The sequence below is a fragment of the Oryx dammah genome, unplaced genomic scaffold, assembly GCF_014754425.2.
Source record: "Oryx dammah isolate SB20612 unplaced genomic scaffold, SCBI_Odam_1.1 HiC_scaffold_5, whole genome shotgun sequence".
NCBI classification, from domain to species: domain Eukaryota; kingdom Metazoa; phylum Chordata; class Mammalia; order Artiodactyla; family Bovidae; genus Oryx; species Oryx dammah.
In genome coordinates, this window is record NW_024070189.1 from 67,585,759 (window position 1) to 67,657,847 (window position 72,089).

Sequence of the window (72,089 nt, forward strand, 5' to 3'; positions counted from 1 at the left end):
TTGTTTGTGGTTTCTCTCTTATTTCTTGATCATTTTCAGCAGAAGTTTATCAGTATTATTTGTCTTTTCGAAGAACTGTCATTTAGTTTGTTGATGTGCCTTATTGTATGTTTTGTTTCTTTTACTCTCTTTGGTTTATGTTTGCCATTATATGACATATTTTCTTTTTTTAGTTTTTTTAAAAAAATTATTTTAATTGGAGGCTAATTGCTTTACAACATTGTGGTGGTTTTTGCCATACAATCACATGAATCAGCCATGGGTGTACATGTGTTCCCCATCCTGACCTTCCCTCCCACCTCCCGCCCCATCCCATCCCTCAGGGTCATCCCAGTGCATTAGTCCTGAGCACCCTTTCTCTTGTATCGAATGTGGACTGGAGATCTATTTCACATATGATAATATACATGTTTCAATGCTATATGATATTTTTTAAAAGGATGTTTAAGTCATTGAATAAAAAAAATAGGCTAACATACATATTTAAGCCTCTAAATTTGCTTTTACTTGGTACCTTTGAAGTATCCTGTAGGGCTGATATGTGAATATTTTATTTGGCCCAAATATTATTTAAAATAATATTTTATCATCTACAAACATGTGAGACATTCTTATTTATGTTTTAATGCATTCTGAATTCAAACTCTGAGTACAGAGATTTAATCTTCTGAAGTGTTTTACATCCTATATTATGGGCCTTGTGTGATCATTTTTTTGGTGAAAATTCTATGTTTTCCTCTGTCATTGAATGTAATGTTTTTCATGTGTTCATTCAGAATTCTGATGTTCAAATTTTATTAATTTTTATTTATTTCTTCTATCATAGAGAAGGGAATATGTTATAATCCCCCTCCTGCTACTTAGTTCTCTCTGTAGTTTTTTGGTTTGTTTGATATATTGTCTTTGTGTTTAGTCGCTAAGTTGTATCTGACTCTGCAACCCCATGAACTGGCACTAATTTGGCTCCTCTGTCCTTGGGATTTCCCAGGCAAGAATAGTTGAGGGGGTTGTCATTGCCTTCTCCAGTTGATGTGTTTTAGGGATATTTTATTAGGTTTATAAAACCTTTTAACAGGCTGTCATACATTTTATTATGTTTAAGTGATTTTTTTTGTATTTATTAATGAATTTTCCCTAATTTGTCCAATGAACCAACTTTCTTTAGGTTTACTTTGTGTGAAATACCTTATCTCATTTTTTTTTTAACCTCAAATTTCTCTGCACTATGCAAAGGGCAGTTAGGATTTTAAGATAGTTGAACCTCATTTTTGCACTCCCAGTTCAGTTCAGTTCAGTCACTCAGTTTTGTCTGACTCTTTGCAACTCCATGGAATGAGCACGCCAGACTTCCCTGTCCATCACCAACTCCTGGAGTTTGCTCAAACTCATGTCCATTGAGTCGGTGATGCCATCCAACCATCTGATCCTCTGTCATCCCCTTCTCCTCCTCCCTTCAATCTTTCCCAGCATCAGGGTCTTTCCCAATGAATCAGTTCTTCACATCAGGTGGCCAGAGTATTGGAGTGTCAGCTTCAGTATCAGTCCTTCCAATGACTATTCAGGACTGATTTACTTTAGGATGGACTGGTTGGATCTCCTTGCAATCCAAGGGACTCTCAAGAGTCTTCCCCAACACCACAGTTCAAAAACATCAATTCTTCTGCCCTCAGCTTTCATTATAGTCCAACTCTCACACCCATATATAACTACTGGGAAAACCATAGCTTTGATAAGATGCACCTTTGTCAGTAAAGTGTTGTCTCTGCTTTTTAATGTGCTGTCTAGGTTGGTCATAGTTTTTCTTCCAAGGAGCAAGCGTCTTTTAATTTCATGGTTGCAGTCACCATCTGCAGTGATTTTGGAGCCCAGAAAAGAAAGCCTGTCACTGGTTCCATTGTTTCCCCATCTAGTTGACATGAAGTGATGGGACCAGATGCTATGATCATAGTCTTCTGAATGTTGAGTTTTAAGGCAAATTTTTCACTCTCCTCTTTCACTTTCATCAAGAGGCTGTTTAGTTCTTCTTTGCTTTCTGCCATAAAAGTGGTGTCATCTGCATATTTGAGGTTATTAATACTTCTCCCAGTAATCTTGATTCCAGCTTGTGCTTCATCCAGCCCATCATTTCACATGATGTACTCTGTGTGAGAGTGAAAGTAAGTCTCTCAGTCATGTCTGACTCTTTGCAACCCCACAGATTGTACAGTCCAAGGAATTCTCCAGACAGAATACTGAAGTGGGTATCCTTTCCCTTCTCCAGGGGATCATCTGAACCCTGGGATCAAACCCAGGTCTCCTGCATTGCAGGTGGTTTCTTTACCAGCTGAGCCACAAGGGAAGCCCAAGAATATTGGAGAGGTTAGCCTATCCCTTCTCCAGCAGATCTTCCTGACCCAGGAATTGAGCTGGTGTCTCCTGCACTGCAGGTAGATTCTTTACCAACTGAGCTATCATAGCAGCCCTCGCATAGAGGTTAAATATGCAAGGTGACACTATACAGCCTTGATGTACTCCTTTCCCATTTGGAACCAGTCTGTTGCTCCATATCTGGTTCTAACTGTTGCTTCCTGACCTGCATACATATTTCTCAAAAGGCAGGTAAGGTAGTTTGGTATTCTCATCTCTTGAAGAATTTTCCACAATTTGTTGTGATCCACACAGTCAAAGGCTTTGGCATAGTCAATAAAGCAGGAGTAGATGTTTTTCTGGAACTCTTTTGCTTTTTTGATGATACAGTGGATGTTGGCAATTTGATTTCTGGTTCCTCTGTCTTTTCTAAATCCAGCTTGAACATCTGGAAGTTCATGATTCACATATTGATGAAGCCTGGCTTGGAGAATTTTGAGCATTACTTTGCAAGCATGTGAGATGAGTGCAGTTGTGCAGTAGTTTGAACATTCTTTGGCATCGCGTTTCTTTGGGATTGGAATGCAAACTGACCTTTTCCAGTCCTGTGAACACTGCTGGATTTTCCAAATTTTCTGGCATATTGAGTGAAGCATTTTTAACACCATCATCTTTTAGGATTTGTAATAGCTCAGCTTGAATTCCATCACCTCCACTAGCTTTGTTCATAGTGATGCTTCATAAGGCCCACTTGACTTTACATCCCAGAATGTCTGGCTCTAGTTGAGTGATCACACTATCATGGTTATCTGGGTCATGAAGATCTTTTTTATATAGTTATTCTGTGTATTCTTGCCACCTCTTCTTAATATCTTCTGCTTCTGTTAGGTCCATAGCACTTCTGTCCTTTATTGTCCTTTATTTCATGCCCATCTTTGCATGAAATGTTCCTTTGGTATCTCTAATTTTCTTGAAGAGATCTCTAGTCTTTCCCATTCTATTGCTTTCCTCTATTTCTTTGCATTGATCACTGAGGAAAGCTTTCTTATCTTCCCTTGCTAATTTTTTGAACTTTGCATTCAGATCAGTATATATTTCCTTGTCCTTTGCCTTTCACTTATTTTCTTTTCTCAGCTATTTGTAAGGCCTCAGACAACCATTTTGCCTTGTTGCATTTCTTTTTCTTGGGGATGATTTTGATAACTGTCTCCTGCACAATGTTACAAACCTCCTTTCAGAGTTCTTCAGGCACTCTATCAGATCTAATCCCTTGAATCTATTTGTCACTTCCACTGTATAATTATAAGGGGTTTGATTTAGGTCATACCTGAATGGTATAGTGGTTTCCCCCTTTTTTTCTTCAATTGCTGTCTGAATTTTGCAATAAGGAGTTCATGATCTGAGCCACAGTCAGCTTCCAGTCTTGTTTTGGCTGACTCAATAGAGCTTCTCCAACTTGGAATGGAAAGAATATAATCAATCTGATTTCATTATTGAGCATCTGGTGATGTCCATGTGTAGAGACTTCTCTTGTGTTTTTGGAAGAAGGTGTTTGTTGTGACCAGTGCATTCTCTTGGCAAAACTCTGTTAGCCTTTGCCCTGCTTCATTTTGTACTCTGAGGCCAAACTTTCCTGTTACTCCAGGTATCTCTTGACTTCCTACTTTTGCATCCCAGTACCTTATGATGGAAAGTTTTTTTTTTTTTTGGTGTTAGTTCTAGAAGGTCTTGTAGGTCATTATAGAACTGTTCAACTTCAACGTATTCAGCATTAGTGATTGGGGCATAGACTTGGATTACTATGATATTGAATGGTTTGCTTTGGAAATGAACAGAGATCATTCTGTCATTTTTGAGATTGCACCCAAGTACTGCACTTTGGACTCTTCTCTTGACTATGAGAACTATTCCATTTCTTCTAAGGGATTCTTGCCCACAGTAGTAGATATAATGATCATCTGTATTAAATTCTCCCATTCTGGTCCATTTTAGTTCACTGGTTCCTAAAATGTCAATGTTCACTCCTGCCATATCCTGTATGACCACTTCCAATTTACCTTGTTTCATGGACCTAACATTCCAGGTTCCTATGCAATACTGTTCTTACAGCACTGGACTTTACTTTCACACCAGTCACATCCACAACTAGGCATTGTTTCCACTTTGGTTCAGCCTCTTCATTCCTTCTGGAGCTATTTTCCTGATCTTCTCCAGTAAAATATTGGGCCCCTACTGACCTGGGGAGTTTATCTTTCAATGTCATATCTTTTTGCCTTTTCATATCATTCATGGGGTTCTCAAGGCAAGAATGCTGAAGTGGTTTGCCATTCCCTTCTCCTGTGAACCATGTTTTGTCAGAATTGTCCACCATGACCCGTCCATCTTGGGTGGCCCTACACAGCATAGCTCATAGTTTAATTGGGTTAAGCAAGGCTGTGATCCATGTGATCGGTTTGTTTGATTTTCTGTGACTGTGGTTTTCATTCTGTCTGTCCTCTGATGAATAAGGATTAGAGGCTTGTGGAAGCCTCCTGATGGGAGGTACCTGCTGTGGGGTAAACTGAGTCTTGCTCTGATGGAGGGGTGGGTCATACTCAGTAAATCTTTAATTCAACTTTCTGCTGATAGGTGGGGCTTGTTCCCTCCCTGTAGTTTGACCTGAGAACAAACTATGGTAGGGGTAATGGCAGTAATGGTAACCTCCTTCAAAAGTACTTATGTCAGCATGCTGCAGCTCCCAGGACTGTTGTATTCAGTGCCCCTGAACCATTGGCAGGCCACTATCGACCCACACCTCTGCTGAAGATTCCTGGACACTTACAGGTAAGTCTGGCTCAGTCTCTTGTGGGGTCACTGCTCCTTTCTCCTGTGTCCTGGTGCACACAAGGTTTTGTTTGTGCCCTCCAAGCATCTGTTTCTACAGTCTTGTGGAAGTTCTGTAATCAAATCCTACTGGTCTTCAAAGTCAAATTCTCTGGGGGTTCTCAGTACTTTTGCTGGATCCCCAGGTTGGGAAAACTGTTATGGACCCTAGAACTTTTGCAACAGTGCAAGAATATATTTGGTATAATTGTTCTCCAGTTTGTGGGTAATCTGCTTGGTGGCTGTATGGTGGGACTAATGGCAACCTCCTCTAAGAGGAGTTATATCACATGTCACACCTCCCAGGTCTTCTGTAGCAAGAGGCCCTGTCCCTTCAAAAGGCCAGTTCTGATCCATGCTGCCTCAAGAGACATGCAAACACTCAAAGACAGGTCTGGCTCAGTTTCTGTGGGGTCTCTGGGTCCTGGTGCACACAAGGTTTTATTTGAGTGCTTCAAGCATCTTTGGCAGGTATGAGGTTGATACACATATGCATATATCAACTCTTTTTTTAGATTTTTTTTTCCCATGGAGGCCATTACAGAGTATTGAGTAGGGTTCCTTGTCCTAAATGGCAGTTTATTATTAGATGTCTATTTTTTATATAATGGTGTGTATATGGGTTTCCTTGGCAGGTCAGTGGTAAACAAATTGCCAGCAATTCAGGAGCTGCAGGGGATGCTGGTTTGATCCCTGGGTCAGGGAAAATCCCCTGGAGGAGGGCATGGTGACCCACTCTAGTATTCTTGCCTGGAGAATCCCTAGGCAGAGAAGCCTGGCAGGCTATAGTCAATAGGGTCAGAAAGAGTCAGACACATCTGAAGTGACTTGGCATACATGCACGCAGTGTGAGTATGCCAAACACAGTCTCCTAACTTATCCCTTCTCTCTTCATCCCCTGGTAACCATTTGTCTGTTTTGTACATCTGTGACTCAGTTCTGTTTTGTAACTTAGTTAATTTGTACCCTTTAAAAATATTCCATATATAAGTGATATTATATGATATTTGTTTTTCTGTGTCTTAGTTCAATCACCATGAGAATCTAGGTCCGCCTATGTTGCTGAAAATGGCATTACTTTGTTCTTTTTATAGTTGAGTAATATTTCATTGTACATATATACTGCATCTTTATTTATTCATTTACCTGTTGATGGACAAACCTACCTAAGGAGGCAAAAGATTGTATGCAGAAAACTATAAGATACTGATGAAAGAAACCAAAGGTGACACAAACATAATGATAGATATACCATACTGTTGGATTGGAAGAATCAATACTGTGAAAGTGACCATACTACCCAAAACAAGTATCAGTTCAGTTCAGTTCAGTCACCAGTCGTGTCCGACTCTTTGTGACCCCATGAATTGCAGCATGCCAGGCCTCCCTGTCCATCACCAACTCCTGGAGTTCACTCAAACTCATGTCCATTGAGTCAGTGATGCCATCCAGCCATCTCATCCTCGGTCATCCCCTTCTCCTCCTGCCCCCAATCCCTCCCAGCATCAGAGTCTTTTCCAGTGAGTCAACTCTTCACATGAGGTGGCCAAAGTACTGGAGCTTCAGCTTTAGCATCATTCCTTCCAAAGAAATCCCAGGGTTGATCTCCTTCAGAATGGACTGGTTGGATCTCCTTGCAATCCAAGGGACTCTCAAGAGTCTTCTCCAACACCACACTTCAAAAGCATCAATTCTTCGGTGCTCAGCCTTCTTCACAGTCCAACTCTCACATCCATACATGACCACTGGGAAAACCATAGCCTTGACTAGACGGACCTTAGTCGGCAAAGTAATGTCTCTGCTTTTGAATATGCTATCTAGGTTGGTCATAACTTTCCTTCCAAGGAGTAAGGGTCTTTTAATTTCATGGCTGCAATCACCACCTGCAGTGATTTTGGAGCCCCCCAAAATAAAGTCTGACACTGTTTCCACTGTTTCTCCATCTATTTCCCATGGAGTGATGGGACCGGATGCCATGATCTTCGTTTTTTGAGTGTTGAGCTTTAAGCCAACTTTTTCACGCTCCTCTTTCACTTTCATCAAGAGGCTTTTAGTTCCTCTTCACTTTCTGCCATAAGGGTGGTGTCATCTGCATATCTGGGTTATTGATATTTCTCCCGGCAATCTTGATTCCAGCTTGTGTTTCTTCCAGTCCAGCATTTCTCATGAGGTACTCTGCATAGAAGTTAAATAAGCAGGGTGACAATATACAGCCTTGATGTACTCCTTTTCCTATTTGAAACCAGTCTGTTGTTCCATGTCCCGTTCTAACTGTTGCTTCCTGACCTGCATACCGATTTCTCAAGTGGCAGGTCAGGTGGTCTGGTCTTCCCATCTCTTTCAGAATTTTCCACAGTTTCTTATCAAATTACCAATGGTATTTTTTCATAGAAATAGAACAAAAGATTTTGCAATTTTTATAGAAACACAAAAGACCCTGAAAAGCCAAAGCAATTTTGAGAAAGATAAATGCAGCTGGCACATAAATGGTAGTGAATATATATTTTTGGAATGAGTGAATGAAAGATCAATTTTTTTAGTCGTTGAAGTTAGTCTCTACTTGAAAACCATGTTAGAAATCCACTCCATATCACACCCCTAAGAAGTTATTGCTGGTTTAGAAATTAACTGTTCAAAAATACCGTGAAACTCATTCTTTTAAAAAAAAAATGCAGAATTGATTATTTTTAATGATTCCAAACCATGTAAGGACTTCCTAAAAACAAAAATGCTAAAATAAACCATACGTTAAACTAAATAAAATATTCTGATGAGATAAAATATCACAATCAAAAATTTAGGAAAAAATAATGAACACTACTCACAAAGAGTTACTATTCTTAATATAGTAACACTTTCATACTTTTAAAGAAAAACTTTAAAAAATTAAATGTGCAAAAGATATAATCATGTTTCACATAAGCAGTAGTTACATGGATAAACATGTGAAAAGTTATGACCATATTAGTAATCAAGAAAGGCAGGTGTGGATAAGGGCAAATTAGCCAATATGGCATGGTCAGGCTCTCTAGCTCCATGTTCTGTAAACAATGACTTCGCATGGTTGTGTAACAGCTGAGACTGCTTATAGCATTGCGCATGCATGTCACAAGGTACACACTTGCTCACAGTGTTGTGTGTGGTTATGTTGTGTTGTTATGACTGCTGCTATGGCTGCTGCTTCAGCAAGGAGAGATGCTGTTTTATGGCTGCTGTGCCTGCCAGGAGAGAATAAGTGTGTCTGCCGTTCCTATGGTTCCTTGAGTCTTCTTCTAGCCTCTTAGCTCATGCCTTGTCTACCCTGGGTTCAGCGAACAGTGTGAATAGTGTGAACAGCAAGACAATTGTTGTCACAAACAAGATCAGCAATATAGCAGGTGTTAATTATATGCCTATCAAATTGACTGAGACGGAAAAGCACATACAACTTAATGTAGTTCAAGTGAAATTTGATATCATAGCACATTTGAAGACATTTGTGGAAAAGCAATTCTGTGTTGTGTATGAAGAAATGTGAAGTATTTCTACCCAGCTCCTCTGTCTATGGGATTCTCCAGGATAGAATACTAGAGAGGATTGCCATTCCCTTCTCCAGGGAATATTCCTGACCCAGGGATTGAACCTGGGTCTCCTGTACTACAGGCAGATTCTTTACCATTTGAACTACCAGGTGAGAGAGTCATTTCTTAGGCAGGTTGATAAGAAGTCTAGGGGTCCCCAAGGAGAGAGGGATCCGGAATTCTCAAGGAGGAACAAAGGACAAACTTTCTTTTTTTCTCTACATTCCTTAGGATTATGCATCCTGCCTGAGGACAGTCTCTGGATTAAACCTGGCTAATCATGTTATGGCAGAAAGTGAAGAGGAACTAAAAAGCCTCTTGATGAAATTGAAAGAGGAGAGTGAAAAAGTTGGCTTAAAGCTCAACATTCAGAAAACGAAGATCATGGCATCCGGTCCCATCACTTCATGGGAAATAGATGGGGAAACAGTGGAAACAGTGTCAGACTTTATTTTTGGGGGCTCCAAAATCACTGCAGATGGTGATTGCAGCCATGAAATTAAAAGACCCTTACTCCTTGGAAGGAAAGTTATGACCAACCTAGATAGCATATTCAAAAGCAGAGACATTACTTTGCCGACTAAGGTCCGTCTAGTCAAGGCTATGGTTTTCCCAGTGGTCATGTATGGATGTGAGAGTTGGACTGTGAAGAAGGCTGAGCGCCGAAGAATTGATGCTTTTGAAGTGTGGTGTTGGAGAAGACTCTTGAGAGTCCCTTGGATTGCAAGGAGATCCAACCAGTCCATTCTGAAGGAGATCAGCCCTGGGTGTTCATTGGAAGGAATGATGCTAAAGCTGAAGCTCCAGTACTTTGGCCACCTCATGCAAAGAGTTGACTCATTGGAAAAGACTCTGATACTGGGAGGGATTGGGGGCAGGAGGAGAAGGGGACGACCGAGGATGAGATGGCTGGATGGAATCACTTACTCGATAGACGTGAGTTTGAGTGAACTCCCAGAGTTGGTGATGGACAGGGAGGCCTGGCGTGCTGCAATTCATGTGGTCGCAAAGAGTCGGACTGAGAGACTGAACTGAACTGAACTGAACTGAATCGTGTTATCTTAAAATGTAAATTATGGGAGTAGGTTTACAAGGATTATATAACAATAATGTATCCTGCCTGAAGGCAGTCTCTGGACTAAACCTTCTAGCTAATTCTGTTATCTTAAAATGTAAATTATGGGTGTAGGTCTGGTGTGGTCTTTACAACCTCCAGACATTCTTTGGATTCATTGGAGAGTATATAACTCCATTGCTAACACTAGCAAGGGGGGTACTCTTTCTACCCTTTTCTGATGTCTATATCAGAAGCTCTCTCTATCTCCTTTATACTTTAATAAAATTTTATTACACAAAAGCTCTGAGCGATCAAGCCTCGTCTCTGGCCCCAGATTGAATTTTTCTCCTTTGGAGGCCAAGAATCCTGGCATCTTTGCATGATTCAGCAACCACTTTTCACAGGGAAGCCCACAAGTATTCTATGCCCTCTGATAAATTATCTTAGAGGAAATTACATTCAGAGAATGTTTTATATATATTTTTAATCATTTTTGTCACAGTGTAACTTGTAATTTAGAATGTGAATGAAACACAATTATTCAATATTATGGGGAATTGTAATTAATGTATATTCATTTGATAGAACATTAACCTCATTATTTAATATCCAGTCCCATTTTATACACTTTGAAGTGAAGAAATTTACTTCAGGGGATTGGTTATGGGGATGTCAATGGGCTGGAGTGAAAGCTGGGGGAAAAGTGAAGGAAATGTCAAGTCTGCCAAACACTGGAGCCCCCCATTCCCCACACTACTGAGCCGACTGAGAGGCTGCATTCTGTGGTTACCGAGGGGACCCTTCCCTGCTGCAGCCCAGAGCCCTGCTTCCCACTAATGACACTGAAACTGCCTTTGAGATACGGGAACCTCCAGTTCCTGCATGTTTCTCAATAGCTTACAGCTGCTGCCAGAGTTATTCATCAGAAACAAGAAAAAAGATGCGATTTCTTCCATTTTTATCACTATCTAGAGCCTCCCAGGGCTTGCACCATCAGAGTCTTCTGGGAAACCATGTGACAAAGTGGTTAGAACAAACCACTTGCAGGCTGGAACCCTGGAGGACGTGGGAGGCTCCAGCCCCCGAGTGAAGGCCTTTTAAACAGGAGTCACTCTCTAGACAAGGATGTCGTGGACAAAAGATGACATGGAAAAATAATTAACATAGTTTGAGAGCACACATATAGAAAAAAAGGTTCAGAAGAATTTGCCTGCAAGTTTCATGATGGTGGGGTTGCTTCTTGTTGCCTTGTTTATCCCAACTACCTGGTGTGTGATATACAGTTTGTAGATATTTGTAATCTCAAGGCAAAATAAAACTGTTAAAACATGATGTTTGTCTGATACATTAGATTATGGCCCCTTTAAAATATTTTCTTTGTAATGGTTTCTGTTTTTTTAAAAAATATATATATATATTTTTCTATAGACAAGATGTTGACATTTCAATTTTTAAAAAAATACCCTAAAATGCAATGCAACACAGATTGCAGCTGAGTAACAAAAGAAAGAACACAATCAGCAAAGCATTAATAATCAAGAGTGATCCAGATGAAGATGTAAAGGAGACCCTCTCAAATTTATCTCCACTACATTACTGATTATTGGTAGTCTTTTTGACATATCAATTAGACTATGAGTTTCAGGGTCTGTATCTGTGAAAGATAAGGCAAACACCATAAAATATTCTTGAAGATTATATGGGGATATATGAAACACTTTTAATATGAAAAGGCTAAGGCTTATATTAGATATATAAGCTAATATCTATTTCATAGATAATTTATTGATGATGGTAAAGATTTAAGATTATTGTTAATATTGGTTAAGAGTTCTACTTTAATAATAAAAGTGGCTAAAAATGAGAAAAAAATCAGAAAAGTGCAGTACAGATATTTGTTACTTTTAACTCTCTTGATTTCATTATTCTACAAAGACCCAGAGGGAATCTATCTATAGAAGACCATATTCCACTCCCTTAATGGGCATAGTAAAACCAGGGATGATGTCACTCTTCTGTTTCTTTTTATATAGTTAATTGTGGCCACTTTCCTTTAGTCCATCTAGATGAGGCTTTTGGCATCATCTGATTTGGGGGTCAATCAGATAGGAAGACAGGAAAAAGAATCAAAAGGGTAACTAATATCATTTTTACTTGGGTTTCTGTCACATTCTGTTAATGTTTGAACTTATTTCTAAATTTTTTCACTATCATCTATTTCTCAGGAGAGAAGCAATTTTTTTTTCTTGAATCTTTCATATTATATTTATTTACTGCAACATATTAGGATACAAGTTTGATTTCCAGTTATATACAGACAAAAGAATACACACCCTCCTACATTATTGTAATTTCTTTTCTTGAGACTGAAATTAATAGAAGAAAAGGGACTAATTTTACTTGGTATGGGTGTTATTTCTGGATGTTGGAACATTGAAATAAATGTCTCAATCATATCTGTTTCCTAGAGGAAATCTACAGTTGGTAGCTAATACCCAAATTGTAGACTGTGGAGGGAACAGTGGGTTCTACAGTATTTATGCAATATTACAGACTCTGTGTCCCAACTCCTGAGCCGAGACACAAATCTAGGCAGATGCCCCAAGAACCTGAATTATTTAATTTGTAAAAGGAGAAAGTAAGATGAGTAAGTACTTCATAGGCTCTTGGGGACAAAATCACCGTAATGCAATAAAACAATGGCTTAGAAGCTGCCAGATTAATGTAAGATTTGTTACTACTCTACTACTACTGTTAATAATTACTAAGTTTCATAAGCACCATTTTGTTGATTTTGAACTCAGGCAATTTGGTAGAGAAAAGTAAGAAAAAAATTGGCCTCCCTTTTGAATAGGGAGGCCAACTGTGCTTTGTGGTACAAACAGAATTCCCTTATCTGTCTGGTGTCCTAGGTATTGTGTCACTTGAACACAGTGACTTTCATTTACCAAAGAAATGAAAGTCCCACTTCCCACTTGCCCTCTGCTCTCTTTTCATTTACTCAACAAATAGATTTGGGGTCTTCACTTGTACCTGCCACTGCGCTGGTCCTTGCTTCATTCTAACCACAAATAGACTCAGTCACAGGTGTAATTTCATCTTAATTGTACAGTTTTAAAATTTTACACAGATGGAGCTCAGCATTCATTTGCCAGTGAAGATAGAAATTGACAGAAATATATGTTAATGCGATGTGTGGCAAATTTGTTGTATATCTACGTTAAATCATCAAATTCACTTTCAAAGTTGTCTGCAGCTTCAACACTCCAGAACATGGGATTGTTAATAAACTGAATATTGTAATTAGTCTTGGGATTATTACAAGAACATAAAATATATTTGAAACTTTGAAATTCTACTTGAAATATTACTGCATCATAAGCATTTCTAAACTCTTTCCAGAAAGTGGAGCCAATATTTCTTCTTGTTGATAAGGACTTATAAAACTTAATATTTAACATGTCAGAAAATGAAAACCTCCAAAATGTAATCTGCCTGATAGAAATTTTAGGAGAAACTACTAATTCTCTTAAGAAAGTTCAGGTGTATTTTTTCCCTACTGTTCTTAATAATTTATTTTGTATGTCTTTTAATATTCTAGTTTAAATAATATTTATGTAACATTTCTCCCTCATTGACTGATTATGACCTTCTTAAGAGTAACCAAGTTTAATTTTTTCTATTTGTCTTCAGCATTGAACACAGATATGTACTGTGAGCAGTAAGATAGGGGACAGAACATTACATGGAGTCAGAGACTTCTCAGTGTTTTTCAGTTTTCCTTTACGCATCTCTTTTTCCATGAAAACTTGATTGCTGTAGGCAATAAAGCAGATAATGCTTGCAAAACAATGAATGCCTTGTCTTGTAAATGGCTGTGACCTTCTAAATGCTAGTTCTGTTCCCTGATATTTGAAACAAATGGTAGGAACTATAAGGAGATGATGTTGCAGAAGCATGTACTAGATAAAACAGAGATGGGATTCTCTATGAAATTCTGCTTACCCACAGTTAAAATTGGAAATATAAATTATACTTATATTTATATACTCTTATTTGCTTAAATATATATTTATGTAGAGTTTGCATCAGGACATCTCATGACATTGAACTTTGGCAAACTTACCAGTAGTAAACTGATTGTTTTAACCCAGAATATATTCACTGAAAGACAAGTTGTGAATTCTTTCTCTTTCAAAGAGTGTATTGAATTGCAAGAATCTTACAATCCTCAAATCTACAACCCCCTAACATCTCCTCTTATTAGCACAACTGGATTGCATACATGGTTGTGCATGCAGGTGTGTATGCACACACAGACAAAAACACAAACACACATGCAGCAGAAGCTCACTAACCATTAATATCAGGCAGTCATATTGCATGGGCAATCTATTAATTACAAAACTCTCCTTGCTTATCTAGGTGAAACTTTATGGACAACTCCACCTGGGTGGCCAACTACACTGGACGGTTGGATTTCATCCTCGTGGGATTCTTCAGTCAATCCAAGCACCCAGCTCTCCTTTGTGTGGTCATTTTTGTGATTTTTCTGATGGCCTTGTCTGGTAATAGCATCCTGATCCTTCTGATACATTCTAATGCCCATCTCCAAACTCCCATGTATTTTTTTATTAGTCAGTTGTCCCTCATGGATGTGATGTACATTTCTGTCACTGTGCCGAAGATGCTCATGGACCAGGTCATGGGTGTGAATGAGATTTCAGCCTCTGAATGTGGAATGCAGATGTTTCTCTATTTGACTCTAGTAGGTTCAGAATTTTTTCTTCTGGCTGCCATGGCCTATGACCGCTATGTGGCCATCTGTCATCCACTCCGTTATTCTATTCTCATGAACCATAGAGTGTGTCACCTCTTGGTGTCTGGCTGCTGGTTCCTGGGATCAGTGGATGGCTTTATGCTCACACCAGTCACCATGGCCTTTCCCTTCTGCAGATCCCGGGAGATCCATCACTTCTTCTGTGAGGTCCCTGCTGTAATGAAGCTTTCCTGCTCAGACACTTCCCTGTATGAGACACTCATGTACCTGTGCTGTGTCCTCATGCTCCTCATTCCTGTGACAGTTATTTCAAGCTCTTATTTATTCATCCTCCTCACCATCCACAGGATGAATTCAGCAGAGGGCAGGAAGAAGGCTTTCACTACTTGTTCTTCCCACATGACTGTGGTCATCCTGTTCTTTGGAGCTGCAGTCTATACCTACATGCTCCCCAGTTCCTACCACACCCCTGAGAAAGATATGATTGTATCTGTATTTTACACCATACTCACTCCTGTTCTTAACCCTTTAATCTATAGTCTTAGGAATAAGGATGTCACAGGGGCTCTAAAGACAATGTTAAACATGGGATCTGTCACAATACTGTAAAGTAAGACATTTTTGTACTAATGGTTTATTTTCCTTCACTGTACATCAGAAATGTATAGTCTTATGCCAATATTATTCTTCAGATTTTCATGCCATGATGTATCATCCCATGTTCATCCCTGAGAGATTTGATAGGCAGTCCAGGACCCTTCCAGTAGGAGGTGAGCATTCTCCCTCATGCTTTCCTTAAGCCTTGTGCAACAATGTATCTTGCCCTAGAACTGGCCTTTCTTTAGGTCCAGAGCTAATGGTCACACAGCATGATATCTTACTCATGGAAATGATTTTATTAAACATTTCTTATACTACATTATAATTTTTTAAAAATAGGTGAAATTAGTTTAAAATCTGAGTAATGCATAGATCCTACCTGGAAGGAATTTGAACTGTAAATGTAGTTCATGCAATAATTGTAATTGCTGTTACTCAGTCACTAAGCCATTTTTGACTCTTTGTGACCCTATGGACTGCAGCATACCAGGCTCTTCTGTCTTCCACTATCTCCCAGAATTTGCTCAAATTCAGCATCTGGGTGTTTTCCAATGAATCAGCTTTTCACATTAGGTGGCCAATGTACTGGAACTTCAGCTTTAGCATCAGTCCCTCCAAATATTCAGGGTTGATTTTCTTTTAATATTGATTGGTTTCATCTCCTTGCTGTCCAAGGGACTCTCAAGAATCTTCTCCAACACCACAGTTCAAAGACATAAATTCTTTGGTGCCTAGCCCTCTTTACTGTCCAACCCTCACATCCACACATGACTACTGGAAAAATTGTAAGTTTGACTATATACACCGTTGTTGGTAACGCGATGTCTCTGCTTTTTAAAACGTTGTTTAGGTTTGTCACAGCTTTCCTTCCAAAGAGCAAGCATCTTTTAACTTCATGGCTGCAGTTACCATCTGTAGTGATTTTGAAGCCCAAGAAAATAAAATCTGTCACTGGTTTCACTATTTCCCTTTCTATTTGCCATGAAGTGATGGGAATGGATGCTATGACTTTAGGTTTCTTTTCTTTTTTTCTAATGTTGAGTTTCAAGTTTGCTTTTTCATTCTGTCCTTTCACTCTCATCAAGGTGCTCTTTAATTCCTCTTTTCTTTCTGTTATTAGAGTAGTATCATCTGTATATCTGAGGCTGTTGATATTTCTCCCAGGAATCTTGATTCCATCTTGTGATTCATCCATCTTAGCATTTCTCATGATGTTCTCTGCATGTAAGTTAAATAAGCAGGGTGACAATATAAGCCTTGTTGTACTCCTTTCCCAATTTTGAACCACTCCATTGTACTGTGTCTGGTTCTAACTATTGCTTGTTGACCCACAAACAGATTTCTCAGGAGACGGATAAGGTATTCTGGTACTTAATCTCTCTCTATTCACAAATGATAAGATATTCTATACTAAAAATTCTAAAAATATAAGTGAATACTACTGAATTCTATTAGTTCAGGACAATATAAGACAAATATGCAAACATTGTATTTCTAAATGCCAGGTATTAAGATTCTGAAACTGAAATTTAAAAAATAATTAATCAAAGAATAAAATATCAAGAATTTGGGGAGAAATTGAACGAAACTACTGTTAAGATTCATACCTGAAAAATACAAAACTTTGTTGAAAAAATTTAGAAAGACCTAAATAAACAGAAATGCATCTCATATTCATAAATCAAGGATTTAATATTATTAGGATGGAAACACTGCTTAACTTAATTTACAGATTAAATACAATCTTTGTCAAGATTGCAGCTGGCTCTTCTATAGAAATTTGGAAGCTGATCCTAAAATTCATATAACATTGCAAAGTACTTTGAAAAGCCAAACCAATAAGCAGAAATAATAAACTTGGAAAATTCCACTTCCCATTTATAAAAATTGCTACTAAGCTACAGATATCAAAAGAGCATTCCACTTGCATAAAGTGAAGTGAAATTTGCTCAGTCATGTCTGACTCTGTGACCCCATGGACTATACAGTCCATGGAATTCTCCAGGCCAGAATACTGCAGTGGGTAGCCTTTCCCTTCTTCAGGGAATCTTCCCAACCCACTTGCATAATATAGACATTTAGATCAATAGAGTAGGATTTTTTGTCTAGAAACAAACACACATTTATAGACAATTTATTTTCAATAGAAGTTCCAAGACAGCAGGGAAAGAATAGATGATTTAACAAAAAACACTGCAACAAGTAGATATCCATGTGTAAAAAAAAAAAAAAAAAAGAAAAATGAAGTTGGTCTCCGAACTCACAACTTACACAAAATTAACTGAAAATAAAGACCTAAATTCAATGACAAAAATATAAAGCCCTGGGGAAAAAAAATATGAGTAAATCTTTTTGAACTTTTGGCTTCTTAAATATGGTAATATGGTACTAAATGAACCAGATTTCAAAAGAAAAAAAATTAATCAGACTGAAAAACCAAGTCCCCCATAGAATGGAAGAAAGCCCCCCAGGCTTACCCGAGTTCCAGAAATTTGTCCAAGGACAACCATTTAAAGGTGTACCACTAATCAGAGTGAGGGAAGGAGTGATTGTATAAATAGGAGTGATTTTGTGAGTAAAGCAAGCCTCTTATTCACACAATGAATGAAATGAATCCAAGAGAGTGTGAGTGGGTAAACAAGAAAGAGAGTAAACAAGGAGGACAGATAGAAGGAGAAAGAGAAATGGGATACCTGGGTGGATGAAGGAAGAGACATAAGGAGAGTCAAAGAGGAGGAAAGAAGAATAAATACCAGGAAGAAAAGTTGAGAGATGAATGGAAGTACAGAACAAAAGAAGGACAAATGAATGAATGGTTATTTGGATGGATGAAAGAAATGAAAGAAAAAGAAAAGAAGGAATGGAGACAGGGAGATTAGTATTTGAGAGAACAGATAACTGGTAGGATAGAAAAATGGATGGAAAAATACATTAGGGAGGCGTTGAATAAAAAATGCAAATTAATAGTGAATAGTCACTAGTGTTTACATCTTTACCTTGATACTTCTGCGGCACCCGTAGGAAATTTTGTTAGTAGGAGTCATAAATTATAAGCTCATTATAGAACTTCAACTCATTTCTGTAGGAAATTATTGCTCAAATATACCCTTCTAACCCAGAAAAATACAGAAAATAAAATTTGACAAGCCAGTACCATTGCTGCAGGTGCAAAAAGAGACCAAAGGCTCAACATTTTTCCTCCCACTGACATCTTGGCTCCACTCAGGAGACCAGTCTGAGTTTGGGGAAAGCTCCCTTTCTGAGTGAAAAGAAAAGCTTGGCAAAAGACCCGTGGAGGCTGAAATGAAAGATGGATGCAAAGATATTTACTTGTAGGAGGCTCATTCAGACCATGTCCATTAAACCTGGAGACAAAAAAGGCACACATTAAGGAGAGGCCCATCTAGTCAAGGCTATGGTTTTTCCTGTGGTCATGTATAGATGTGAGAGTTGGACTGTGAAGAAGGCTGAGTGCCAAAGAATTGATGCTTTTGTACTGTGGTGTTGGAGAAGACTCTTGAGAGTCCCTTGGACTGCAAGGAGATCCAACCAGTCCATTCTGAAGGAGATCAACCCTAGGATTTCTTTGGAAGGAATGATGCTAAAGCTGAAGCTCCAGTACTTTGGCCACCTCATGCGAAGAATTGACTCATTGGAAAAGACTCTGATGCTGGGAGGGATTGGGGGCAGGAGGAGAAGGGGAAGACCCAGGATGAGATGGCTGGATGGCATCACTGACTCGATGGACGTGAGTCTGAGTGAACTCCGGGAGATGGTGATGGACAGGGAGGCCTGGCGTGATGCGATTCACGGGGTCACAAAGAGTCGGACACGACTGAGCGACTGAACTGAACTGAACTAAGGAGAGGTGAAAGAACCCCAGATTTCTAAACCCCAGATTTCTTTGTCCATGTGGGGCTCCTTTAGAGATGCCATTCTCTCTGTATCAGGTGAACATTTATTAATCTTCTATTCAGACTTAAATGTCATCTCTATTATAAAGGAACTCCTTGCCTTTTGATTAGAAATGACCCTTCTATACCCACCTCTCCAACATGTCCCTAACAAGAGACCCCCCCATTACATTTTTGTCCACACATTTTTGCCACCACCCATTTTGCCCCCATTTTTGCTTGCTATATGCCCTTTTACCCTCACTGGCCCAGGGAAGGGGTGGTTGACCTTTGGGGGATGCAGTCCACTTGGAATCTCTCCATTTGTCATCACTGTGTGCTTCATTTCCAGCTTTGTTGAACCACTTACAGTTTCTCCACCCTGTCATACATTCTCATCTTGGGATCTTTGCACATGCAGTCACTTCTGTCTGGATGTTTCTCTTCTTCTTTCCTTATCTGGGTAATTTCCTGATCATCCTTCAGGTCCTCACTTGGATGCCTGCTCCCCCAAGAACTCTCCCACACTAGGTCAAGGACTACTTCTGGTACCCACAATATCCAATGCTTAACATATCACAGCCCTGGTTATCTTCTATATGAACATTTATTATTTATCCCCATTTTCCTCAAGACTGTGACCTCCATGAGGTCAGGGAATGGGACAATCTAGTTTATCTTTGTCCTGCCAGACTCCTAGCACCTAGCACATTGCCTGATCTGTGTAAACACTAAAATCTTAATGCGTGAAGAAGAACTAAAGAGCCTTTTGATGAAAATGAAAGAGGAGAGTGAAAAAGTTGGCTTAAAGCTCAACATCCAGAAAACTAAGATTATGGCATCCAGTTCCAACACTTCATGGTAAATAGATGGGGAAACAGTGAAAACAGTGGCTGACTATTTTTTTGGACTCCAAAGTCACTGCAGATGGTGATTGCAGCCATGAAATTAAAAGACATTTACTCCTTGGAACGAAAGTTATGACCAGCCTAGATAGCGTATTAAAAAGCAGAGACATTACTTTGTAACAAAGGTCCATCTAGTCAAGGCTATGGTTTTTCCAGTAGTCATGTATGGATGTGAGAGTTGGACTATAAAGAAAGCTGAGCACTGAAGAATTGATGCTTTTGAACTGTGGTGCTGGAGAAGACTCTTGAGAGTCCCTTGGACTTCAAGGATATCCAACCAGTCCATCCTAACAGAGATCAGTCCTGGGTGTTCACTGGAAGGACTGATGTTGAAATGAAACTCCAATATTTTGGCTACCTGATGCGAAGAGCTGACTCATTTGAAAAGACCCTGATGTTGGGAAAGATTGGGGGCAGGAGGAGAAGGGGATGCCAGAGGATGAGATGGTTAGATGGAATCACCAACTCAATGGACATGAGTTTGTATAAACTCTTGGAGTTGGTGATGGACAGGGAGGCCTGGCGTGTTGCAGTTCATGGGGTCATAAACAGTTGGACATGACTGAGTGACTGAACTGAACTGAATGAGTGATAAGCCAAATGCGGTACATCTACCCAAGAGAATGTCATTCAGGCTTTCACAGAAGGAAACTCAGACACACGCCACAACATGGGTGAAACTTGAGGACATTATACTAAATGAAATAGACCAGTCACAAAATAACAAATGCAGGATAATTTTGCTTATATTACTTGCACAGAATAGTCAAATATTTAAAGACAGAAAGTAGAATGGTAGTTGCTAACACCTGGGGTAGATGGAAATGGAGAGCTATTTGTTAATGTGCATAGAATTTCAGTTTTGCAAATTCTAAAGACTAGTTGCACCAACTATGTATATACCTAACACTACTGTACTGTACACTTAAACATGGTTCTGATAAGTTTTGTATTTTGTTTGTTGTTTTAGTTGCTAAGTCATATCTAACTCTATGGGACCCCATGGACTGTAACCTGCCAGTCTCCTCTGTCCATGGGATTTCCCCTGGCAAGGATACTGGAGTCTGTTGTCATTTACTTCTCCAGGGGATCATCTTGACCCAGGGATAGAACCCGTGTCTCCTCCATTGACAGGCAGATTTTCTTTCTTCCTTTCTTTCTTTTTTTTTTTTTAACCACTGAACCACTAGGGAATCCTGACCTGTATTTTACTACAGTTTACAAAAATCAGTGCCCACCAAGGCTCTCCCTAGTGTAGACCCCTCTGATTTTCTCAAATCTCATCTCTTCTCTCTCCCTTGCTCTCTCTCTGATTTAGTCTCAATGGCCTCATTGATAGTTATGTGATAAAGCAAGCATAGCAAAATATTATCGTGCATTTGATTATAATTATAATAAGTATTTATTTATTTTGTTTTAAGTAAGTTAGAACACATTTATTATTATATTTGGCTAGTAATGTAGATCTGCATTACAAATTTTTGCTCTTTTTGGACTATCAGTATGCTTTGGCAATTAAAAGCCCATACATTAGATAAGTTGTCCCTCTGCCTCAGTTGTACCCACAAAACCTATGTAATATTGCTCTATGTTGCCCCTGCTCTCAGGAGTGTCATAGTCTTCCAAGAGATATCCTTCAGACGTCAGTTCCTCCTCTTGGCCTTGGATGAATCCTGGGACCTCGTGTTATATTTCTCTTTGGAGTGAAAGTGCAGTCTTGTAGACTTTCCTTTCTTTTATTGTTGTGCTATGTCATGTAGGACCTGGGCTTCCAGGAACAAAGATTTATCCTCATGTGCTGAAAGTCTTCCCTGACAGAGGCCAGCCTGTTATGCATCTCCATAACAGTTGCAGCCACCAGAAAAGGAAGCTTTCAGCTCAGAGGTGTCAAATTATCCATCTTCCCCTTTCTTTAAAGGAAAATTTTTTTAAAGTTTTAATAGTATGAAAACACATTTACATGAGACTTGGAAAATACAGAACAAAGTTACATATAGTTCCACAAGTGTAATGTGACATTTACCAAGAAGGATCTTTGACTAAGCCATCAAAGCCTCAAAAGTTAGAAGACTGAAAAAAATCAGAGTGTAATTGCATAGAAAGTGAAAGTGAAGTCCCTCAGTCGTGTCCGACTCTTTGCGACCTATGGACTGTAGCCCACCAAGCTCCTCCGTCCATGGGATTCTCCAGGCAAGAATACTGGAGTGGGTTGCCATTTCAAGAAAGCATTTAAATGAGAAATTAATAAAGATACTTTAAAAACCCTATGTGTTTGGAAATTAAATGTCCACTTTTAAGTGATAGGTGTATCTAAGTAGCCATAATAAGGAAAATTAGAAAATATTTTTTAACTGAATTGCTTTTAGAGTTTTCTAGGAGATGAAGTTCAAAATGCCAGATAAAAGCTCTTTAGCTCCTGGTTATGGCATGGGTACTTGGGGTGACCTCAGCTCAGTGACTGTTTACCCACTAAGATTGGAAGCATTCTGAGATTTTAATTGGTACAGCCATGCCCATGTATGGCCATGCATTATCAGTTTGGTGACATCCATTCCTGGACCTTTCAAACCCCTCTTCTCAAGCTTTATCTTTCAGACTCCCATCAGGAGAATTTCAGGCTCTCACCCACCTTCACTGAGCATAGCTCAAGGCAGTAGAAAAGAACACAGCCATCCCCAGGGCTATAGCTGGGTGGACTCAGGGCAACTGCTGCTTTAGGACACACTGGTAACAAGACAAACGTATTTGTGGTTACTAAAGGCATGAAGGATGTCAAGAAATACAAACATAAGGAAGAAGATGGCAGAGGAGTAGGTGGACATGGAATATCTCTCTCCATGGATACATCAGGAATACACCTTCAGACACAGAAGTGATGCAGACAACCACCTGAGAGCAGGCAGGAGTACCTGACCACCGGAAAAGAGTATATAGAACCATGCCAAACTTGCTAGGATGAAGGAACAAGGAGGAAAAACAGGAGAGTTAGTAAGACTGGACTTGCCTTCAGCGGGTGGGGGAACTGAAGCAGGGGTCCGATCTCAGGGTATTTATTTATGACTTAGGAGAAACATTTGAGGCTGAGAGTGGAGCAGCTGATCTGTGACAGCCTAAATGGAATGATAATCACATAGACATTCCTTTCTGCAGCCATTCGTACCCCAGACAGGGTTGCAGTTCCCCTAGAAGGCACAATCCCTACACTTCAGCTGAAGTGTAGGGATTGTGACCAATCCCAGGGCAAAGCCTGCTGTTGACTCAGGGAGACAGCCTGAGGGGACATGAGGGAGGAGACTGTGGTGAGAAATGCCTGTGGAGAAAAGTCAGGCAGCCATGGCAGCAAGTGGATACTGCTGAGTCATGCATAGGTGATGAAGCCATCATGATAGCCTCTCTCTCCTCACACACTAAGACCAACACCAGCACATGAACAGTGGAGATGCTGGCCTTTCAAGTGCTTGAGGTGGGGAACAAGAGAAGGATCCTAGCCAGAGGAGCCCATCATGTGCCTGATGCACCAAGCAACAGAGAAGGACCCCAGGCAGGGGAGACCTCTAAGTGCATGAATGGGTGGAGCAACAGAGAAGGACTAGCCAAAGAGGCCTTCTGATTGCTAGCTGCCAGAGGCTAGAAAAAGACTCCGATAGAGCCACAGCTGCAGCGGAGGCAGTCTGTGTCCTGCACACTTGGTACTGTCAAGCAGCTGCACTTTTACACTCAGTCCTCACTGGGGCAGAACTGCCACAGGCTAGAAAAAGTCCTGCACCTGTGCATGTGGGTTGCTTCAGTGGTGACCAAGTCTTTGTGACCCTGTGAACTGTGGCCTGCCAGGCTTCTCTGTCTGGGGTTCTTCAGGCAAGTGGAGTGGGTTGCCGCTCTTCTAGAACAGCATATTTCCTGCTGCCCTAGCCACCAGCTCCTCTGAGTACCTGGTGCTGCCAGGGGCCCTGTGACCCAAGCAGCTGTACCATATCCACGGCCTGCACTCAATGGGGCAAACCCAAGTCCTCTTGGGCACCTCAGGAGCCAACTCCTGTGGACAACCCACATGCAGAGGTGGAGATAAAGCCACAGTTGAAATCCAGGGACAGTGTGGCTAAGGAAGAAGACCCAGAACCTTGTCATCAGCCATACAAGCTGTAGATTAAATCTACACGATCAACTAGGCAGACTCTGTGTCTATGGAATATATTAAAAAAACATTGAGAGTTCTCAAAAAGAAAACAAAAACAAAAAAAATGCACCCACTAATTCTGACACCTCTGGATATTGGAGGCAAAAACACTCGGGAGTAGGACCAGATTAGAGTCTGGGCTGCCTCAACAGCAGGTCCCAGAGACCAGCAGTGTTGGAATGCATCTAGGGAGGAAAGGTGGACTGTGACTCCCAGCGAGGGAAAGTACACTGATAGGAGAGACTCAAGAGAAGCATTTATTATTCTTATATTTTGACTTTTACTGTAGGTCTTCTGGATTTATTATTAATTTTTCCCCCTTCCCCCCCTTTGTTGTTGTAGTCATCAATTTCACTAATACTATTAAATCTATTTACACTTTTGAGAATTTTTTTAAAATCACACATTTTATTTCTGTTATATGCTTCTGCCTCAGTGTTGGCCTTTTGTGGTTCTGTGGGGTTTTCTTTTTTTTAATTCATTTTTCTTTTTTTCCCTTTCTTTTAATTTTAATTAAAAATTAAAAATTTATTATTATTTTTCTAAATTTATTCCTCTGTTTGCCTTTCCCACTGTTCTTTTCCTTTTGTGGTTAATCTTTAATATATATAAATCTTCTCAATCTACCTCTAATTAACTTTGCATTTCTATTCTTTCTTTTTCTCACCATATTTGTTTTGTTTTTGTTGATTTATTCCCCAGGTAGCACTTTGCTTTAGTTTTGTTTTCCAGGTTATACTTTAGTTTTGTTCTTAACTGGTGGATTTCATTTTTGGTTTCCTTTGTTTGCGGGGTCAATCTATTATGCTTAATTTTTTTGGACTGTTTTGGTTCTGCTTATAGGTGTATATGTATATGTATATTTCATTATTTTAGTTATTATTTACCTGATTTTGTAATTGTCATTTGCCTGGGGTGTTTGTTTTCTTCCTCTTTTTTTGTGTATTTATTTTAATCTCATTTAATGCCATAACAAACCACATGTGGAATTTCTGTTCCCAGCCAGAGATCAAGCCCTGAGCCTTTTGAGTGGGAGTGCTGACTCCAAGACCCTAGACTACCAGAGAACTCTTAACCCTAGGGATTATCAAATAATGAGAATTCCACAAAGGCAACTGCTTGTATACAAGACCAATCATCACCCAACTACCAGTAGCACACTTTGCACCCTCACCCAAACAACAAACAAGACAAAAATACAAATCCAATCATCAGCATACAGGATTACCATCTCACTCAGCCTGCCCATCAGAGGAGAGGAAAAAAACACCTTACCTCCACCCACCATAATACAAGCAAAAATCACACCCTACACAAAGCTTACACAACTGGACCAAACTAATGAGGCCAGAAACCAAGAAAGAAAAAATTCAACCTTGAAGAGACCTCAAACACAGTAAGTTTAAAAAAAAAAAAGGAAAGACAGAGAAATATTGCACAAAGGAAGGAACAACCTAAAAACACACAAGTCCAAATAAATGAAGAGAAAATAGGCAAACTACCTGAAAAAGAATTCAGAATAATGATAGTACAGATGATCCAAAACCTTGAAAATAGAATGTAGAAAATGAAAGAATCAATGAACAAGGCCTAGAAGAATTAAAGAATAAACATACAGGGACAAGCAACACAATTACTGAAATTAAAAATACTCTAGAAGGAATCAATAGCACAATATCTGAAGCAGAAAAATGGATCAGTGAGCTGGAAAGTAAAATGGTGGAAATAACTGCTGAAGAGCAGAATAAAGGAAAAAGAATGAAAAGAATTGAGAATAGTCTCAGAGACCTCTGGGACAATATTAAATGCACCAACGTTCAAATTATAGGGGTCCCAGAAGAAAAAGAGAAAAAGGAAGTGTATGAGAAAATTTTTGAAGAGATTGCAGTTGAAAATTCCCCCAACGTGGGAAAGGAAATAGTCAATCAAGTCCATGAAGTGCAAAGAGTCCCATATATGACAAAAGAAAGAAGAAACATGCCAAGACACATACTAATCAAACTAACAAATATTTAGCACAAAGAAAGAATATTGAAAGCAGCAAGAGAAAAGCAACAAGTAACATACAAGGGAAACCCCTATGTTTAACAGCTGACCTTTCAGCAGAAACTCTGAAGGCCAGAAGGGAATGGCAGGATGTATTTAAAATACTGAAAGACAAAAACCTACAACCAACATTATTCTACCTAGCTGGCATCTCATTCAAAATTGATGGAGAAATCAAGCTTTATAGACAAACAAAAGTTAAGAAAATTTACTACCACCAAACCAGCTTTACAACAAATGTTAAGGGACTTATATATTCAGGGAATACAAGAGAAGGAAAAGATCTACAAAAACAAATCCCAAACAATTAAGAAAATGGCAATAGGAGCATATATATCAATAATTACTTTAAATATAAATGAATTAAATGCTTCAACCAAGACATAGACTGGTTGAATGGGTACAACAAGACCCATATATATGCTGTCTACAAGAAACCCACTTCAGACCTAAAGACACATATAGACTGAAAATGAGAGGATGAAAAAATATTTCATGGAAGTGAAAGTCAAAAGAAAGCTGGAGTAGCAATCCTCGTATCAGACAAAATAGACCTTAAAATAAAGAATACTACAAGAGATCAGGAAGGACGCTATGTAATAATCAAGGGGTCAATCCATGAGGAAGACATAATAATTGTAAAATCTATGCACCCAACATAGGGGTAACTCGAGAGATAAGGCAAACACTAACAGACATAAATTGAGAAATTCACAGTAACACAATAGTAGTAGGAGACTTTAACCCCCTACTTGTACCAAAGGAAATATCATCAAAACAGAAAATTAATAAGGAAGTACAAGTCTTAAATGACACATTAGACCAGATGGATCTCATTGATATCTTCAGGACATTCCATCCAAATGAAGAATACATCTTTTCTCAAGTGCTCATGGAACATTCTCCAGGATAGACTACAAATCAACTTTCAGTAAATTTAAGAAGATTGATATCATATCAAGCATCTTTCCTGATGACAACACTATGAGCCTAGATATCAGCTACAACAAAAAAGACTAAAAAACACAAACACATGGAGATTAAACAATACATTTATAAATAACCAACAGGTTACTGAAGAAATAAAAAGTGAAACTAAGAAAATTTCCAGAAACAAATGACAATGAAAACACAACAACTCAAAACCTATGGGATGCAGCAAAAGCAGTTCTAAAAGGGAAGTTCAGTAATACAATCTTACCTCAAGAAATAAAAGAAAAACACTGAATAGACAACCTAACTTTACACCTAAAACAGCTGGAAAAATAAGAACGAAAACCCAAAGTTAGCAGAAGGAAAGAAATAAAGATCAGAGCAGAAATAAATGAAAGAGAATTGAAAAAAAAAATAGCAAAGATTAATAAAACTAAAAGCTGTTTCTTTGAGAAGATAAACAAAATGGACAAGTCTTTTTAGCCAGACTCATCAAGAAAAAATGAGAAAAGAAATCAAATCAACAAAATTATAAATGAAAAATAATATAAATTATAATATAAAATAATATAAATGGAAAAGGAGAACTTAAAACAGACCATGCAGAAATACAAAGGAGTATAAGAGGCTACTATGAGCAACTGTATGGCAATAAAATGGATAATCTGGAAGAAATGGACAGATTCTTAGAAAATTTCAGTCTTCCAAGACTGAACCAGGAAGAAATAGAAATTATGAACAACTCAATTACAACCATGAAATCAAAACTGATAAAAAATCTACTTAAAAACAAAAGCCCAGGACCAGATGGCTTCACAGGTGAATTCTATCAAACATTTAGAGAAGAGCTAATGTCTATCCTTCTAAAGCTCTTTAAGAAAGTTGCAGAGGAAGGAACACTACCAAACTCATTCTATGAGGCCATCATTACCCTGACACCAAAATCAGAAAAAGACAACACAAACAAGAAAACTACAGGCCAATATCACTGATGAACATAGATGCAAAAATCATCAACAAAATTCTAGCAAACAAAAATTCAACAGCACATTAAAAAGCTCATACACCATGATCAAGTTAGGTTTATTCCAGGGATGCAAGTATTCAATATATAGAAAATCAATGTGATACACCATATTAACATATTGAAAGATAAAAGTCATATGAAAATCATAATAGATGAAGAAAAAGCCTTTGACTCATAAAAAGAGCTTTTATGGTAAAAACTCTTCAAAAAATGGGCATAGAAGGAACCTACCTCAACATATCATATATAGACTTTACTCCTTGGAAGAAAAGATACGACCAATCTAGACAGCATATTTAAAAGCAGAGATATTACTTTGCCAACAAAGGTCCATCTTGTCAAGGGTATGGTTTTTCCAGTAGTCATGTATGGATGTGAGTTGGACTATAAAGAAAGCTGAGCGCCAAAGAATTGATGCTTTTGAACTGTGATGTTGGAGAAGACTCTTGAGAGTCCTTTGGACTGCAAGGAGATCCAATCAGTCCATCCTAAAGGAAGTAAGTCCTGAATACTCTTTGGAAGGACTGATGTTGAAGCTGAAACTCCAATACTTTGGCTACCTGATGCGAAGAAATAACTCACTGGTAAAGACCCTGATGCCGGGAAAGATTGAAGGTGGGAGGAGAAGGGGACAACAGAGGATGAGATGGTTGGATGACATCACTGACTGGATGGACATGAGTTTGAGTAAGCTCTGGGAGTTTGTGATGAATAGGGAAGCCTGGTGTGCTGCAATCCATGGGGTTGCAAAGAGTTGGACTTGACTGAGTAACTGAACTGAACTGATATATGATAAGTCTGCAGCAATCATTATTCTCAATGGTTAAAAACTGAAAGCATTCTCTCTAAGATCATGAATAAGACAAATGTGTCCACTCTCACCACTATTATTAACACAGTTTGGGAAGTCTTAGCTATGGGAATCAGAGAAACAAAAGAAATAAAAAGAATCCATATTGGAAAAGAAGAATTAAAGCTCTCACTGTTTGCAGATGATACAATACTATACATAGAAAACCCTAAGGATACTATCAGAAAATTACTACAGCTAATCAGTGAATTTAGCAAATTCGTAGGATACAAAATCAATACACAGAAATCATTTGCATTCCTATATATTAACACTGAAACAGTATGGTACTGGGAGAAAAATAGAAATATAGATCAATGGAAAAAGAGCCCAAAAATAAACCCACACACCTATGGGTATCTTATTTTTGACAAAGGAGGCATGAATATACAATGGGGCAAAGATAGCCCCTTCAATATGTGGTGCTGGGAAAACTGTACAACCATATGTAAAAGAATGAATTTAGAACACTTCCTAATACCATACACAAAGATAAACTCAAAATGGATTAAAGATCTAAATGTAAGACCAGATACTATAAAACTATTAGGGGAAAACGTAGGCAGAACACTCATCAAAGCAAGACTGTCTATGACCCACCTCAAGTAATGGAAATAAAAACAAAAATAAACAAGTGGGACTTAATTAAACAAAAGTTTTTGGATAGCAAAGGAAACTATAAGCAAGGTGAAAAGACAACCTTCATGATGGGATAAAATAGAAAATGAAGCAACTGACATAGAATTTCCAAAATATACAACCAGCTCATACCACTCCATACCAGAAAAACAGACTACCCAATCAAAAAGTGGAGAAAAGACTTAGACATTTCTCCAAAGAATACATACAGTTGGCTAACAAACATGAAAAGATGCTCAACATTGCTCATTATTAAAGAAATGCTAGTCAAAACTGTAATGAGATCACCTCACATCTGTCAGACTGGCCATCATTAAAAAGTCTACAAATAATAAATGATAGAGAGGGTATGCAGAAAAAGGAACCCTCTTTCACTGTTGGTGGAAATGTAAACTGATTCAGCCACTATGGAAGATAGTATGGAGATTCCTTAAATAACTAGGAACAAAACCACCATCTGACCCAGCAATCCCACTGCTATGCATATAACCTGAGGAAGCCAAGATTGAAAAGGACACATGTACCGCGATGTTCATCAATAGCTAGAACATGGAAACAGCCTGGACATCTATGGATAGATGCAGGGATAAAGAAACCGTGGTACATATGCACAATGGAATATTCCTCAGCCATAAAAAGGAATGCATTTCTTTTGAGTCAGCTCTAACGAGATGGATGAATCTCGAGCCTATTATACACAGTGAAGTAATACAGAAAGAGAAAGATAAATATTGCATATTAATGCATATATATGGAGTCTAGAAAGATGGTACTAATGAATTTATTTATTTGCAGGGCAACAATGAAGAAACAGACGTAGGGAATAGACTTATGGACACAGCTTGGGGGAGGAGAGGGTGGGATGTATGGACAGAGTAACATGGAAACATATGTTACCATATGTAAATTAGATAACCATAATTTTCTGTATGACTCAGGGAACTCAAACAGGGGCTCTGTATCAACCTAGAGGAGTGGGATGTGGGGGGAGATGGGAGGGAGGTTCAAGTGGCAGGGAACATATATACACTTATGGCTGATTCATGTTGATGTTTGACAGAAAATCCTGTTAATTTCTGTAAAGCAATCATTCTTCAATTAAAAAAATACATTCAGTTTTAAGATAAACATAGAAGTAATGTACATGAGGGCCATAGTTAACACTGAAAGTTAAGGATTATCTTAGCAATCAGTTTACAATACATATAAATCTTATCATTGTGCTGCATATTTAAATATATGGTGCTGTATGTCAATGATCTCATAAAATGAAGAAGCATTTATTAAAAAGAATAAAATGCAAAAACATCACTGAAAGAGAATAGCTGTTTTTCCTTTAGAGGTCTTTATTAAATCATAAATGTACAACAACTTCTTAATACTATAAGACACTTCAGTTTTTAAAATGTCTTATTATACCATGATCCTAGAAAACAGTTTTTCCAAACTTTGCCAGAAAAATCTTGAAAACAGGTTCACATGTCACTGGACACTAAAAAAAATTAATGTTATCAAAGAAGGGATGCTTCTATCCTCTTGAAAGAAACAAAAAGTTGGGCAACTGTCTCAAAAGCAATTTTTTTCATTCTTTCCTCCATAGTAAGGTGACGTTCTTAAGTAAACCAATCCATTCACAAATGACTCTCTGCATCTGTTCTGGTGTCTTCTGCTACATCACTGCCACAGTCATGGCATGACTGAGAAGAGTTTCCTTAAAGTCATTAATTATTTGGATAACCTAAAGCTGCCCTATTACCTCTGGGCTCTTATCCTCTCCTCTTTACACAGTCAGAAAGTGAAAGTGAAGTCACTCAGTCGTGCCCAACTCTTTGGGACCCGATGGACAGTAGCCTGCACCAAGCTCCTCCGTCCATGGGATTCTCCAGGCAAGAGTACTGGAGTGGGTTGCCATTTATACAGTCAAGTCCACATAAAATAGGAAGCTAAAGATCCTCTTGTCAATCCATATCCAAGTCTTCCACCACCATAAACTCCTTTTCCTCCTCCATAACCAGGGCTAACTCCCAAATTGCTACTTCCTGGTCATCCTCCACACCTATTATAACCATGACCAAGTCCACTGACCACTTCTCAATCCATCAGATCGTCCTCCAAAGCTACTTCCTCGTCCTGACCCTGGTCCAACCTTTCCATCATCACCAGGAGAATCTCCAAAACCAGCTTTGTCTCCCCTTCCACTTCTAGAACTCTGGACTTGTTGCCTTTTAGGTCGAGAAAAGGCCTTTCTTACTTCTGCATGATGGCCGTTGATAGTATGGTTTTTCTGCAACACAATCTTATCCACGGGATCATGGTCATCAAAAGTCACAAATGCAAAGCCTCTTTTTCTTCCAGACTCTCTATCAGTAATTATCTCAATGGCATCGATTTTTCCATATTTCTCAAAGTAATCTCTAAGATGGTGTTCCTCAGTATCTTCAATTCCACCAACAAACAGCTTCTTCACAGTTAGGAAAACCCCTCGCTGCCCAGATTCCTCTCTTGGGACAGCACGTTTGGGGGCAATTACTTTCCCATCAATAGAATGAGGTCTGGCAGCCATGGCAGCATCCACTTCAGCCATGGATGAAAAGGTGACAAAACCAAACCCTCTTGATCTTTTGCTTGCAGGGTCCCTTATGATCTCACAGCTTATAAGCTTTCCCCACTGCTTGTAGTAATTCCTCAGACTTTCTTCTGTGGTTTCAGAGCTCAAGCCACCAATAAAGAGTTTACGGAATTGTTCTTGTTCCTTCTTCCTCCAAGAAATAACAGTTTGGAAACTTTGCTCGATCTTGGACTCCATCACTGCAGCCATTTTCCTGGTGAGGGAAGGTAAGGGAGATGAGGGAGATCTCTGGGAAAGCTCAGCAACCTGACTGTTCACAATGCTGAGGTAACAAGAAACTAGAACCTAACTCACCCCAGATCTGCAGGGAGAACACTCACTGCTCCAGGAACAACACCTTCTAAGAGCACCTTCACAACCACCTGGGGCCACCCTTTGAAATTCTTGAGCACCTTTCAATTTTCCTGCAAAACATCATTTACATGAATGATTTTTCCTGATTTAGGAATCCAAATTAATGTTACACTTTCTATTATTTTTTTCAATTTTAGATTGTACATATATTACTATCTTTTATTTCATACTGTTTTTCTCACTAAATTGGATATCCAATGAAGACAAGATTGACCTAGACTTTAATGTTTAACACTGACATATAGCAACATCAATATGTTTAGTTCTTAGGAAATGCTCAGAATTTTGAGAGAAAACTATCCACACCAAAAAAGAAAAATTTTCTACATTTTCAAATAAGTTCACTATAGTTAAGCATTGATAATCTCTTGTGGTGGACTGCAATCAAAGCTTTTCAAATCATTTTTCTCTGTGTAATCTATTTTAAGACTCATGTTGATGTATGGCAAAACCAATACAATATTGTAAAGTAATTAACCTCCAATTAAAATAAATAAATTTATATTAAAAAAATAAACACACACAAAGGAAAAAAGAGGACTCTAGCCACAATAATCTCTTTAAGATGTAAAGCTCAGTGTACACTTTCTTTGAAATTTCTGTCACACTGGTATTTTTAAGGGGAGAAAAAAATCAAATTCCATTCCTGCTGTTCTGCCATAATTATTAACACTGCCTCTTAAAACACTCAAGATGTTTGAGTCTGGAGGGAAAGTTAGTTGATCCTCTCATTTACAGAACACCTAATATTATGCCAAGTTGTGGACTAAAACCCAGGATTCGTAATTCCACTTAACAAAGTTACTGCCCCAATTTACTTTAATCCTGATGAGATAGAAGTGTTAATAGACTAAAGAATGTCTACTCTAGTGCAAGGTATGAATAAGGATTCTGACAATCAGTAAGGCCAATGCAGAGATAGGAGACATAGAGCAAGAGCAGAAAGGCAAAAGGGAGGGAGAATTAACTACAATTTCAGATGATGATGAGATTATGGGAAGTCTGACTCCTGATATCTGAGCAAAGAAGAAAAAGGATGGGGGTAGAGTTCCCTGGGGGTCCAGTGTTTAGGACTCATCACTTTGACTGCTGTGGCCTGGATTCAATACCTGGTTGGGGAACTAAGATACCAAAACATAAAGGGAAGAAAGGAAAACTGGGAAAAAAACATTGTAACTAAGGAGTTTTGAGATAGAGAGAACAATTTATGCAACACAGGGATAAACACTACTTTGCTTTCCAGGGACGTTGATTTTAAAACCTAAAATGTTGGGGCTTGCCTGGTGGTCCAGGGGTTATGAATACTCCTGCCAATGGAGGGGACACAGGTTCGATCCATATCCTGGGAAGATTCCTCATGCCATGGAGCAACTGAGCCCACACCCTAGAGCCCTTGAGCTACAACTACTGAACCCCATATACCTTAGAGCCCATGCTCTGCAACAAGAAAAGCACATGCACTGCAACTAGAGAAAGGCTGAAAGTAATGAAGACCCAGCACAGTTATAATAAAAATTAAAATCTAAAATCTGGACTGTTATTCCCAAGAAGTTTCATATACAGAGGTATGTAAAACGATGAATCATAAATAAAAATTAAAAAACTAAAATCTGGACTACTATCCCAAGAAAGTTTCATATATGAAGGTATATAAAACTATTTCTTAATACTGCTGTTGCTGCTGCTAAGTCGCTTCAGTCATGTCCAACTCTGTGCGACCCCATAGACGGCAGCCTACCAGGCTCCTCCGTCCTTGGGATTCCCCAGGCAAGAACACTGGAGTGGGTTGCCATTTCCTTCTCCAATGCATGAAAGTGAAAAGTGAAAAGTGAAATTGAAGTCACTCAGTCATGTCCGACTCTTAGCAACCCCAGGCAAGAGTACTGGAGTGGGGTGCCATTGCCTTCTCCACCTTCTTAATACTAACACCAAGGAAATAACTTCAATAAGGTAGCTTCTTTTTTTAAGAGTAAAATCTGCTAACTTAAGAAGAGATTTTACCAAAGAAAAAAGGATACAAAAGGACATTCTTGCCATCAATAAAAATGCCACACTTACCGGAACAGTCTGATTTGTGAATACTGGTTCTCCCAGTTCCAAGAGCTGTCCTGTGACCCACACCTGAGAAGGCAACCAGTAGCTTGCTGGAGATAGTAGCGACTTCTGCCTCTGATTACCCTTTTATAAACTAACAGAGTGGATAATCCAATCGGTAGATAACCCAGACACACCCTATTTTAGATTAATGAGATTGAAGAGATTCTAAAAGAAAAAATATGGGGCTATTGATATTTGCATAATGTCCTAGATGAAAAAAATGTAATATGTTTGTACATGGGGAGTGTTACTTAGAGTTTATGTCAACATTTTATGTTTCCTTTTTCTCCCGCTATGGAATATATTCTGCAAAAATAAGAATGGAAGCTTCTTGATATAAAACTTTTCAGATAAGTTATGCTTTCATAGGAAAAAATAGAGACTGTTTAATGTTTTTCAATAAAAAATGTCAAAAAACTTATTGACAAGACTATAATATCTATATCATACAGCCACTACAACAAAATTAGTGTTTTGGGCATTTACATTTCACCTAATTACTGAAATTTGAAATGATCACAACTGTATTGCTTTTTCCTTACCCTTTGACCTAAATAGTCTCTTTACTCTTTTCACTTCACTTTTATTATTCCAGGATTCCCTAATAAATTTGTTAATCCTAATCATATACAAATCTGGGTATAATTACATTTGTGATTAAACTATGAATCTTTCACTTAATAGTCTAATACACTTAAAGTCTAATACTTTCACCGCCTTTGCCAAAGTCTAAAACCTTAGAACACTTTAAATTCCATTACACTTTCCTGAGTGTTTTATTATTTCTGCAATGCATTTTAATTCTATCTATGTTTTAATTTCCATGAGATGTTATCTGTTACTGCTGTTTAGTCAGTAAGTCATGTCTGACTCTTTAGCAGAGATGTAACTAGTTCTTTATAAAACAAAATTAAATTTATATTTATTTCCTAATCATTGCTTCTTTTCCTCCTCATTCCATCCTGCATTCCTAATTTTCAATCTGGGATTATTTTCCTTGGGGCTTAATATCTCACTCTAGTATTTTGTCTAATTCAAAGCTGTTAACAATGAAATATTTCACTTTCAGTTTTTAAAGACATCTTTACTTGGGGCAACATTGATGCTTGATATAGAATTCTGGTTTGATATGATAATTATCACACTTTAAAAATAGTGTTCTGTTAGTACTTATCTTATTTTGTTTCAATATCAGTGTCAAAAATTAAGCTTTTTCTTGCATGTTTGGCTTCTGTATTCTCTACAGATTCATTAGGTTAATTTTGGCTTTTAGACCATAGGATAGCTTTTCATTGTTTCTTCTGCATATACTTGTGTAAGCTAATGTTGCTGCATTATGTAGGTGGATGCCTTTCACCAATATGAAATGTGCTTTTGTGACTGAAAGTGGGGTCCAGCTATTTACCATTAAAAGCCACTAAAGAGGCAAGGTTGGTAGAAAGGAAAATTTGCTTTATTATGAATACCAGAAATGGGGGTGGAGGAGAGAGGACGCCTATCCAAAGGCCAACTTCTGACCTCATACTCAGGGAGTACTAGCTTTTATTGACAGAGGGAGGCTACATGCAGAAACAGCACGGTCAGCTCTGACAGTCATCTTGAAATTGGTCATGCAGTAGTGTGACCAGTGTCATCTTGATTGTTTTAAGTTGTTCAGTTCAGTTCAGTTGCTCAGTTTGTCCGACTCTTTGCGACCCCATGAACTGCAGCAGCCAGGCCTCTCTGTCCATCACCAACTCCTGGAGTTCACCCAAACCCATGTCCATTACGTTGGTGATGCCATCCAACAATCTCATCCTCCATCGTCCCCTTCTCCTCCTGCCCTCAATCTTTCCCAGCAACAGGGTCTTTTCCAATGAGTCAGCTCTTTGCATCAGGTGGCCAAAGTACTGGAGTTTCAGCTTCAGCATCAGTCCTTCCAATGAACACCCAGGACTGATCTCCTTTAGAATGGACTGGTTGGATCTCCTTGAACTCCAAGGGACTCTCAAGAGTCTTCTCCAACACCACAGTTCAAAAGCATCAATTCTTGAGTGCTTTCTTTATAGTCCAACTCTCATATCCATATATGACCACTGGAAAAACCATAGCCTTGACTAGATGGACGGTTGTTGACAAGGTAATGTCTCTGCTTTTGAATATGCTGTCTAGGTTGGTCATAACTTTCCTTCCAAGGAGTAAGCATCTTTTAATTTCATGGCTGCAATCACCATCTGCAGTGATTTTGGAGCCCCCCAAAATAAAGTCAACCAGTTTACACTGTTTCCCCATCTATTTGGTTTTAAGTAGAATTAGTCTTTATCCCTGGAGAAGGCAATGGCACCCCACTCCAGTACTCTTGTCTGGAAAATCCTGTGGACGGAGGAGCCTGGTAGGCTGCAGTCCATGGGGTCGTTAAGAGTCAGACATGACTGAGCGACTTCACTTTCACTTTTCACTTTCATGCACTGGAAAAGAAAATGGCAACCCACTTCAGTATTCTTGTCTGGAGAGTCCCAGGGATGAGGGGGCCTGGTGGGCTGCCGTCTATGGGGTCGCACACAGTCGGACACGACTGAAGCGATTTAGCAGTCTGTATCTTCAGAGTTGGTTTGTTCCCATTTCCTTGAGGAAAATTCCCAGAATTATGTCAGATTATGTCTTGGCTATAGTTAACTTCTTTCACATGTTGAAAGTTTCAGTATCTAGCTCAGAGGGTGCATTCAAAATGTATTTATAGCACTTGAGGAAGAATTAAAAGACTCCCTTGTAGCTCAGTCAGTAAAGAACCTGCCTGCAGTGCAAGAGACCTGGGTTCAATCCCTGGGTCGGAAAGATCCCCTGCAGAAGGAAATGGCAACCCACTCCAGCATTCTTGCCCAGAAAATCCCACGGACAGAGGAGCCTGGTGGGCTGCAGTTCATGGGGTCGCAAAGAGTCGGGCATGACTGAACGATTAACACTTACTTATTTACTTGCTTAATGACTAAACTAAATTACTTATTCTTGTTGGACTCTTTTCCTTTATTCCTGCATTTTCTCATTTCTCTGCTTAAACTTATTTTTGACTAAAATTTTTCCACAGACAAAAGGCAACCTGAGGACATGGGGGGAATGGTGAAGCACCATAAGGTCTTGCTCTGTTTCAATATCAATTCTTCCATACTTTCTCTCTGTTCCCCTTTTAATCATATCTCTCTTCCATTTTAAGTCTGTATTATTTATTATTTTTCACTCTCAGTTTCTGTTGAAATATTTGCTCTGCCTTACTCTTTAGTAATCCAGGTAAAAAGTGTAGAATCAATATCTTCTTAATTACCAAAATTTTTAGTTTCATTTCTAGTTCAGTTCAGTTTAGTCGCTCAGTCGTGTCCGACTCTTTGTGACCCCATGAATCACAGCATGCCAGGCCTCCCTGTCCATCACTAACTCCCGGAATTCACTCAGACTCACGTCCATTGAGTCAGTGATGCCATCCAGCCATCTCATCCTCTGTCGTCCCCTTCTCCTCCAGCTCTCAATCCCTCCCAGCATCAGAGTCTTTTCCAATGAATCAATTCTTCGCATGAGGTGGCCAAAGTATTGGAGTTTCAGCTTCAGCATTAGTCCTTCCAATGAAAACCCAGGATTGATCTCCTTTAGAATGGACTGGTTGGATTTGCAGTCCAAGGGACTCTCAAGAGTCTTCTCCAACACCACACAGCATCAATTCTTTGGCACTCAGCCTTCTTCACAGTCCAACTCTCACATCCATACATGACCAATGGAAAAACCATAGCCTTGATTAGACGGACCTTAGTCGGCAAAGTAATGTCTCTGTTTTTGAATATGCTATCTAGGTTGGTCATAACTTTTCTTCCAAGGAGTAAGCGTCTTTTAATTTCATGGCTGCAATCACCATCTGCAGTGATTTTGGAGCCCCCCAAAATAAAGTCTGATGCTGTTTCCACTGTTTCCCCATCTATTTCCCATGAAGTGATGGGACCAGATGCCATGATCTTCGTTTTCTGAATGTTGAGCTTTAAGCCAACTTTTTCACTCTCCACTTTCACTTTCATCAAGAGGCTTTTTAGTTCCTCTTCACTTTCTGCCATAAAGATGGTGTCATCTGCATATGTGAGGTTATTGACATTTCTCCTGGCAATCTTGATTCCAGCTTGTGTTTCTTCCAGTCCGACAGACAGAATAAAAAACTTTGATTTTTAAAAAGGAACAGTTTTACAATAAGGCCATATGGTGAAAGAAAAATTTCACTACTTTTCTACTGACTTGAATAAGCTCTATGATAATCCTAGTTTGACCTCATAGGTTCTAACACTCTCCTGCCCTACAGAGGAGGAACTAGTAATGTAAGTCTGAGGTCTACTCAGAGAAGAGGGTTTTTTCCTCCTCCCCCACTTTCCTTTGATTACAAAATTGTGGCCCACTTAATCCTTGGGGCAGAGCTCCCTTGCCTGCTTCTTTGCATTGCTTATAAGCATCCTATATTAATAAATCTATTTATTGCCTATCACTTTGCCTCTTGCTGTTCCTCTTCCTGAGTTCCTTCTGCACTAAGATAAGAAGGATCTGAGCCTCAGTAAGAACAGACACCAGGTGAGTCATTCTAATTAAAAGACCATGGGTTCGAGTTCCAATATGAGGTACACAGTTTCAGGTGTGTTCTTGAGGGTGTTTCTGGAAAAGACTAGCACTTGATTCCATAGACCAAGTAAAAAAATCCACTTTCATGAATGTGAGTGGGTGTTTTGCTATTTGGTCAGGGCCCAAATGGAAAAAAGTGAAGGAAGGATTAATCCATTCTCCCTCACTGGCACATCCATATTTTCCTGCCTCTGGACTTCAGAACTCCTGGTTCCCAAGCATTTGGAATTGGAATCAAGTATACTGCTGACTTTTCTGGCTTTCTAGTTTGGAGATGGTAGTTTCTGGGACTTTTTCATCTATCAAGCTACTGAGTCAATTCTTACAATAAATTTTCATATATATAGTTCTGGTAAGGTGTTTTATGTTTTAAAACATAAAACAAAATAGATTTATGTTTTAAATGGATCATTGTGCCTGGAATCTATACCTGAATTAATGGAGAAAGGATTAGGAATCTTAAACTGTCATTGCTAATCTATTAGAGGAGGTCATTCAAAAGATGACATCTTGCAAAAGTATGGTTAGTGGATGGATTTTCAATATACCAAAAAGTAAAGATTTAAAAATTTACCAATTTGTAAATTGGCCTGGGTTTGGATAGTAATTATCAGATTTCCCTCTTTGTCTCACACCAGCTTTGTAATGTCCCTAAATCCTTTTCTCAATGTATAATACCTGTACCAGCATTATCAACATCAACTAGGAACCTCTTAGAAATGAAAATTCTCCATTCCCACCTAAGACCTATGTGGACTGAAGTCCAGAAATCTGAGTTTTAGAAACCCTGCAGCTGATTGTGATGGCACGCTTATCCAGGACAGAAAAATGATAGAATATCCGAATAAGCTGAGACATTCACCATGGATAATAGTGTTTGTCCCTCAGTTTACTTAAAGTACATATTTTAATTTCAAAAAGAAAGCTCAAGAAATATGCCTCGACTTCACAGAGGAAACAATGAGACTATGAAATAGGTCAAGCAGAAAACTGGCTTCAGCTCTAGCTACCCTGTAAGGCTTGTATCTGCATTGTATCTGAAATTACATGTTCCAGAGGTCAGTGACAAGAATAATTTCCCAGGATGACAGTGAGTTCAGGAACAGCCAACAGGAGATCACCTTGGAGATCAAGAGACTTCAAGGACTACAGGTTGCAGCAGTGAAGGAGAGCTTGTATGTCCTTTGTATTTTACAAATACCTTAACAACAGTTGCACCAAGTAGTCCTGATAAATCCTTTGGCCAGTATAAGGGTGGATGGAGGTCTGCATACTAGTCCTAAAAAAGCCCAAGAATGTCCATATCTATCATAGATGAGCCCAGAAACAGACCAGGTTCTCTTGCAACCTCTCTTTAGGAATCAGGAAAATTCTGGAGATGACAAGAAACAGAAGCAGACTGTGAAGAAAGCAGAGGAGAGACTGCCACTAGCCTTGAGGACAGATGGGATTGCCAGGGAAGAAGAGAAGAATATCCAAGAAAGACCCTAGAAAACACAGTAAGAAAGGCAACATTCATGCTGAAGAAAAGGAAAGTGGTACAGACCTTGAGAAATTCATCTTATGATGTATCTGACCTTTCATCAGCATCTCCTTGCAATGTCCATCATCATATTCATGTTTCATAGTGAAAGGCTGTTGCTGAACCATGAAAGATTTCAGGATTCTTGGCCTCCAGAGGAGAAGAATTCAATCTGGGGCCAGAGATGAGGCTTGATAGCTCAGAGCTTTTGTGTAATAAAGTCTTATTAAAGTATAAAAGAGATAGAGAAAGCTTCTGACACAGACATCAGAAGGGGGATGGAGAGTGCCCCCCTCACTAGTGTTAGCAAGGGAGTTATATACTTTTTAATTAGTTATTGCAATGAATCAAAAGAATGTCTGGAGGTTGTAAAGATCTTACTAGACCCACTCCCATAATTTACATTTTAAGATAACAGGATTAGCCAGAATGTTTTCAGGAAGGAGAAACTGTCCTCAAGCAGGATACATTGTTGTTATATAATCCTTAGCACCAGTTTAAACTGAGTTGTTTGTTGTGTAATCATCAGTTCCATGCTTAAAGACAAAAACGTTTTATGTGACTAAGACTAAGGAATGTAGAGGAAAAAAAGAAATTTGTCCTTTTCTCCTCCTTGAGAATCCCACACCCCTCTCTCTTTGGGGACCCCCCAGACTTCTTATCAATCTGCCTAGGCATTGACTCACTCGACAGAAAACTCAATTTACATTTTCCTTGATTGGTTTTCATTTTTATATTAAATCAATAGGATAATTGAGGCTGAGGTTTTACTTACTGATTTGAATTTACATTTCTTTCCTCTAGTACTTACACTCAAAGAAGAGATATCTACTCAAGTCAGATTTTTCCTTTCTGTTAATGCTGTATTAAATCTGATTTCATATATTATTATCTTCTTAATAATAATTGGTTTTGCTTGTAAATTTCAGTAAAATACATCAACCTTTCCTTTATTTGTCATAGCTTTATTCATATATAGGTAATTTTTATATTACTGGGGGCTGACTGTGGCTCAGATCATGAACTCCTTATTGCCAACTTCAGACTTAAATTGAAGAAAGTGGGGAAAACCACTAGACCATTCAGGTATGACTTAAATCAAATCCCTTATGATTATACAGTGGAAGTGAGAAATAGATTTAAGGGGCTAGATCTGATAGACAGAGTGCCTGATGAACTATGGACAGAGGTTCATGGTTTTGTTCATGACAGGGATCAAGACCATCCCCACGGAAAAGAAATTCAAAAAAGCAAAATGGCTGTCTGGGGAGGCCTTACAAATAGCTGTGAAAAGAAGAGAAGTGAAAAGCAAAGGAGAAAAGGAAAGATATAAGCATCTGAATGCAGAGTTCCAAAGAATAGCAAGGAGAGATAAGAAAGCCTTCCTCAGCATCAAGGCAAAAAAATAGAGGAAACCAACAGAATGGGAAAGACTAGAGATCTCTTCAAGAAAATTAGAGACACCAAGGGAACATTTCATGCAAAGATGGGCTCGATAAAGGAGAGAAAGGGTATGGACCTAGCAGAAGCAGAAGATATTAAGAAGAGGTGGCAAGAATACACAGAAGAACTGTACCAAAAAGATCTTCACGACCCAGATAATCATGATGGTGTGATCACTCATCTAGAGCCAGACATCCTGGAATGTGAAGTCAAGTGGGCCTTAGAAGTCATCACTATGAACACAGCTAGTGGAGGTGATGGAATTCCAGTGGAGCTGTTTCAAATCCTGAAAGATGATGCTGTGAAAGTGCTGCACTCAATATGCCAGCAAATTTGGAAAACTCAGCAGTGGCTACAGGACTGGAAAAGGTCAGTTTTCATTCCAATCCCAAAGAAAGACAATGCCAAAGAATGCTCAAACTACCACATAATTGCACTCTTCTCACACGCTAGTAAAGTAATGCTCAAAATTCTCCAAACCAGACTTAAGCAGTACGTGAACTGTGAACTTTCAGATGTTCAAGCTGGTTTTAGAAAAGGCAGAGGAACCAGAGATCAAGTTGCCAACATCTGCTGGATCATGGAAAAAGCAAGAGAGTTCCAGGAAAACATCTATTTCGGCTTTATTGACTATGCCAAAGCCTTTGACTGTGTGGATCACAATAAACTGTGGAAAATTCTGAAAGACATGGGAATACCAGACCACCTGACCTCCCTCTTGAGAAACCTATATGCAGGTCAGGAAGCAACAATTAGAACTGGACATGGAACAAGAGACTGGTTCCAAATAGGAAAAGGAGTACGTCAAGACTGTATATTGTCACCCTGCTTATTTAACTTCTATGCAGAGTACATCATGAGAAATGCTGGGCTGGAAGAAGCACAAGCTGGAATCAAGATTGCAGGGAGAAATATCAATAACCTCAGATATGCAGATGACACCACCCTTATGGCAGAAAGTGAAGAGGAACTTAAAAGCCTCTTGATGAAAGTGAAAGAGGAGAGTGAAAAAGTTGGCTTAAAGCTCAACACTCAGAAAACGAAGATCATGGCATCCGGTCCCATCACTTCATGGGAAATAGATGGGGAAACAGTAGAAACAGCGTCAGACTTTATTTTTGTGGGCTCCCAAGTCACTGCAGATGGTGACTGCAGCCATGAAATTAAAAGACGCTTACTCCTTGGAAGGAAAGTTATGACCAACCTAGATAGCATATTGAAAAGCAGAGATATTACTTTACTGACAAAGGTCCATCTAATCAAGGCTATGGTTTTTCCATTGGTCATGTATGGATGTGAGAGTTGGACTGTGAAGAAAGCTGAGCGCTGAAGAATTGATGCTTTTGAAGTGTGGTGTTGAAGAAGACTCTTGAGAGTCCCGTGGACTGCAAGGAGATCCAACCAGTCCATTCTGAAGGAGATCAGTCCTGAGTGTTCTTTAGAAGGAATGATGCTGAAGCTGAAACTCCAGTACTTTGGCCACCCCATGCGAAAAGTTGACTCATTGGAAAAGACTCTGATGCTGGGAGGGATTGGGGGCAGGAGGAAAAGGGGACAACAGAGGATGAGATGGCTGGATGGCATCACTGACTCGATGGATGTGAGTTTGAGTGAACTCCGGGAGTTGGTGATGGACAGGGCAGCCTGACGTGCTGCAATTCATGGGGTCACAGAGTCAGACATGACTGAGAGACTGAACTGAACTGAATGTGTGGCTTCAAATTATTACATATTCACCTGCTGGATCACAATTTGGAAATATCTTCTACTGCCCACCCAATCCTTCTATAGTGTTTATGCAAGGGAATTCTGACATGATGATATGTTTGCTAAGTTGCTTCAGTCGTGTCTGACTCTGTGCGACCCCATAGATGGCTGCCCACCAGACTCCACCATCCCTGGGTTTCTCCAAGCAAGAACGTTGGAGTGGGTTGCCATTTCCTTCTCCAATGCATGAAAGTGAAGTCGTTCAGTGGTGTCTGACTCTTTGCGACCTCATGGACTGCAGCCTACCAATCTCCTCCGTCCTTGGGACCTTCCAAGCGTACTGGAGTGGGGTGCCATTGCCTTCTCTGCTGACATGATGACCTTGTCTGAATCCAGTTATTTCACCTATAATGCTGTGTATGCAGTGGCCCAAGCCGTTCATGAAATGCTTCTGGTGAAAACAGAAATGGGACCTCCAGGAGATGGAGACGAACCCATGATTCTACCCTGGAAGATAACTGTCCTTCAGATGCAGGTCAAGAATAGAAAAGCAGAAGATATATGGTTATATTTTATTGAGATACACCATATGTTTCACTCAAGTCCACAGAATTAGGCACAATGGATGCACAGTCCTTCCACATTGGTCATATATGTATCTATAATTCAGTTCAGTTCAGTCGCTCAGTCCTGTGCAACTCCTTGCAACCCCATAAATCACAGCACACCAGGCCTTCCTGTCCATCACCAACTCCCAAAGTTCACTCAAACTCATGTCCATCAAGTCGGTGATGCCATCCAGCCACCCGATCCTCTGTTGTCCCCTTCTCCTTCTGCCCCCAATCCCTCCCAGCATCAGAGTCTTTTCCAATGAGTCAACTCTTCGCATGAGGTGGCCAAAGTATTGGAGTTTCAGCTTCAGCATCAGTTCTTCCAATGAACACCCAGGACTGGTCTCTTTTAGGATGGACTGGTTGGATCTCCTTGCAGTCCAAGGGACTCTCAAGAGTCTTCTCCAACACCACACTTCAAAAGCATCAATTCTTCGGCACTCAGCTTTCTTCACAGTCCAACTCTCACATCCATACATGACTACTGGGAAAACCATAGCTTTGACTAGACGGACCCTTGTTGGCAAAGTAATATCTCTGCTTTTCAATATGCTATCTAGGTTGGTCATAACTTTCCTTCCAAGGAGTAAGCGTCTTTTAATTTCATGGCTGCAGTCACCATCTGCAGTGACTTGGGAGCCCACAAAAATAAAGTCTGACGCTGTTTCTACTGTTTCCCTATCTATTTCCCATGAAGTGATGGGACCGGATGCCATGATCTTCGTTTTCTGAGTGTTGAGCTTTAAGCCAACTTTTTCACTCTCCTCTTTCACTTTCATCAAGAGGCTTTTAAGTTCCTCTTCACTTTCTGCCATAAGGGTGGTGTCATCTGCATATCTGAGGTTATTGATATTTCTCCCTGCAATCTTGATTCCAGCTTGTGCTTCTTCCAGCCCAGCATTTCTCATGATGTACTCTGCATAGAAGTTAAATAAGCAGGGTGACAATATACAGTCTTGACGTACTCCTTTTCCTATTTGGAACCAGTCTCTTGTTCCATGTCCAGTTCTAATTGTTGCTTCCTGACCTGCATATAGGTTTCTCAAGAAGGAGGTCAGGTGGTCTGGTATGCCCATGTCTTTCAGAATTTTCCACAGTTTATTGTGATCCACACAGTCAAAGGCTTTGGCATAGTCAATAAAGCCGAAATAGATGTTTTCCTGGAACTCTCTTGCTTTTTCCATGATCCAGCAGATGTTGGCAATTTGATCTCTGGTTCCTCTGCCTTTTCTAAAACCAGCTTGAACATCTGGAAGTTCTCGGTTCACTTACTGCTTAAGTCTGGCTTGGTGAATTTCGTGCATTACTTTACTAGCGTGTGAGATGAGTGCAATTGAATGCGGTAGTCTGAGCATTCTTTGACATTGCCTTTCTTTGGGATTGGAATGAAAACTGACCTTTTCCAGTCCTGTAGCCACTGCTGAGTTTTCCAAATTTGCTGGCATATTGAGTGTAGCACTTTCACAGTTACACATTACTGAAGTAAAAATCTTCCGGGTATTGGGAAGGATTAACTGTCTTGAGCAAGTGTTTAAAACTTTGTATGTCCCTCTTCTGAAGTGAGAAGGAGAAACCTCCATGGAAAGAGTGCAGTATGCAGTTCATCTCAGTCAACATACTATCTTCCTTTGCTGCCATAATCCGCACTCTGTCCGAGGTTAAATAGAGTCTTGCTCCCCTGTCTATGGAAATGAAGCATCCCATATCACCATGTAGTATATACACATTTACAGATGAAATTCTGGGCATCGTCAGTGAATGTACATCAGTTAATTGATACAATTCCTTAATGGTAGGGAGCTTTTCAGTAAAAGCCACACGTATGCTTTTCTTTATCATCTCTGCTTTCAGGTTCCAGAGTAACCTGCTTCCCGAGTAACCTGCTTCCCTTTCTTATCTTCAGAGAAAAAATAGTGCCAAGCATATCCAGTCAAGATGCAAGAACAGCCTAATCATTCCATGGATTAGATAGCTGTCCTCCCTGGCCATCTGATAAATGGATGGAAATTAGTCTTTATCACTCAGTGAAGAATTAAAAGGACCATATGTCATCTGAGCAAGAAAAGATGAACATGATTTTTCTAACCCATGCTTAGTGGGTTTGGGGCTGTCTTCCTTGAGGAAAGGGTGAACCAGTCCTCTCTGCTATAGGGAGAGTGACCAAATTATTTCCTGAAGGGAAAGAGACCCAGTGGACATTCTATAGTTCTTATTTCATTCTGGGCACACAGAAGACTGTGTTTCCTAGATCCCTCACTCTTGGAAAAGACAAGTAGTTTCTTCTGAAAAATGATATAAATATGGTACAAAAAACCAAAAGAGAATGTGTGAAATTCCCATGAGCTTTTTATCTCCTTCAATGGCAGCTGACATTTCAGATGGTGCACCCAGAATAATGTAGTATTTCCATCAACTTTGCCCCAGGTGGCTTGTGAAGAAGAGATTACTTCTACCAGCAACTAATGTTTCATGTAAATGCTGAGAATAAGTAAATCTTGTCTTATTAAATCTTCATGATGGATTAAATGTACTACCTCAGCGTTACCTACATTATCCTAGAGATTACAATGCCCTACCCTTTCATGCTTTCTTTAAATATATTCCATGGACAGCATTCTTCTATTCTATGCTGCTGTGCTTAGAAGTAATGTCTCCTGTTTGCTGCTGGTCAGATTGGTCCTTGGAAAGAGATCCTAAGATGGACAGACCTGTGTGGAAAGTTTAATGGAGTATCCTCCTTATATGCCTGGGGGACAGGAGCAAGGCAGAAATGGGAAAAAGATCTGCTGAACCACAAGACAATTACAACTGAATCTCAATCAGTCCTCAGGGCTCTGGGATGACCCTTCAGGGTTGTCCAATATTGAGGTTAGGGAACCAGGCTTCTTATTACTATGTCTCTAAGACCCTGGCTTCTGGCTGTTACTTGAGAGGGTCCTGTCCTAGAGTGAGGGGTTTCCCTATGCTGTGAGTGTTTCCTATGATGTAAATAGTAGTAAACCATCACACTCAATGTTCCCTGGAACAGTGGGATGGGTGCCTTGACCCTGTGCATGAACTTGGACTTTAAAGTACTGACTGATCATTTCCATCACCTCCCATCCCCGGGAATAACTCACCATCTGAAGTCTCTAGAATGTGTTTATAACTCAGTGGAATGCATACACCCAATCTCTACATTATTTTTTTATGGGATGTGGGTGAAAGACACCAGGAAAGAGACATTTTCTCTCACCAGAACTCAGACCCACTCACCTGTGGCATTTTGTACAGCTCCAGAAGTGTTCCAATCTTGGCTGAAAATACTGATGCAGTTCTTGTAACTACAGTCAAAGATTTCCTCTCTCTCTGGCAGTTGTACTTAGGGGCAGTCTGTTTCCCTTCAGAGAGCCAAAACAGGGCACCTTCCAGAGTCCTGTTGTCACTTTCAAGGGCACTGTAGAGACCATAACCCAAGGACATGTTGGGAAGGAGATGAGAGTTCTTGCTGATCTCCTCAATGGCAAAGCGAAAAGCCAGGATATACTGATAATTCCTGAGAAACCACCTAAACAGAGGGGACAGTATTAGACAGAATGGTCATGTAATACAGGAATATATCCCAAGCCAAGGGAAAGGAAGGGCTTAAACCCAGCTTTCCCATTCAGAGATTCTTCTGATTTCTTGGTATGAATAAGGTCTCAGGGGTCTGGAGGACACTGGCAAGGCTCCTCATTTTGAGGAAGCAAATCGTGGCCAATCCACCTAGAGAGGTTTCTAGGGCACTGTAAGAAACAACAGATTTTTTGAGTTCTTCAGAGGTTAGGTGAATCAACATAGCAAGATATTTGCCTCTAGGTATGTTCCTCAGCTCTTCTCTTGGATGACTCAGGTTAATTTTTATACTGGTCTTAAATATTTATTTTATAAACTTTTTTTTTTTACACTAAATACTGTTATCAGTTACCCTAGCTTTATGTATCCTTTTGAAACTAATAAAATGTATTGTATGTTAATAATTAATTGACCTCATGGTTAATTCCATGAAATTAGAGTCTGTCTGTATTTTTGACCATTCCCTCTGTACTTGGCAAGTGGTATTAAAAAAAAAAATCTTAGCTAAATACATTGGTATTTGAAACATATCACTGAAAAAATTTTAATACTGGTCATTTACTATTGTTAATCATTTATTTGTTATCTCTGAAGTTCTTCCTCATGTAAATATCTTTGTCATATCTATACCACACACTACTGTGATATTTGATTTGCTAATTGATGTTCTATCTCTTTAGGCCTATAAAACCTAGACATAAGAATTTATACTATTGAAATAAATGCAGGGTCAGTGCTCACTCTAGAGTGAGCTATTATTTATTTATTTATTTTTTGGTTGGAGGAAACAAAGTTGGTTGAATGATGTATATGTTGGCATTGAAGGAGTTTTGATTTCTTCTGTTTGTTTGTGTTTTTTTTTTATGTTATTTCCCCTTTCAGTTTTATTGAGATATAATTGACATACAGCACTATGTCAGTTGAAGGTGTGCAGCATAATGATCTGACTTACATCAGTCATGAAATGATTATCATGGTAAGTTTAGTGAACATCCATCATCTCATATATATGCAAAATTAAAGAAATAGAACAAATTTTTTCTTGTTTTGAGAACATTTAAAATTTATACTCTTTCCAGTTTTTTAAGGAATCTCCACACTGTTCCCCATAGTGGCTATACTAGTTTGCATTCCCACCAACAGTGTAAGAGGGTTCCCTTTTCTCCCACCCTCTCCAGCATTTATTGCTTGTAGACTTTTGGATTGCAGCCATTCTGACTGGCATGAAATGGTACCTCATTGTAGTTTTTATTTGCATTTCTCTGATGATGAGTGATGTTGAGCATCTTTTCATGTGTTTGTTAGCCATCTGTATGTCTTCTTCGAAGAAATGTTATTTAGTTATTTGGCCCAGTTTTTGATTGGGTCGTTTATTTTTCTGGAATTGAGCTGCAGGAGATGACCCAGAGGGATGGTATGGGGAGGGAGGTGGGGGGGGGTTCAGGATTGAGAAAACGTGTACACCCGTGGCGGATTCATGTTGTTGTATGACAAAAACAAAAAAATATTATAAAATAAAAAAAAAAAAAAAAAAAACTATACTCTTAAGAAGTTTCATATATAACATACAACAGTATTAATTATATTTACATGCTGTATAATATATCCCCAGTACTTATTTATACTATAACTCTAAGTTTACAACTTTCAGCTGTTTTCATCCGATTTCCCCTTCCTACCTCTGGTAACTACTATTCTGATTTATCTATAACCTTGTTTTTGTTTGTTTGTTTGTTTTTGAAGTGTAACTAGCCTACAACATTATGGTAAGTACCTGTTACAGGACATGATTTGGTATTTCTGTAAATTTCAAAATGATCTTTATAATAAGTCTAGTTAAAATATGCCACTATATAAAGATATTACATTATTATTGACTATTTTCCCCACACTAAGCACTTCACTTATTTTGCAACTGGAAGTTTATATCTCTTAATCTCCCTAACCTATTTTTTTCTTCCTCCAGCTCCTTACTGGCAATAATCTGTTTGTTCTCTGTATCTGTGACTCTGCTTCTGTTTATTGTATTTGTTTACTTGTATTTCCACCTATAAGCGAAATAATGAAGTATTTGTCTTTCTATATCTGACATTTCACTTAGCATAATATACTTTAAGTTCATCCATGTCGTCACAAATGACAAGATTTTATTCTTTTTTTATGGTTGAATAATATCTCTAAATCTGAGATATATCTCACATCTTCTTTATCTGTTTTTCTGCATTTCTGTTGGTTACCACTGTTTGGGTTGTTTCCATATCTTGGCCATTCTAAATGCTTCATACGACTTCAATGAACACAGAGAATGCTTATATCTTCTTGAATTAGTGTTTTGGTTTTCTTAGAATCCCAGAGGTGGAATTGGTGGATCATATGGTAGTTCTACTTTTAAGTTTTTGAGAAATTTCCATACTGTTTTTCATAATGACTATACCAATTTATACTCCCATCAACAGTGGATGAGTTTACCTTTTACCACAACTTCCTCAACACTTGTTATTTATTATTTTTTGATAAAAGCCATTCTGACAGGTGTGAAGTGCTATCTCACTGACATTTTGATTTGCATTTCCTGAAGATCAGTGATGCTGAGAATCTTTTTGTATGCCTATTGGCCATCTGCATATCTTCTTTGAAAAAATAATGTCTCTTCAGTGCCTCTGCCCATTTTTGTTTGTTTAATGCTGAATTGTATGAGTTTTGGTATATTTTGCACATCATTCCTGATCAGATCTATCATTTGCAAATGTCTTCAGTCATTCATTAGGGCTTCCCTGCCAGCTCAGATGGTAAAAAATTTTCCTGCAATTCAGGAGACCCAGGTCCCATCCCTGGGTCAGGAAGATCACTTGGAGATAGAAATGACTAACCACTCCAGTATTCTTGTCTGGAGAATTCCATGGACAGAGGAGCCTGGTGGGTTACAGCCCATGGAGTCGCAAAGAGTCAGATAGTACTGAGCAACTAACACTCACTTTTCAGTCATTCATTAAGTGAAAATGAAAGTTGCTCAGTTGTGTCCGTCTCTTTGTGACCCTGTGGACTATACAGTCCATGGAATTCTCCAGGCCAGAATACTGGAGTGGGTAGCCTTTCCTTTCTCCAGGGGATCTTCCCAACCCAGGGATCAAACTCAGGTCTCCTGTATTGCAGGCGGATTCTTTACCAACTGAGCCACAAGGGAAGCCGGGTGGCCTCTTATTTTGCTGATAGTTTTCTTCAGTATGCAAAAGCTTTCTCGTTTGCTGTAGTCCTACCTGCTTATTTTTGCTTTTGTTTCCCTTGCCTGAGACACCAAAAAAAAAAAAAAAAAAAAAGTGTTAATAAGACAGATGCCAATGTTTTCTTCTAGAAATTGTATTTCAGGTCTTACATTTACATCTTTAATCTACTTTGAATTTATTTTGTACGTGGCATGAGAAAGTAGATCAGTTTGATTCTTTTGCACGTAGCTGTCCAGTTTTCCCAATATAATTTAATAAAGAGGCTATCCTTTCTGCATTGTGTATTTTTGCATTCTTCTTTGTAAAAGAAATGCTCTATATGATATTTTTATTTAGAATCTTCACAAAAATTATGCCTATGATGTGTACATAGTTATTCTGTAAAGACACATTAATTTTGTATTAAAAAAAATACTTCTAAATGTCTTTCATCAGCTGAAAGAAAACAATCAAATACCACAGACCTTGACAAAATAAGTAACTCCTTTCTAAAATCTTGACTCAATATTATTTTTAATTTTTTGAAATATATATTTCTTGATCTGGAGTTTATTGTTCTTCCTTCCAAATGGTGATTTTTCTTATGTTTTATTATTTTTATTTATTTAATTAAAAATCAATTTTTAATTAAAAAAGTTTATTGGAGAGTAATAGAAGTTCTGATTATTTTTTATTAAACATTAAAAATATAAGCCCAGATACATAAGTTTAATTATATATGTGCTGTCCATTGGAATTGTGTTCCATTGGAATATTTAGGTCAATTGGATGGTATAAATTTTTTTCCCAGAGGAATCATTCTCAGGACCATAAATCTCCATTGAATCTCTCTAACTTTAATTAGTGGGTTGAGATCACAGTCCCAGTGGTACTGCCAGTATAAACAAGCCATACCCTAAATTTAGGCACTTTATCCCTAAGGGGAGAATCTGTTCTCTTCCATTTCCTATCAGACTTGTTTTAGATTCAAAGTAGAACTTCTTGTTACTCTGTAGTTTTAATCTCCTGACTCCCAAGTAGGCAACAATTCAGAGAAAGCAGGTCAAGGATCAAAACTCTTGCATCTGCTATCTCTTCTTTCTTAGTTGGTACTTTTTCATTACTTTCCCTATCAAATTCTTTTTTTTTCTGTCTTCATTATGCAAGATTTATAATTAGATTCACATAAAAATTCTAACCGAAGGGACCATCCCATCCAAGAAGAGGCTGGGATCATCCACAATATCAGGTATTGTGAAATATTCCATATGAATTAAAATTATTTAAAGGGAAAAAAATCATAGGATATTGTGCACATCATTTTACAATTGATGTTAGAAAGAAAATGTTAGATTGAGATCCAGAAGTAAACTTGCTGATTGATTGCAGCTAGGAATTACAATAAAATTTAAAGATGTTTGTAAACTTGACCTATCTCTAATGCAAGTCAATCTATGTTCATGGCCATATAGACTATGAAGCATTGAGTATAATTTTTCTTTTCCAAATTTCATCCAAATGGTGTTTCAAGGTAGAACTAGATCAAATAGATTGGGCCACAATGATTCTTCTATTTTTGAAAAGTATAATTTGGTAAATTAGCAGAAATTGGTATGGTGGTGGTGGTGGTTTAGTCACCAAGTCATGTCTGATTCTTGCAACCCCATGGACTGTAGCCTGCCAGGCTCCTCTGTCCATGGGATTCTCCAGGCAAGAAGACTGGAGTGGGTTGCCATTTCTTACTCCAGAAATTGGTGTGATTTAAAGCCAATTGATTGATTTTCCTGGATATGAATATTCTTTAAAAGCCAGAGGAGGAAACAATACCAGAACCACTTTTTTTGTGTTCAATCTCAATATACAAGAAAAAAGGACTTGATAGTATATAGGTGGTTATTTGCTGCAGCAGTTTTTAAAGTATAAAGATATTGTTACCATATCTGTTTCCATATCTAAATTTTAACATCACAGAGTCTCCAGGCCTGAACTCAGTGCCTAGCACATTATAAATTTTTGGAAATTGTAGATCACATGAAAATTAAGTGTTATGATGACATGAGATGCTAAGGGATGGCAGACAAAACTACTTGGGGAAACAAAAAATTGGTTATTCTTCTGAGTTTGCTTGTTATGTTCACCTCTTCAGATGACAGGCTTAATGTGTAAAGTTAGCAAAATGAAGTCTTCAGTGTACCTGGGGACCTTAAGATTCATGAGTAAAGACCTATGGCATCCAAAAATTCTTCCATCCACCCTTAGTACTTGATAACCACTTGTCTAGGCTTTGCATTGAGCTTTAGGTAGAGCACCAAGTTTAAGGAACAATCAGTTCTTGAATGGTGGGAAGAGAAGGTGGCTTGAAATGCTTGGAAATAGACTATTGCTATTTTAAGTGCAATTATTAAAATTTGTCCTGAGGAAATGACATGGGTTTTATATCATACAAAATATAAAAAAAGTATAAGTCAGAATGATCATTTTTAGGAATTCTTTTCAAATCAAAGTTGATTATATACTTATCTTAAATACAAACAGAAGGAAATGCAGCCATGAAGTAAAACAACACTTCCCTAACCTGAACAGACAGAAGACAGGACTGACATAAAAACATATTCATGTGTTCAAATGACAATCTATAGGACTTCAAGCAGGCTATATTTTAGTATTTATGATTTCATAAAACTAGGACTGGCAAAAATACATTTGAGTCTTCAATTTTTTTTCTTAGAATTAGGAAACATTGTGTGTATGTCTATTTGTGTGGGTGTGTACATCTATTGTGTGTGCCTGTGTGTAAGAGAGAGAGAGAGAGCACGCACGTGAGAGAGAAAGGGAGACGGAGAAATTAGGCCCATTTGATCTGAATTATATAGTTCAGTTCCAACATTTTCTTATTGATTTTCTCTCTGGATGATCCTTCCATTATTGAAAATGGGGTATTGATCTCATAGTATTATTGTGTTGGTGTATATTATTCTCTTTAAATCTGTTAATATTTGCTTAATATATTTAGCTGCTCCAGTGTTGGATAATATATATTTACAATATGATGGTCAATTTATCCTCTTGATTAGCTGTCTCTCTTTATCATACAATGCCTTTTTTGTCTCTTGTGAGTTATTGCAATGTGTTTATTTTACCTGATATAAGTAAAGCCACCTCTGCTGTCTTTTTTGCTTATCATTTGCATGGAATATCTTTTTCCATCCCTTCATTTTCAGCTTATACTTATCTTTAAAGCTAAATGTGTCTCTTTAGGTTCATACAGTTAATGTGAAAGGATTTTTAATTCTCTTTCATTTCTAAAGGACAGTTTGTCAGGTATTCTTGGTTGGTATTTGTTCTCTGTCAGTACTTTGAATATATCATCTGATTCTGTCCTGGCCTGCAAAGTCCCTGCTGAGAAATCTTCAAAAAGGCTTATGGGGGATTCCCTTCTATGTGATGATTCTTTTTCTTGTGGCTCTCAAAATTTTATCTTTTGTTATAATTTCAAATTTTGATTATATTATGTTTCAGAGACGTCCACTTCAGATTGAGTCTGGGAATTTTTGATATTTTTGTACCTGGATGTCTGTATGCCTCTTCAAAACTGAAAGTTTTCAGTCATTATTTCTTTCAATAGACTCTACTATCGTTCTGAGACTCCTAAAGTGTTTATATTGTATACCTACGTAATGTCTCATAAGTCTTGTAAGATCTTTGTCACATTTTTTTCTTTCTTTCTTTTTCCTTTTTGCTCTTCTGAATGAGTAATTTCAAATGGATTGTTCAAGTTCACGGAAGAATTCTTCCTCTTGATTAAGTCTGCTGTTACTGAATGTTTTAGACAAGCATTGGATTCTTCAGCTGTAAGATTTCTTTTTGTTTTTGTTTATAGTTTCTTTTCCTTTGTTGAAGAGATCTCATTTTGTTCATGTATTACTTTTTCTTTTTAATTCTTGTATAGTTGTATGTTTTTCATATAATTCACTAAACATTTAAAATAATTATTCTGAATTTTCTGTCAGTCATTTCATAGATCTCCCTTTCTCTGCGTTTGGTCATTAGAGTTTTATTGGTTTTCACTGGCAGTGCCATCATTCCTGTTGTCTTCATGATGCTCGTAACTGTATGTAGGTGTCTGTATATTTGAGCATCTCTTCCACTCTTTACAAGCTCATTTTGGCAAGACCAAAAGAACTTTACCAATCATCCCAACCTGGTGTTCCAGCTAAGCTAGCTTGTAATATACATGGGGAAGTGGGGCATTCTGCTAAAGTCTCTGATGAAGTGGGAGGAATGCCTGGACTTTGAGGTCAGCTAGGACCTCTGCCTGAGTTTTAGTTGAGAAGACCTAATGGCTGGCCTCTGTGATCTGATGGTTCCACTGACTGAGCTTCTTTATCAAGTAGGGCCTCTGGCTGGGCTTTCTGGGATGGTAACACCACTGACTGTTCTCTATAGTCTAGTGGGTTTTCTGGCTGGGGCCTGCGATAGGGAATAACAGCTGACTGGACTTTTTATTCAAGCAGTGCCACTTACTAGGCAACATGATCAGGCAGGAATGCATGCTGTGATTCCTGACCAGGCAATGTCACAGGCTAGATTCTGCAAATAAATGAGACTGCAGGCTGAGCTCTTTGAATAGGCAATACTGCTGGCTGAATTATGTGATCATGCAGAGTTACCACTGCAATCACCTCTTGTCAGATTGTGCCACAGGCTATACTCCAAGTCCGGGTGATGATACTGATTGGGCTCTATTTTCAGAAGGGTTGTACTCTGGGTTTGAACAGAGGTACAGACTGGACTCTGTGATCAGATAGGTCCAGTGGCTGTGCTTCGTCGTGTGGGGTCACTGGAGTCCCAGGTAGTCCCTGACTATACCACACATTTGGATGGGGCTGCAGGTTGAGATATGCATTTAAATAGGGTTGCAGCTCTGAAGAAAGCTGCTCTGCAGTTAGGTGGGGTTGTAGGCTTGTCTCCATCAATAGACTGAACTACCATTTAGGAACCGTAGCCAAGTAGAACTGCTGACTGTGCATACTAGTCATATGGGGCTGCAGTTTGTCTCCACAAATGGATGAAGCTGCTGGTTTGGCTTTCTGGTAAGGGAGAATTTTCAGCCAGAAAGAAGGTTGCTGTTGTTCAGTCACTCAGTGGTGTCCAACTCTTTGCAGCCCCATGGACTGCAGGACACCAGGCTTCCCTGTCCTTTACTATCTCTCTAAATTTTCTCAAACTTATGTCCATTGAGTCAATGATGCTATCCAACCATCTCATCCTCTGTCATCTTCTTCTCCTCCTGTCCTCAGTCTTTCTCAGCATCAGGATGTTTTCCAGTGAGTCAGCATTTCACATCAGGTGACCAAAGTATTGGAGCTTCAGCTTCAGCATCAGTCCCTCCAATGAATATTCAGGGTTTACTTCCTTTAGGATGGACTGGTTTGATCTCTTTGCAGTCCCAGGGACTCTCAAGAGTCTTTTCCAGCATCACAGTTTGAAAGTATCAATTCTTCAGCACTCAGCCTTCTTTATGGTCCAACTCTCACACCCATACATGACTATTGGAAAAACTGTAGCTTTGACTAGATGGATCTTTATTGGCAAAGTAATGTCTCTGCTTTTTAATTACATAGTCTAGGTTTAGCATAGCTTTTCTTCCAAGGAGCAAGTGTCTTTTAATTTCATGGCTAAAGTCACCATCCACAGTGATTTTGTAGTCCAAGAAAATAAAGCTTTTCACTGTTTCCATTGTTTCCCCATCTATTTGCCATGAAGTGATGGGACTCGATGCCATGATCTTTGTTTTTTGAGTATTGAGTTTAAACCAGCTTTTTCACTCTCTTTTACTTTCATCAGGAAGCTCTTTAGTTCCTCTTTGCTTTCTGCCATTAGAGTTGTATCATCTGCATATCTGAGGTTATTGATATTTTCCCCACCAGTCTTGACTCCAGCTTGTGCTCCATCTAGCCCGGCATTTCGCATGATGTACTCTGCATACAAGTTGAATAAGCAGGGTGACAATATACAGACTTGACACACTCCTTTCCCAATTTCAGCCAGTCTGTTTTTCCATGTCTGGTTCTAACAGTTGCTTCATGACCTGCATACACGTTTCTCAGGAGACAGGTAAAATGGCCTGGAATTTCCATCTCTTTAAGAATTCTCCACAGTTTGCTGTGATCCACACAGTCAAAGTCTTTAGCATAGTTAGGAAGCAGAAGTAGCCTTTTTTTTCTGGAATTCCTTAACTTTTTCTATGATCCAACAGATGTTGGCAATTTGATCTCTGGTTCCTCTGCCTTTTCAAAATCTAGCTTGTACATTTGGAAATTCTTTGTTCATGTGCTGTTGAAGCCTGGCTTGAAAGATTTTGAACGTTACCTTGCTAGCGTATGAAATGAGCATAATTGTGGTTTGAAAAATTTAGTTTGGAAATGTAGTTTGAACACTCTTTGGCAATGCCCTTCTTTGGCATTGGAATGAAAAACTGATCTTTTCTAGCCCTGTGGCCACTGTTTTTTCAAATTTATTTCCCTGGTGGCTCAGACAGTAAAGCGTCTGTCAACAATGCAGGAGACCTGGGTTCAGTTCCTGGGTTGGGAAGGTCCCCTGGAGAAGGAAATGGCAATCCACTCCAGTACTATTGCCTGGAAAATCCCATGGACAGAGGAGCCTGGTAGGCTACAGTCCGTGGGGTCGAAAAGAGTGGGACATGACTTCACTTTTACTTTAATTTACATTACATTATCTTGCATCACTATCAGATTGATTCCATGGGGTTGCAGCCATTGAGAATCCTTTCCTGGTTTCTGTTCCTTTGTTGTGTGAACACCTACATTCTTCTTTAAACTGCACTTCTTATCTCTTTCTCATCCTTTGCCATGACTGGGATAATAATTCCCTTAGTTTAGATAACGCTACTTTGATAGCTCTACCAGTCCCTTGCCAGAGTTTCCTCTACACATTTTCCCTGATTGCTCCCTGCCTCCTTGTCCATTAGACGTGTGCACAACTGTTCACAAAATAGTAAGAACTTCATTTAAAGGGAAATTATTTTTGATATTTTGGGGGTGTTGCCCACATCAGTGACATTGAATAACCTCTTCTTCCCTTCAAGGCCTACTGGTCCCATTCTGGGATTTCTAAAACAATTCTGATGAATGTCGGTACCTTTTTTCTTTATTACATTTAATTTGGTGAGATTTTGTTTATTTTGTTCCTGATGATAATGAAGGTGCAATGTTAGCCATTGTTCGAAATGTTTAGTATATATTTTCAAAATAGCAGTAGAAATATTAAGATTAGAAGATTATCTAAAGTGTTTACCAGAACCTAGAACTTCCTTTTTTATATTTGAAATTTTTTACTTTGTTCCCCTCTGTAAAGAAGGAGGTGATTGGGGGAAGAGTGCAAAAGATTTTCAATTTGGGAACTCTGGCAGAGGTGCAGGTGCTAGATGATAGTGATTGGAAGGGAAGTGGTGGGGAAGATCATAAAGGGACTTTGGCGTGCGTGCGCATACACACACACACACACACACACACACACAGACAGAGTCTTGATTTTCATATACATTTTCCTGGCGGCTCAAATGGTAAAGAAGCTGCTTGCAATGCAGGAGACGTGGGTTGGAACCCTGGGTCAGGAAGTTCCCCTGGAGAAGGAAAGGGCTACCCACTCCAGTATTCCTGACTGGAGAATTCCATGGACAGAGAAGCCTGAGGGGCTACAGTCCATGGTTTTGCAAAGACTCAGACATGACTGAGTGATTAACAAATTCTTTTTTTTTTTTTTTGATGTTTTTTAAAAATATAAATTTATTTATTTTAATTGGAGGTTAATTACTTTACAATATTGTATTGGTTTTGCCATACATCTACATGAATCCACCACAGGTATACTCGTATTCCCCATCCTGGACCCCCCTCCCTCCTCCCTCCCCATACCATCCCTCTGGGTCGTCTCAGTGCACCAGCCCCAAGCATCCAGTATCATGCATCGAACCTGGACTGGTGATTTGTTTCATATATGATATTATGCATGTTTCAATGCCATTCTCCCAAATCATCCCACCCTCTCCCTCTCCCACAGAGTCCAAAAGACTGTTCTATACATCTGTGTCTCTTTTGCTGTCTCACATACAGGGTTGTTGTTACCATCTTTCTAAATTCCATACATATGCATTAGTATACTGTATTGGTGTTTTTCTTTCTGGCTTACTTCACTCTGTATAATAGGCTCCAGGTTCATTCACCTCATTAGAACTGATTCAAATGTATCGTATTCAGTTCAGTTCAGTTGCTTAGTCGTGTCCGACTCTTTGCAGCCCCATGAATTGCAGCATGCCAGGCTTCCCTTTCCATCACTACTCCTAGAGCTTACTTAACTCATATCCATCGAGTCAGTGATGCCATCCAACTATCTCATCCTCTGTTGTCCCCTTCTTCTCTGGCCTTCAATCTTTCCCAGCATCAGGGTCTTTTCCAATGAGTTAGTTCTTCCCATCAGGTAGCCAAAGTATTGGAGTTTCAGCTTCAGCATCAATCCTTCCAATGAATATTCAAGACAGATTTCCTTTAGGATGGACTGGTTGGATCTCCTTGCAGTTTAAGGGACTCTCACAAGTCTTCTCCAACACCACAGTCTATTAGCAAAACTAATAACTGAAACTGTAAGTAAAGTGCTTATAGACCAAATTTTTTCCCTTTCTTTATCTATATTATTCTAGTTCAAATAAAAACACTATTTTTCATATTTTTCCTTAACTACAGAGGGATTTTGTTCTATTTTGTTTCCACATTATATTAAAGAAAGTCTTAAACACCACAGATTGTAAATGTGAATAAATATATAGTTTTTTTTTTAGGTAGGACAATATTCTGTGAATATTTTGTATATATAATTATGTATAGTTTTATATATCACATACATCATTGCATCACATATAATTTTATATATATGTATGTATATATATATTTATAAATTATGTAAATACAGTAGATTATGTTTAATAAACAATTAGGTGAATATAAGCAGCATTAAATTATTTCAAAAATACTTTTTCAACTATTGGATTTTAATAGAAAAAGGTATGAAAATTTTAAGTGGAAATACCTGTAAAGTAGAGAGACAAGATAAACTACTTCTCTAACTCATCTCTAAATACTTGTAAGCTACTCTACAATAATCAAAAAATGTTAAAAATTATTCAAAAGGAGGTAATTGAAGAGAAGGAGGTGGGAAGTGAAGAAGGAACCATGGAATAATGTGTATGTGAGAGACTGCTAACTACTGGGTCTTTAGTTAAAAATGTCCGCAGCTCAAACTCTGTGTTAAGTCAACACCAGTGTCCAAACCAATTAGTGGGTATCATGGTGATGCTACTGTTATTCTCATCTAGTCTCTTTCCTCTCTTCTCAAGACCACTCACCTCTTTAAGAGTTTACTTCTCGGCCACATTGGTTCAAACTTCTTTCCATGCCTGGGATGTCATCACTACTTGCATCTAACCTATATTCTCTCCACATATAACTGTTATTTTTCCCAACGTCTCCTCCATATTTATCTATCATTGGATAATTTTTTTAGAAAACAATAGCAGACTCTTCTAGGAGTCTGCAACCATTATTGATAGAATCAGTCAGTCAGTTCAGTCGCTCAGTCATGTCTAACTCTTTGCAACTCCATGAATTGGTAGAATAAAGTCTCACAAATGCACATTACTAAATTTACAGAGATGTCTCTGCTAGATGAAGAGTGTAAAGCAGATGATACCCTTTTGGATTAAGAATGAAAAGAATCGAGCATTGTGATGGTGTCTGTGTTAGAGTTCCTCCTATTAGGGTGGCATCTACTTCAAGGAAACATGGGGAGAGGTATTTTCTGTCAAAAATATACATTGAGAAAAATATACATTGAGGAAACTGCTATCATTCTTCCACAACATGGTTGAATGTTGTAAGAGAAAAATAATCATATTGGAAACAATTACAGTTTACTAATAATATTCACCTCCTCACTTTCTATCTCCAGAGTATAAACCCTTTTATGAACTGAAGTCTGCAAGATAATGGAAGAAAGCAACAGCAGCTCTGAAAAAGGGTTTCTTCTTTTGGGATTTTCTGATCAGCCCCAACTAGAGAGAATACTTTTTGTTATAATTTTGCTCTTCTACATCTTAAACCTTCTGGGAAACACTGCCATCATTTTAGTCTCTTACTTGGACCCCAAACTCCACACTCCAATGTACTTTTTCCTCAGCAACCTCTCTTGTGTAGACATCTGCTTCACCACCAGTGTTGCCCCACAGTTGCTGGTTACTATGAATAAGAAAGACAAGAACATGAGCTATGGCGGATGTGTGGCCCAGCTCTATGTAGCCACTGGGCTGGGTTCCTCTGAGTGTATTCTCCTAGCGGTCATGGCTTATGATCGCTATGCTGCTGTCTGCAGGCCTCTGCACTACACGACCATTGTGCATCCTCAGCTTTGTGCATCCCTGGCCAGCACGGCGTGGCTCAGTGGCCTCATCACCTCTCTTATTCAGTGCTCCCTTACTGTGCAGCTGCCTCTTTGTGGTCATCGCAAATTGGACCATATTTTTTGTGAGGTGCCAGTGCTCATAAAACTGGCCTGTGTGGACACAACTTTCAATGAAGTAGAACTATTCGTGGCCAGTGTAATCTTTCTCATTGTCCCTGTGTCACTCATCCTAGTCTCCTATGGCTTTATAACACGAGCTGTGTTGAGGATTAAATCAACAGCCGGGCGTAGCAAGGCCTTTGGGACTTGCTCCTCCCACCTGCTTGTCGTCATCATTTTCTATGGGACCATCATTTTCATGTACCTTCAGCCAGCTAAAAGTAGCTCCAAAAACCAGGGAAAGTTTGTCTCCCTTTTCTACACCATAGTCACCCCACTTTTAAACCCCATTATCTATACTCTGAGAAACAAAGATGTGAAAGGGGCCATGAGGACACTGGTAATGGGAAATACTTTCAGTTCATAAAGGGTATGAGCTGTAGGTATAGTTTTAGTGGGTTGGTTTTAGTTTATGGATTATTTGTTCTAAGTGCAATTTTCTTATTCAATGCTGTAAGATATAGTAAAAGACACAGAACTCTACCAGAAGCAAATATTCTTGAGCCACATTAGTGTTTCACTTTTTCCAAACATTCTTCTCATGAAGTCCAAGATTCTATGCTCTATCTAGAGAAAACTCTTTGCTCTTCCTCCACTATGCCATCAACTTTCATACACAAATAATGTCACCCTGGAATACTGGTCTATTTGGTAAATCTCTGCTTATCTCTAAAATCTAAAATAAATTTTACCTGTACTTCTTGAAACTTGATCCATCTAATCCTCTGGGTAAAACTGGTTCATAATATATGTTTCCTTAAAACATAAAGCATTCTCTCTCTCTCTAATAATATAGAGACCATTTTGGAAATAATATATGACCACTTTCCCACAATGTCATTTTAAACCAGAGACTGGACAAGCCTTATTATATTGGCTCATTTATATTATGAAAAAATATAAAACAGAATTATGATACATTGATATTTATGATGCAAATTTTCACTTTATTATTTTACTAAATTGATAAAATAAATAATGTTTCATTAAACAGATCAGTCCACATATAATTTAGAGTTGTTCCCCTTTTCTTTAAAAGGATTAGAAGTCGAGTAAAAGTGACAGAGTGTGTGTCATTCTCGCTTTCTCTTTCTCTCAAAAAGAGCAGAATTGATCAATTTGTCAATCTCCAGTATTTTAAGAGAACTGTGCAACTAGAGAGAGATTAATTTAATCTACATATTAAGTTCACTTCCATCTTTCATAATAATTTCAAAGTAAAAAAAAAACACATGAAAACAATGAAGACAAAAAATCAAATTTGTATGTGACTTAGATTTATGATAACAGAGAGGAAAACTGAGGCTCATTTAAATTCAGTTGGTACTAGAATATTGCTGTTAGTCTATAAATATTATGGATAAAGTTTGGAGCTGTTTTTACTGCCAAAGCCTAGATTGAAGGCAAAATGGCTGCACCCAAAAGGAAAAAAAAAAAAAAATGTAGAGAATTTTCTGAGTGAATCAGTGATGCCTCTGCAAACAACCTCTGTCCAATTTACATCTATTTAACATCTTTATAGGAAATAAAATGACTACTATTTAACAGAAAGAAGAATCATAAAAGTCTGATTGAATTTGTCTTCTGGAAGTTTCTTATGTGAACTCCCCACTGAATAATGGAAGGAAGAGTTAGGAATTCAATTGAACATGTTTTTAGAAATGCACACTTTCATTTATAATGTCCAAGGAGAGAAGATGTTCTGTAGGAAAGCTCATACTTATAAAAACATCACTTCTTTATACCTAGAAAGCACAACACAGGAAAGAACATACATATGTCAGAATCTAAATAAATTCAAACAAAATAAAGCCCCTATGACACAAAATTTTACAATTAATAAAGCATTAAAAAAATAAAACAAGAAACAATTAAACTTTTTTCTGGATATTTAGGACTCTGAATTACCATGGTGGAGAGCCCAGACTCTATGCTGTGAAACATCTCTACTAATTCTAATACCCTGTGGAGGAGAGAAATGTCATCCTTGAGATCCTTAGTAAGGGCTACGACAAAGTGCTGGCCAGAGGTCTCCCAGGAAACATCTGTAGATGCTCATTCTCAAGGGCATGTGTGGGAACTTAGGTTGGAGGCCTTGAGGATGACTCCAAACCGAACCCCTCTTCAAGTGCCACTTGGACGATCTTCAAGGACAGCAACAGCTGCTACCATAATAAATTGAATAGCTGTCAAGAAATACTTGGCAGCCAACCTCAGGAAAAGAACTTAAAAAAAAAAAAAAAAGAAAAGATAGACAGTTGAAAAATGAGAGGAAAAAAATGTATGAAGTAAAGGAAGTAAACAATAGATAGGACTACTGTGAGAAAAAACAAATGCAAGGGCAAAATAACAACAAAACCAACACTTAAAGGTAATATGAAAAAATTTTCTCATCAGAAAAAGTAAAATTTTTATGTATGATTACTTAAATGCTAACATAATTCATAAAAAGGTATATATACAATGAAATAAAGAGAAATACACTATTTTCTACAACCAAAAAATAATAGGCATAACTCTTCAAAAAGAAATCAATAAATAACATGAGTGGTAACACATATGGAAAGAAAAATTAATAAAGAGTCTCATTATTAGATGAAAATGTAAACATATTTGAAAAAACATGCCACTATTTTTTCTGTATTTAATGCAGGGTTTTCTATGATAATATGTTTGCATTGATTTTGCAATATACAATTCTAACTATATTTTAAAATTTATAATATTCTAAGTTTTCCTATAATGATTGAATAATCTCAAAAAAACCCATGGTTTATTTTTTAAAATTTCTCCATAGTTTGCTCAGAGAGGGCAGTGGCAACCCACTCCAGTATTCTTGCCGGGAGAATCTCAGGGACTGGAGAGCCGGGTGGGCTGCCGTCTATGGGGTCGCACAGAGTCAGACACGACTGAAGCGACTTAGCAGCCATAGTTTGCTTACAGTTTTTCTGTTGATTAATAACTGGTGTAAGCATCAGTTCAGGTCAGTTCACTGTTGTGTCCAACTCTGCGATCCCATGAATTGTAGCATGCCAGGCCTCCCTGTCCATCACCAACTCCCGCAGTTCACTCAAACTCATGTCCATTGAGTTGGTGATGCCATCCAGCCATCTCATCCTCTGTCATCCCCTTCTCTTCTTGCCCTCAATCCCTCCCAGCATCAGAGTCTTTTCCAATGAGTCAACTCTTCGCATGAGGTGGCCAAACTATTGGAGTTTCAGCTTTGGCATCAGTCCCTCCAATGAACACCCAGGACTGATCTCCTTCAGAATGGACTGGTTGGATCTCCTTGCAGTCCAAGGGACTCTCAAGAGTCTTCTCTAACACCACAGTTCAAAAGCATCAGTTCTTCAGTGCTCAGCTTTCTTCACAGTCCAACTCACACATCCATACATATACATGTATATTATTTTGAGATTATTTTCAGTAATAGGTTATTATAAAATATTAACTAAGGTTTCTCATGCTGTAAAGTAAACCTTTGTTGCTTGTTGCATATCTATTTTTTAATTAAATATCTAGCATTTTATTCATACTAAGTCAAACATGTGGATTCAAAATGCCATAAATTTTTTAGTTAGGCAAAAATTCTTGAGTTTTATAAAATGTATATATTACACACACACACACACACACACACACACACACACACACACATATATATATATACAGAAACTTTTCTATTACACTTGATAGAGGCTTGAGGAACATCAAAATAAAGAGACAGATTGGAGAATGTAAGCAAAATGAAATGGGATTATTGAATATGAAATAGAAAATGTGGAATTAAATAAAAGTAAAAGATCATCATATAATGCAGTTGTTTTTAAACATAAATACTCATTAGAAACATATCTGGAAGTCTGGAGAAAGAAGGCAATACTTGAGCATTTGTATTTTTCAAAAAATTCCAAGAGAATTCTGATATGCATCTGGACTTTAAAAAGTGATTACAGGTTTTTCTATGAAATGGTAGTTTTGGTGATATAGAGTTCTATTATTTTTTTTATTGGCCAGCCTGGTGTGCTGCAGTCCATGCAGTCACAAAGAGTCAGACACAACTGAGCAACTGAACTGAAATGAATCATGATACAACACTGTTAAGTGAGTAACAGTTACACAATCACAATAGTAATATATGTTTATCAGTTCTCACAATCAATAGCCAGATAAAACATAAAAGATAATTACAATTGTAAGCCATAATGGGAACAAAGTTCAGTTCAGTTCAGTTATTCAGTTCAGTTGCTCAGTCATGTCCGACTCTTTGTGACCCCATGGACTGCAGCACGCCAGGCTTCCCTGTCCGTCACCAATTCCTGGAGCTTGCTCAAACTTGTGTCCGTTGAGTTGGTGATGCCATCCAACCATCTCATCTCTATAGTCCCCTTCTCCTCCTGCCTTCAATCTTTTCCGGCATCAGGGTCTTTTCCAATGAGTCATTTCTTCATATCAGGTGACCAAAGTATTGGAGCTTCAACTTCAGCATCAGTCCTTCCAATGAATATTCATGACTGATTTCCTTTAGGATGGACTGGTTGGATCTTCTTGCAGTCCAAGGGACTCTCAAGAGTCTTCTCCAACACCACAGTTCAAAAGCATCAATTCTTGAGTGCTCAGCTTTCTTTATAGTCCAACTCTCACATCCATACATGACTACTGGAAAAACAACAGCTTTGACTAGACAGATTTTTGTCGGTAAAGTAATGTCTCTGCTTTTTAATATGCTGTCTAAATTGATCATAGCTTTTCTTCCAAGAAGCAAGCATCTTTTAATTTTATGGCTGCAGTCACCATCCACAATGATTTTGGAGCCCAAGAAAAGAAAGTCTGTCACTGTTTCCATTGTTTCTGCATCTATTTGCCATGTAGTGATGGGACCAGATGCCATGATCTTAGTTTTTTGAATGTTGAGTTTTAAGTGAGCTTTTTCATTTTCTTGGCCACCTGATGCGAAGAGCTGACTCATTGGAAAAGACCCTGATGCTGGGAAAGATTGAGGGCAGGAGGAGAAGGGGATAACAGAGGATGAGATGGTTGGATGGCATCACCGACTCGATGGACATGGGTTTGGGTGGACTCCGGGAGTTGGTGATGGACAGGGAAGTCTGGTGTACTGCGATTCACAGGATTGCAAAGAGTTGGACATGACGGAGCGACTGAACTGAACTTGCACTCTCTGCTTTCACTTTCATCAAGAGGCTCTTTAGTTTCTTTTCTCTTATAAGGGTAGTGTCATCTGCATATCTGAGGTTATTGATATTTCTCCAAGCAATGTTGATTCAAGCTTATACTTCAGCCAGCCAGCATTTCACATGATGTACTCTGTATATAAGTTAAATGATCAGGGTGACAATATACAGCCTTGATGTACTCCTTTCCCAACTTGGAACCAGTCCATGATTAACAATATAAAATAATTGCATACAATTTGGGAGGGTCAAACAGAGTTATGTGGTAAGTGGAAGTACATATATGCACATGTATTCCACCCAGGAAATCTATGTCTTTTGGTTGGTGCATTTAATCCATTTACATTTAAGATAATTATTGCTATTCATGATCCTATTGCCATTTTCTTATTTTTTGGAGTTTTATTTTCCGTAGGTCTTTTCCTACCCTTGTGTTTCCTGCCTAGAGACATTCTTTTAGCTTCTGCTGTAAAGCTGGTTTGGTGGTGCTGAATTCTGTTAATCTTTGCTAGTCTGGAAAGCTTTTTATTTGTCTATCACATCTGAAGGAAAGTCTTGCTGGGAAAAGTATTCTTTTTTGGAGGGTCTTCTCTTTCATCACTTTAAATATATCATGCCATTCCCTTCTGGCTTGTAGAGTTTCTGTTGAGAAATCAGCTGATAGCCTGTTGGAAGTTCCTTCTTATGTTGTTACTTTTCCCTTGTTGCTTTTAATATTTTATCTCTGTATTTAATTTTTGTCACTTTGATTACTATGTGTCTCAATGTGCTCCTCTTTGGGTTTATCCTTTCTGGGACTCTCTGTGCTTTCTGGACTTGGTTAACTATTTCCTTTCCCATGTTTGGGAAGTTTTCAAGCTATTATCTTTTCAAATATTTTCTCAGGTCCTTTCTTTCTCTGTTATGTGAATATTGATGTGTATAATGTTTTCCAAGCAGTCTCTTAGGCTGTCTTCATTTCTTTTCATTCTTTTTTTAATATTCTGTTCTGTGGCAGTGAGTTCCACCATTCTGTCCTCCAGGTCATTTATCTGTTCTGCCTCAGTTATTCTGCTATTGATTCCTCCCAGTGTATTATTAATCTCTGTTTGTTTTTCAGTTCTTCTAGGTCTTTGGTAAACACTTTGAGCATCTTCTTGATCTTTCCCTTCATTCTTTTTCCTAGATCCTGGATCATCTTCACTATCATTATTTTGAATTCTTTTTCTGGAAGGATGCCTATCTCCATTTAGTTGTTATTCTGGGATTTTATCTTGTCCCTTCATCTGGGGCATAACTTTATGCTTTATTGTTGTGATTAATTCTCTGCAATATGGTTTTTATTTTGGCCACTGTGAGCTGTGAGACTGTGCTTTTTCTTGCTTCTTCTGTCTGCCCTCTGAATGAGGCTAAGAGGCTTTGTAAACTTTCTGATGGGAGGGACTGGTGATAGGGAAAACTGAGTCTTGCTCTTGTGGTCAGGGCCTTGCTCAGTAAAGCTTTAATCCAATTATCTGCTGCTGGGTGGATTTGCACTCCCTTCCTGGTAGTTGTTTGACCTAAGTTGACCCAGCCGTGGGGTCTATGGGTTCTATGGTAGAGCGAACTCCAAGAAGGTTTATGCCAAGGTGTACCCTCCAATGCCCCAGTTCCTGCAGTGAGCCCCTGCTAACTTATGTCTCCACAGGAGGCCCTCCAAAACTAACAGGTAGTTTTGGTTCAGTCTCTTGTGGGGTTACTGTGCCTCTCCTTTAGATCTTGTTATGCATAAAATTTTGTTTGTTCCTTCCAAGACTGGGGTCTCTGTTTCCATCAGTCCTCTGGAAGGATAATCTAATCCTGCTGGCCCTCAAGGCCAGATTCCTTAGGGGTTCCCAGTCCCTTTGTCAGATTTCCAGGCTGTGAAGTCTGATGTGGGGTTCAGAACCTTCACAATAGTGTGAGAACTTCTTTGGTATTATGGTTCTCCAGTCTGTGGGTCACCTACTTGGCAGGAATGGGGTTTGATTTGATCATCATATGCCCCTTCCACCATCTTGGTGAGGATTCTTCTTTGTATTTGGACATGAGTATCTTTTTTTGGTGGGTTCCAGCATCCTCCTGTCAATGGTTGTTCTACAGCTAGTTGAAATTTTGGTGCTCTCGCAGCAGGAGATGAATGCACATTCTTCTACTCCTCCATCTTGAACTGGAATTGATAAGACACTTTTAGAAATGCAATTGTCAAAAACAAAGACACATAAGTAGATTTACATACATTACCAATTTATTTTCCAATTTTATTTCCATTTCATCCCCATGGAAGGGGCAATCTTGCCTATCTCTGTGATAATTACATATGGAAATTGCTTTTAACCTGTACAATAAAAAGGGCATAATGAACAAATAGTTTCATCATCCTTCCATGAAGCAAGAGATGTACTTTTTAGAATAATTTTTTAAAAAGCTACATATATTGGAAATACTGAAGAATTCAAGGGGAAGAGAAATATAGGATAAGATTTAAAAAAAAAAAATTGAGGGAAACCACAGCACAAACCTAGCCTAAATATTAAGTCAAAAAATGGAAACATTTTGAAGTTTATAGATACAGATGCAGGAATTATTAAGCAGTTCATCCAGGATAATTTGTAGAGGAGCTGAGGATCATGATGACTTCCATCCCAAATATGTACCCCTCCCCCCCCAAAAGCTGTTTAAGGAATAAAAAAGAAAAGAAAAAAAATCATCATAATGCTCAGAAGATAAACTGTAGTTATGCCTCCATATGATACAAAGAGTCTCAGAAATAATGGAGGAAAGAAAATATATACTACTACATATAAAAAAAGAATAAAGTAAACAATTTCCTCATATTTAAGCAGAACCAAACCCACCAAAGAAATTAAAATAAGAAAAATAATGAAATGAGGAAGATAAAAGAAAAAGAATCATTAAATACCAAAAAAGAGTCTAAATAAAGTAAAAAAAAATTTTTTTTAATACCTTCAAAAGTAGTGGGAAAAATAAAAAATAACTGTGAACACCTGAGTTTCAAAAATATTAAATTTAGAAAACATAGTAATAGGACTCAATAGAAGGAACACAGATGAGGAAATGTTTATCAAATGGAAGATAAAGTCTATAAATGTTCCCTGAATGTTTTGAAAAAGGAAACACATATATATGTATCTAATAAAAAATAAGTAAACATAGATAATATATGTTATATATAAATAATGCATAAATTAGATATAGATAACATGGACTTCCCCCATGGCTCAGTGGTAAAGATTTCACCTGCACTGCAGGAGTCACAAGAGACTTGGGTACGATCCCTGGTTCAGGAAGATCCCCTGGAGGAGGGCATGGCAACCCACTCCAGTATTCTTGCTGGGAGAATTCCATCGAATTTCGTGGACAGAGGACTCTGGCGGGTAATAATCCATAGGTTCACAAAGAGTCAGACACCACTGAAGCTACTGAGCACACATATACATAACATATATATTTACATGATATATATAATAAATGTTGAAGAAGCAGTAGTGTTGATCATCTCTCTCTTAAAAGAAAACTACATAAAACAACCAAAAAAATTCTGCTAATTTGTGTGACTTTTATTTGCAAATTTCTATGGTCTAAATATTTCCACCATGGTAAACTCAAGTTGCCAATGCAATATCACTGACTACAGAATTAGGAAAAGATGTATCAAGTTACCTCTCACAAGAAAGTGCAATCTTTCTCTAACACACTAATGAACAAATACTATATATCAAATTACATTTCCAAAACACACAAAATGAAGAAAGCTAACAGGACAGAATGATAGAAACTGAAAATTGAAATGAGTAAAGATACCCATGTTTCTGGACTGGGGAATTAAACACAAATACTAAAAATTTCCACACTATATATATCATATTAAACTATACATATCATATTCCTTTTGTTCAGTTACTAAGTCCCATCCACTCTTTGCAACCCCATGGACTGCAGCATGCCTGGCTCCCCTGTCCTTCACTATCTCCCAGTTTGCTTAAATCCGTATCCATTGAGTTGGTGATACTATTATTTAACCATTTCATCTTCTGCTACCTGCTTTTCATTTTGCCTTCATTCATTCCCAGGATCAGGGTCTTTTCCAACGAGTCAGCTTTTCACATTCAGGTGGCCAAAGTATTGGAGTTTCAACTTCAGCATCAATTCTTCCAATGAATATTAAGGGTTCCAATCATAAAGAATTGGGATTGGCTGGTTTGATCTCTTTGCAGTCCAAGGGACCTTCAAGAGTCTTCTTCAGTACCAGAATTTAAAAGCATCAATTCTTCAATGCTCAGTCTTCTTTATGGCCCAACTTTCACATCTGTACATAACTACTGGAAAAGCTATAGCTTTGACTGTATGGACCTTTGCCGGCAAAGTGATATCTCTGCTTTTTAGGTTTAACTGTTTAGGTTTGTCATAGTTTTCCTTTCAAAGAGAAAATGTCTTTTAATTTCATGGCTGCAATCACTATCCACAGTAATTTTGGAACTCCCCCCCGCCCAAAAAACAATCTGTCACCATTTCAACTGTTTCCTCATTTATTTGCCATGAAGTGATGGGACCAGACACCATGATCTTAGTTTTTTTAAATATTGCATTTCAAGCCATCATTTTCACTCTCCTCTTTCTCATTCATCAAGAGGCTTTTTAGTTCCTCTTTTCTGTCTGCCATTAGAGTGGTATCATCTTCATATCTGAGGTTGTTGATATTTCTTCTGGCACTTTTGATTCCAGGTTGTGATTCATCCAGCTTGTATTTTGCATGATGTACACTGTGTATAAGTTATATAAGTATAGA

General features: G+C 38.5%; 3 protein-coding genes across 3 annotated transcripts; 2 read left to right on the forward strand and 1 right to left on the reverse strand.

Moving 5' to 3' along the window:
* Window positions 1–14,254: 14,254 nt before the first annotated feature.
* Window positions 14,255–15,214, forward strand: LOC120863763 (olfactory receptor 2T29-like). The gene has a single exon (XM_040240330.1). It carries the CDS (start codon window positions 14,261–14,263, stop codon window positions 15,212–15,214), a length of 954 nt encoding a protein of 317 aa, XP_040096264.1. The 5' UTR covers window positions 14,255–14,260.
* Window positions 15,215–31,595: 16,381 nt separating this feature from the next.
* Window positions 31,596–50,043, reverse strand: LOC120864505 (heterogeneous nuclear ribonucleoproteins A2/B1-like). Its single transcript, XM_040241575.1, is given in 5 exon segments — window positions 31,596–31,754; window positions 31,756–32,497; window positions 32,599–32,696; window positions 47,917–48,208; window positions 50,030–50,043. Coding segments are annotated over 5 exon segments (1,305 nt in total).
* An 11,475-nt stretch (window positions 50,044–61,518) lies between these two features.
* On the forward strand, window positions 61,519–62,982 carry LOC120863764 (olfactory receptor 2G6). Its single transcript, XM_040240331.1, has one exon. The coding sequence runs from the start codon at window positions 61,519–61,521 to the stop codon at window positions 62,455–62,457; it is 939 nt and encodes a 312-aa protein (XP_040096265.1). The 3' UTR covers window positions 62,458–62,982.
* The last annotated feature ends 9,107 nt before the right edge of the window (window positions 62,983–72,089 follow it).

What these genes read in the sequence shown, in the direction of transcription:
- LOC120863763 (XM_040240330.1), top strand. Translation starts at nt 14,261, where the DNA reads ATGGACAACTCCACCTGGGTGGCCAACTACACTGGACGGTTGGATTTC.
- LOC120863764 (XM_040240331.1), top strand. Translation starts at nt 61,519, where the DNA reads ATGGAAGAAAGCAACAGCAGCTCTGAAAAAGGGTTTCTTCTTTTGGGA.